We start from the raw sequence: 71,258 nt of genomic DNA, 5'->3' as shown, positions 1-71,258 counted from the left end.
CGTACAAGTTCTTCAGTTCCCGTCTAACATTGCCAAAAGAATTGACGCTCCACTCACTGACACTGCCAGATACCGATGCCAGTTTTTCCTGCAGCTCCTTCACAGTATGGGCTTCCCCCGCATCGAGCTAAGTCCTCGCAAGCATGGGAAAGAATTGATCATGGGCTTCCCACATCATCTCGTACTTGAATATTTTCTTCTTCTTTCTCCCCTTACGACTTGAAACCTGCTGCCATCTTAGCATGATAGGATCATGGTCGGACGTTGCAGCAGTAGGATGGGTTACTCTCGCCATCGGAAATCTCGTACACCAGTCAGCTGTTGCCAGGGCACGATCAAGCCGAACCGGACAGTAGGAACCTCCCGCAACTTTCTTCTCAAAAGTCCAGTTGCGTCCTTCAAAGCCTAGGTCATAGAGACCACAGACATCCACCCTCTCTCTAAAACCAGCAATCTGAGCGTGACTTCTCTCTTGAACTCCATCATGTTCGGATCTATGCAACACTTCATTGAAGTCACCCATGCAGACCCATGGTAGTGGCGATGAAGCTTTAATAAACTTCAACATATCCCATATTTTGTGGCGTTCAGCAATTTGAGCTTCGCCATAAATACATATAAATCTCTACGGCTCACCCCCGTTCTCAGAAATAATTGAATCAATGTGATATTGAGAAAACGGTAAAATTTCTACCTTAGTATTCTTGTTCCAGTACAAGCCAAGCCCTCCACTGCGACCTGAGCTGCTAACAGCAAAAGCATTATCATAGCCTAAAGTACCTTTCAAACCTTCCACCCGTGCCATATGTACTTGGGTTTCAACGACACATAGCACGGTAGGGGCAAACTTCTTCGCAATTTCGCGAAGCTCCTTCACTGTCGTCGCGTTGCCCAAGCCACGACAGTTCCACGTGATGCAACTCATTGCACCCGGCGGTCCTCCTCCGCGGAGCCCGCCAGTTTCTTTTTCTTGTCATCGTCAACTTGCTTCTCCTGCTTCTTCCTGTCCCTTAGCGAGACTTCCTTCTTCTCCAGCGATTTTGACGATTCCGTCGCCATGGTTCCACCCATCCTCGGAAGCGCAACCCTAACCGTCACCAAAGTGTCAAGATCCTCTGCCAGCGATGAATCGCCATCGGAGTCGGCAGACCTAGTTTGCTAGGTCTTGCGGCGTCCGCAATCCCATCTCGTGATTCTTCCTTCTTTGGTGACCCAAATATAACTAACCGAAACAATTTATCGTCAGGAGAAAGAAAGGAGATACAAATACCAAAACGAGGAAATCTAAGTGCGGCCCGGCCCATTTCCGAACACGAATATTCTCTTGCCCCCCTTGCCTTCTCCCTTCTTCAAAACCCTAACCAAAACCCCATTTTGCGTCGGCCCTTCATTTCCCCGCTGCTCATCCCACGCAACGACGGCGACGCCCGGCTCTCTTCCGCTTGGCGGCGGCACCCGCCGCCGCCCGAGGACCGCCGGCCGTTCCGGCTCCCAGGATGCCGCCGGTTCCGGACGACGCCGTACCTCGAGCCGATCGCCCGCGTCCGCACTAGGTTCGTTCAGTGCCTTGCAGCTCATGAGCGCATACTTGTTTTCTCCTGTGATTTCTTTCGTTCGGGATCGCCTCAAGAAACCTAGGCTGTGGTGTATCGGTCTCTTGGTCAGGATGGAATTCGCAGATTCTTTTGAGCGAAAATTTTAGCAGAATTGTGAAGAGGTGCCTTGGTCTGGTGCGATTTGTGTCTTGCCTGATCATAATATCTTTGTCCCTGATAGCTTCTGTGCTCATGGTAAAAAAAAATCCTTTTTTCTGTGCATCGTAATAGAGCACTCTGTCTACACCTAGAAAAGAAACTTATGGGTCTTTTGTGAATTGCTGGTAACAAGGGGGAAACATTGTGGGTCATTGCGCTTATTCTGGAACGATCCAATTTCTGTTCTTTTTTAACTTCCGTTGGGGGCTCTGCCCCATTTTTGAGATAGGTTCATCTACCTATTCCTATCAAGCAAAATAAAGATATGAAAAGTAAGTGCAGATCAGCAACATTTTACTCCAATTATTATTCCTAACTCCTAATGATAAAACAGACAGCTTCAGCCTGCATCATGCTATTATATTCTGTCATTGTTCATTCTCTAGTCCATGGGCCTGATGACTGATCTTCCTCTTTTTTCTGTTATTGAAGTGTGTGTAGCAAGGTTGCTCTTGATAAATGATTGTATTCTGTAATGCTTCTTGTCAACCTTAAATTCACGAAATCCTTCTTGTCATCCGCTTCCTCAAGGGCCTGATGATTATCATGCTATCTAGTATTGCTTGATGAAACTTACTGCCATATGCTCATAAAAGACCTGCCCAGTATTATAGAAAGGAAAAGCTCCTTTGTCGAAACAGGCTCTGTTTTGGGATTTCCATGCTGCCCATGTTATTGCAGCTAACGCTCGAGTATAAATTGCATCTCTATTGGGGTAGTCATTTCTTATCCATGTTCAATACTGTTATGGAAAAGCTTATGCAAATTATTGCAGCTAACACTTTCTGTAAAAGGAAGTCAGAAAATAAATGAGGTTCTTATTCATGTTGATCAGGCACCTGTTTTTCAGTTCAAAATTTATAATAAGGAGCAGCAAACAAATTGTTGAGATTTATGTTTGTGTGCAGGTCATGGAGCCATGTCAACTAAGAAAAGTAAGGATTGCCAAGCAAGTGAAAACCGCCAGAAAAAATCTGATATTTGGCAAGGCTTCTCCATACTGAAACAAGATGGTGGCTGTGCTAACTCTGGTAAAAGGTGTGCTTCTCTTTTGGGGTCTTTTGATTCAGATTTTGAACACAATACTGGTCCTGATCTTGATGGTGCTAGAAGATCCTTGGCCATGAGTATTATTACTACTGGGCAGTCACTTTCACTTGTTGAAGGAAATGGTTTTCTGAGTTTTGTTCGTGCTCTTAATCCACAGTTTCCTTTGAGCCGTTCCAGTTTAGACAGAGATGTCATGGATCTTTATGAGAGGGAAAAGGATACATTGCATCGCATCATATCTGAAGCGCCTGGGGGGTTGTGTTTTGCTGTTGATAAGTGGAGGTCTAAAGAGACTGGAGAGAACTATAATGATGATATCTATCTTTGTGTCACGGCTTGCTTTGTTGATGCTGATTGGAAGCTGCAGAGAAGAATACTGGGTTTGAAGCTCATGGAATTTCCTGATGATGTCATGTCTGTTGCTGAAACAGTAGCTTTGTGTTTTAGTGAATTGAAGGTTGACAAGGAAATCATAAGCATAACTCTGGATAATGATACTTTGGACAATCCTTATTATGAAGCTTCCATTGCTGATTCACTCAAGACTGCTCTGCATGGTAAGTGCAAGTTATTGCGCCATGGTAAATTATGTCAAGTACAGTGTTGCACAGATATCTTCAATTCTGTTGTTCGAGCTGGTCTAGAGCTAATCACTGATATTATTGGCAAGATTCGTCAAGGAATTCATTATATCACTTATTCTGCTATTAGAAAGGATGCTTTTTATCGATGCGCTAAAGATATTTGTTACTTGGATGTTACGATGAAGCTGCGAGCTGACCTGGTTGTTACTTGGGACTCAACTTACAAGATGCTCGGTTGTGCCTTGTATTACAGAGATGCTTTGAGTCATTTTGCATCAACAGATGAAGCCTTTTTGTCAAACTTCCATCTTTCAGAGGAAGAATGGAACAAGGTAGTAATCATGGAAAAGTTTCTGAAGCCATTTTATGACATCACTCACACTTTCATAAGCACAAAATGCAAAACTGCCAATTTGTACTTCCTTGGGGTATATAAAATTTATCGATTGCTAGAATTGACAAAAGAGCGTAACAGCTTAATGTCTTCTATGGTGAAAGATATGAAAGCAAAGTTTGATAAGTACTGGTCAGAGTGTAGCCTAATTTTGGCTTGTGCAGCTGCTCTTGATCCTCGTTACAAGCTCAACTTAATCAGATACTGTTTCACAAAGGTCTATGGTGATGCTGTTGCTAGCCAACATATCAATAGAGTTGTTGCATGGCTCAACAGATTGTTAGCTCATTATCAAAAATCTTCTTGTTCATCGTCAGCTGGGAGTAATATTGTGGAGTATCATGCCAAGGATGAATTGTTTGATGATTATATTCAGCCAAAGCAGATATCTGAGTTGGATTGGTATTTGAAATCACCGACGATGGATCTAAACAGTGATTTGGATATCTTGGAGTTCTGGAGTGGCATGTCCAAATGTTACCCTGGACTTGCAAACCTGGCTGGTGACATCCTTGCTATCCCAATCTCTACTGTCGCTTCTAAAGCTGCATTTACCACTGGAGAAAAAGTCGTGAGTCGTCGCTGATGTTCGCACCGTCCAGACATACTTGAGATGCTGATTTGTCTCCATGACTGGACATGTCCAAAAGACAGAAATGGTATAATTGCATTAAACTATATAACCTCAAATTACTTCTTGTTGACATATTTTAGCAAATTTAATCACTTGTTTTGATAGAGATGAATATAACATTTGTTCTGTCAAATCCACAGGAATTCCTGTATCTGCTATAGAAGAGTATTACACTGATGAAGATGAAGATGAAGATGAAGATGACATAGCAGTATCCGATGATGATCCAGACGAGGAAAGCATGTAAAAGTCTGGCGATTATGACAATGATGCTTCTGGTGGCGATGATGATGAGGATTAGAATGCCGTGCTGCAACTGCAACATCTTTTGCTTTGTATGTCGTGGTCTTTAGTCTTTGATGGTAGGCCACAGTACGAAAACTCGTGCTTCATCATTTCTTGGTACTCAAAATCACATACAAACTATGATTTTGGAGATGCTGGAGATAGCTGTTGCACTGTTATCAGTTTACCAATGCTACTGGGTATGTTGCTTTTCTGTTACGTTGTACCATTCTGAATTAACATGCCATGTTGCTTTTGTGTAATGCTGTCTCATCCAACGTGGATGGATGAATGAAACTATATATTGACCATTGTCGACAACTGTTCTTTACCCTGTATAGACTAACCATGAAAGTGCCTGACCAAATGGGTGGCTCCATTCGATGGTGGTGAGGGGAGGCGATGATCTGCTTGATCCCGGACAGATGCTGGGCTGGCTTTGCCCTGGCGAACCGGCATGACTGCTGCTGCCATAACCGGTTCACTCCCAGTTCCACCGTGTGGAAGAGAGCGGGTGGTGGTGTTTGTTATTAGTAGGGAGAGCTCCTGTGCATTAGCCTTTCATTATTCCTGGCAGGATTGTGTCGGTCTTGCAGTGACAAGTTAAAGACGAGTGCAAATTGGAGAAGCTGCTGGTCAACTCAAGGGTGGATCGCGGCAGTGACACAATTGGTCAATTACGGAACATTGCCTGTCGTCACACAAAAATGTTCGCTGGACCTATGTATGAGATTGAGTGGGAAGTGTTTTCATTTCCGAAACAAAACAATGTTCGCTGGATGTATAAAACGACGCCAACCTTGGAAAACAAGCAAGGAACAAGGATTTTTTTTTACCCTTTCTAATCTAAAATATTAACAATAGCACGTGCAAAACCAAAAATTTATGGAATTGCGTGTGACTAAGTAGAGGAGTCAGTTCGTGCTGCCCGGGTTTAGCGGGCAAGTACGGCGGCCGCCATAGCTCGTCATACTAGTGGCTCCGCCACTGGAGTGAAGAGATCAAAACAATACATTTATCTAAGGATGCAGTCTTACATATCACGTAGATAAGTTTATCGATGTCAAGATACCATATATAGACAAGGTGGTTCATACCAACCTGCCACATACCACACTCTGAAAGTATATTTGGATTTTACATAGTATGGAATATTTTGAGGAGTTCAATGCAAGGTTTCATAGTTCCCGTGATTTTTAATTTTTAGAAGTAGCCAAACTTTAGGGAACATGTGGACTCGTTTCTAAGAAACAAAAAAAAGGGCCGATGGACACGTGAATTCTTCAGTAATCTCACCACTAGGCACTGCCCGTACTAACAGTGCTTTCAATTGCTTATGGTCAAAACTGTGTTTGAAAAATGGGAACAGGCGATAAAATTTCCACAGAAAAAATAAAGAAAACACATGCCAAATAGGGGTGGTAAAGGACCTAACATTTTGAATTCTAAGGGCTGGGCTCTAATCTTATATAATTTTGAGCTAAAAAATTTAAAAGTCTTGTTGGACTGTGAAGAGGCCACTAGAACCATGGCCTATTACCACCCCTAATGCCAACGGGGCCAAAAGCGGAAGAAGAAAGCAAAAGCCTACACTATTGCAGGCCGGTCCATTTTGGAACACGAACGGGTCTCCTGTTCCCCTTCTTCTACAAAACCCTAACCCCATCTCCCAAAACCCCATTCCTCCTCAGTCCTCACCACCCCTTCCTCCATTCCTCCCAACGACTGCGACGCCCACCTCTCCGTCTCCGCGGCGGCGTCCGCCCCCGCCATCTCCGGCCGCGTCCCGGCCGTCCGCCGCCTCGCGCGATGCCGAACACCATGCCGATCGCCCCTCCGCCGCCTGCCTTAGGTATGCTCCTCCCCCAACGAGCTCAGCGTATAATTCCCTCTAATTTCCCTCTCTCAAATGGACTCGAGAAAATTCGTGGCATCTAGGGTGCGGATTTTTAGCGGGCGAAATCGAAATTTGCTGGATTTTTAGAGTGGAATTTTGGGAGTGCGTTTTGCGATTTGTGACTCGATTGATTATGAGTTCGTTGGCTCCGATAACTTCTATAATAAGGCTGTAGGTGGTGATCGTAGGAAAAAGATCCCCTTTTTAATACATTATGAATGCACTAGGACTCCTGTTTTTCATTTTTTAAATATGTAAAAATGTGGCTTTGCATTAAAGTAAAACCTTTTCTCGTATGCATTATGATACAATATTGAAATCCTGCTTAAGGCTCCCACATAAATGTTTTGTGAATTGTTGGCAGTAGTAAAATGTTTGGTTTCAAAGAGTGGTGGTGACAGAATCAATACTGTTAAGTATTGTAGATTCATACATTAGGCTCGATGTTTTTTGTTTTGAAACTTTGTTTGAACAAGGGTGCAGCGAACAAATTGTTGAGACTTATGTTTATGTGCAGGTTGTGGAGCCAAGTAAGGATGGCCATCGGGTGTTTCTTGACAAGGATGATGAGGAGGAAGAGTGCGGGTCCAATGAGTTGTCAGGATCAAGTGGGAAGTGCCAGAGAAAGCCTGACATTTGGGAAGGCTTCTCGATTCTGAAACGAGATGGTGGCAGTGCTAACTCTGGTGAAAGATGCACTTCTCTTTTGGACCCTTTTGATTCAGATGACGAGAGGAACACTCATCCTGATCTTGATGATGCTAGAAGAGCCTTGGTGATGGCTATTATTACTACTGGGCAGTCGCTTTCACTTGGAAATGGTTTTCAGCGTTTTGTTCGTGCTCTTAATCCGCTACTCCCTGTGAGCCGTTCCAGTTTAGACCAAGATGTCATGGATCTTTATGAGAGGGAAAGGAATACTCTGCTTTCTATCATATCTGAAGCATCTGGGGGGTTGAGTTTTGCTGTTGATAAGTGGAGGTCCAAAGAGACAGGAGATAACTACAATGATGATATCTATCTTTGTGTTGCAGCTTGTTTTGTTGATTCTGATTGGAAGTTGCAAAGGAGAATTGTGGGCTTCAAACACATGGAATTTCCTGATGATGTTGTATCTGTAGCTGAGACTATAGCATTGTGTATTAGTGAACTAAAGGTTGACAAGAAAGTGATAAGCATAACCCTGGATCATGATACTCTGGATAATGAATTTTATGAAGCTTCGATGGCTCATTCGCTCAAGACTACTCTGCATGATAATTGCAAGCTATTGTGTGGTGGTGAATTATGTCAAGTGCTGTGTTGCACTGATACCTTGAAGGCTTGAACTCTGTTGTTCAAGCTGGTCTTGAGCAGATTGCTGATATTATTGGCAAGATTCGTCATGGAATTTGAAGGAATAAGTCTATGTCATCTCGGTCTTTGTGGGTCTCCACCTAGGACAGGTTTCAGTTCTACTTTTGACCAGCATCTCAGACCTTGCATGGTCCTTGCCGCATGGTGGTTGCTGCAGCTGCAGCACATTGGCATCTTAGACTAGCTTTAGCATCTAGAGGACAGCATCTAGAGGACAACAATTAGGACCTAGAGGACAGCATCTTAGACTAGTCTTTGGTGTGTGTTTTGGCTGCCCTGCAGCCCTTGTATAAAAGCGTGGCCACCCCTCCCGTTGGAAGGCATGGCATTGTGAGTGTGAATGAAGAAAACCCAGAAAACTTCCCCAACTTGAGTGTCATCCTCTCAGCTCAATGAAAGTGAAAATTGAGCTGCTAACATCTGGTATCCGAGCCGTACTTTCCTGTAGGTTGGATATCTCTTGCTCCTCCCCTTCCCAAGCCGCGGTAGCAGCCCAGCCACCACCACCAGCAGCTAGCGCAGCAGCAGCAGCAGCCGCTGCAACAGCAGCAGCAGCTCCGGCTGCCTCTTCTTCCCCGTTCCCTTCCCCCTCTCCACGCAACAACCCCTTGGAGGCGCGCCATGTCCGACGCACCGTCTCAGCGCTCGGTCGCCTCGAGCGCACGGCGCCAGCGAGACGCCGAGCTCGCCGCGGCAGAGGAGCGCAGGCGAGCGACGGCTCAAGCCGCTGCAGCGGCGGCGAGGGCGGCCAGGCTGGCTGCAGCGGAGCTGGCAGCGGCCAGGGCGGAGGTGGAAGCAGAGGAGGCGGAGGATGCAGCGCGTGCGGCGGAGGTCGAGGTTGAGACCTTGCGCGGCAGCCTCAGCGGCTCCATCGCCGGCGACGCCACCGCCGACGAGGACCTTGAGGAGTTGGAGAGGGCGAGAGCGCGGGAGCGGACCGCGCGGTGGGCAGCAGCCCACCCACGGCGGCGGCGGCCTGGGACGGCGGCGCGCCCGGCGGCGGTCCAGGGGCCCGCGCGCCCGGCGGCGGCCTGGACGGTGGCGCGCCCGGCGGCGGTCCAGGGGCCCGCGCGCCTGGCGGCGGCCTTGACGGCGGCGCGCCTGGTGGTGCGCCCGGCGGCTGCCTGGACGGCAGCGCGCCTGGCGGTGCGCCCGGCGACGGTCCAGGGGGCCGCGCACCCGGCGGCGGAGGTCGCGCGCAGGGCGGCGGCCGCGCCCCTGGCGGCGGCGCGCAGGGCGGTGGCGGCGCTCCTGGCTGGGGTGCGCGCGGCGGCGCCCCCGGCTACCACGGCCTCCAGGCGGTGGTCAGGGACGTCGGTCCCGGCGGTGGGTGGCCCACCCTCACCAAGACCAACTACGTCGAGCGGGCCGCGGTCATGGAGGTGAAGCTCCAGGTGCGGCATATGTGGGAGGCAGTCCGGTACGGCGACGTCGACTACGATGAGGATCGACGGGCGCTGGATGCTCTCATCGCAGCAGCCCCGCCCGAGATGCAGTTCACGCTTTCCAAGAAGCGAACTGCCAAGGAGGCCTGGGACTCCATCGCTGCGGCACGTATCGGCAGCGATCGCGCCCGCAAGACCACTCTCCAAGCACTTCGCAAGGAGTGGGAGAACCTGGCCTTCAAGCCAGGTGAGGATGTTGATGACTTCGCCCTCCGTCTCAACACTCTGCTGCAGAAGGTGGTGCAGTTCGGCGACGACACCTACGACGAGGAGAGAGCCGTCGAGAAGCTCTTCCGCTGCGTCCCCGAGAGGTACAGGCAGACCGCTCGCTCGATCGAGTCTCTGCTGGACCTCTCCACCATGACGATCGAGGAGGCGATAGGTCGCCTCAAGGTCGTCGACAGCGACGAGCCACAACCTCCCTCGGGAGGCATCTCCATCGGTGGGAAGCTCCACCTCACTCAGGAGCAGTGGGAGGCTCGGCGCGGTGACAGGAGGAGGGGGGAGCCCTCTTCCTCGACTGGTGGCCGCAAGCGCGGCAAGCCGCGAAAGGGGCGCGGAGGTGCCCAAGCCGGGGCACGATGGCGCGCCGAGGGTGGCGCCCGCGGAGATGCTCAGGGCGGCGCCACTGACAGGCCCAAGGCGGCACGAGACGACGCCTGCCACAACTGTGGCAGGCCCGGCCACTGGGCCAGGGACTGCCCGCAGCGGAGGCGTGGGGGCCAAGCCCACGTCGCGGAGGCCCAGCCGGATGACGAGCCGGCTCTGTTCCTACTCCACGGGGACATGGAGCCGCAGCCGGCGGCACCGCCTGTCACCGCTCTACTCCACCTCGACGAGCCGCGTGTCCGAGTTCTCCTCGGCAACGGCTCCGACGACGACAGGGTCGATGGCTGGTACCTCGACTCCGGCGCCACGCACCACATGACCGGGCGGTGGGAGTTCTTCTCCGACCTGGATGTCGACATAGGTGGCTCCGTCAGGTTCGGGGACTCCTCCGCCGTGGAGATCAAGGGCGTGGGCTCCGTGATCTTCACCGCCAAGTCCGGAGAGCACCGGATGCTCACCGGAGTCTACTACATCCCGGCGCTGCGGAACTCCATCATCAGCCTTGGGCAGCTCGATGAGAGCGGCTCCCGCGTGGTGATCGACAGCGGGGTCCTCCGCATCTGGGACCACCGTCGCCAGCTTCTCGCCAGGGTGGTTCGAGGGAAGAACCGCCTCTACATCTTCCATGTCGGGGTGGCCCAGCCTCTTTGTCTTGCAGCTCGCAGGGACGACGAGGCATGGCAGTGGCACGAGCGCTTTGGGCACCTCCACTTTGAGGCCCTGAAGCGGCTCGGCACCAAGGAGATGGTGCGAGGCCTCCCGTGCCTCGACCACGTGGAGCAGCTCTGCGACGTCTGCGTGCTGACGAAGCAGAGGCGGCACTCCTTCCCCCAGCAGGCGAGCTTCCGAGCCAAGGAGCGGCTCAAGCTCGTACACGGGGACTTGTGTGGCCCGGTGACACCGGTCACACCGGGAGGACGACGCTACTTCCTACTGCTCGTCGACGACCTCTCCCGCTTCATGTGGGTGATGATCCTCGGCAGCAAGGGAGAGGCTGCGGACGCCATCAGGCGTGCTCAGGCTGCTGCGGAGGCGGAGAGCGGCAGCAAGTTGCGCGTGTTGCGCACCGACAACGGCGGCGAGTTCACGGCGGCCGAGTTCGCGGCGTACTGCGCCGTACAGCCCGCAGCAGAACGGCGTCGTCGAGCGGCGCAACCAGACGGTTGTGGGGATGGCCCGGGCCCTCCTCAAGCAGAGGGGGATGCCGACTGTCTTCTGGGGAGAGGCGGTGGTGACGGCCGTCTACATCCTCAACCGCTCGCCCACCAAGGCACTCGACGGCATGACGCCGTATGAGGCTTGGCATGGGCGCAAGCTGGCGGTCTCCCACCTGCGGGTCTTCGGCTGCCTCGCGTTCGCCAAGGAGCTTGGCCACATCGGCAAGCTCGACGACAGGAGCACTCCGGGAGTGTTCATCGGCTACGCGGCGGGTTCGAAGGCCTACCGCATTCTCGACCCGGAGACACAGCGTGTGCGCACGGCGCGCGACATTGTGTTCGACGAAGGGCGAGGATGGGCGTGGGACAAGGCGGGGGACGACGGCTCGACTCCGACGTACGACGACTTCACCGTCGAGTACGTCCACTTCGAGGGAGCTGGGGGAGTAGGCAGCTCTTCTTCGCCGAGCGTGCCTACCCCGGTCCTCGAGCCTCCACCGACTCCGGCGCCCGCCACACCGGCGGCACCATGCCCTTCAGCTACGACTCCGGCTGCGCCGAGTTCCTCAGCTGTACCACCACAGCCGGCGACGCCGCGCACTCCAGCACCGACAGCCACTCCTCCGGGCACGCCTACTCCAGCACCTGCTCACAGCCCGGTGGAGTTCGCTACTCCGCTCTCTCACGACGAGGAGCGCATCGACGCGTACCACGACGGTGAGCCGCTGCGGTACCGTACGATGGAGGACCTTCTCGGCGATCAGCCGGTGCCGGGACTGGTGCCTCATGACCTGGAGGCGCAGTTGCACCTCGCGTGCGACGACGGCGAGCCTCGGTCTTTTGCAGAGGCCGAGGGACACGCGGCATGGCGTGCCGCGATGCAGTCGGAGATGGATGCGGTTGAGAAGAACCGCACTTGGGAGCTTGCTGACCTCCCTCGCGGTCACCGCGCGATCACCCTTAAGTGGGTGTTCAAGCTGAAGAGGGATGAGGCCGGCACCGTCGTCAAGCACAAGGCTCGCCTGGTGGCACGAGGTTTTGTGCAGCAGGAGGGAGTCGACTTCGACGATGCCTTCACTCCCGTGGCACGGATGGAGTCCGTGCGACTCCTCCTTGCGCTAGCTGCCCAGGAGGGCTGGCGTGTCCATCACATGGACGTCAAGTCGGCGTTTCTCAACGGCGACTTGAAGGAGGAGGTCTACGTGCACCAGCCGCCGGGGTTTGCGATCCCCGGCAAGGAGGGTAAGGTGCTACGTCTGTGCAAGGCCCTCTATGGCTTGCGGCAGGCCCCGAGGGCGTGGAACGCCAAGCTGGACTCCACGCTCAAGGGGATGGGCTTCGAGCAAAGCCCGCACGAGGCGGTCATCTACCGGCGGGGCAAAGGAGGCAATGCCCTGCTGGTGGGTGTCTACGTCGATGACTTGGTGATCACCGGCACCAAGGATGCGGAGGTGGCGGCGTTCAAGGAGGAGATGAAGGCCACCTTCCAGATGAGCGACCTGGGGCCTCTCTCCTTCTACCTGGGGATCGAGGTGCACCAGGACGACTCCGGGATCACACTTCGACAGACCGCCTACGCCAAGCGCGTCGTCGAGCTCGCTGGGCTCACCGACTGCAACCCAGCTCTCACTCCGATGGAGGAGAGGCTGAAGCTGAGCCGTGACAGCACGACGGAGGAGGTAGACGCTACTCAGTACCGGCGTCTTGTGGGGAGCCTCCGCTACCTCGCCCACACACGGCCGGACTTGGCGTTCTCCGTCGGCTACGTCAGTCGGTTCATGCAGCGACCGACGACGGAGCACCAGCAGGCCGTGAAGAGGATCATCCGCTATGTTGCGGGGACTCTCGACCATGGTCTCCACTACCCGAGGTGCCCTGGAGCGGCACACTTCGTCGGGTACAGTGACAGCGACCACGCCGGCGACATCGACACCAGCAAGAGCACGAGCGGGATCCTTTTCTTCCTCGGCAAGTGCCTCGTTAGCTGGCAGTCGGTCAAGCAGCAGGTGGTGGCCTTGTCCAGCTGCGAGGCCGAGTACATAGCGGCCTCCACCGCGTCGACTCAGGCGCTCTGGCTCGCTCGACTGCTTGGTGATCTACTCGGCAGAGACACTGGATCAGTGGAGCTCGGGGTGGACAGCAAGTCCGCTCTGGCCTTGGCGAAGAACCCCGTTTTCCACGAACGGAGCAAGCACATCCGGGTGAGGTATCACTTCATCCGAGGCTGCTTGGAGGAAGGAAGCATCAAGGCGAGCTACATCAACACCAAGGATCAGCTTGCGGACCTGCTCACCAAGCCCCTTGGGAGGATCAAGTTCCTTGAGCTTTGCTCCAGGACCCGAATGGTTCAACCCTCCCACAAGATGACGGACAAGACTTAGGGGGAGAATGAAGGAATAAGTCTATGTCATCTCGGTCTTTGTGGGTCTCCACCTAGGACAGGTTTCAGTTCTTCTTTTGACCAGCATCTCAGACCTTGCATGGTCCTTGCTGCGTGGTGGTTGCTGCAGCTGCAGCACATTGGCATCTTAGACTAGCTTTAGCATCTAGAGGACAGCATCTAGAGGACAACAATTAGGACCTAGAGGACAGCATCTTAGACTAGTCCTTGGTGTGTGTTTTGGCTGCCCTGCAGCCCTTGTATAAAAGCGTGGCCACCCCTCCCGTTGGAAGGCATGGCATTGTGAGTGTGAATGAAGAAAACCCAGAAAACTTCTCCAACTTGAGTGTCATCCTCTCAGCTCATTGAGAGTGAAAATTGAGCTGCTAACAGAATTCACTATATCACTTATTCTACTATTACAAAGGATGCCTTTTATCAATGGGCTAAAGATGTTTGTCACTTGGATGTTACAATGAAGCTGCGAGCTGACCTGGTTGTTATCTGGGACTCAACTTACAAGATGCTTTGCTGTGCGCTGTATTACAGGGATGCTTTGACTCATTTTGCATCAACAGATGAAACTTTTTTGTCAGAATTCCATCTTTCAGATGATGAGGGGAACAAGGTAGCAATCATAGAGAAGTTTCTGAAGCCACTTTATGACATAACTTGCACTTTCATAAACACAAAGTGCAAAACTGCCAATTTGTACTTTCTTGGAGTATATAAAGTTTACAGATTGCTTGAAGTGACAAAAGAGTGTGATAACTTCATGTCTGCTATGGTGAAAGATATAAAGTTGAAGTTTGAGAAATTGGTCAGAGTGTCGCCTAATTCTGGCCTGTGCAGCTGTTCTTGATCCTCGCTACAAGCTCAACTTAATCAGGTACTGTTTCAGGAAGCTGTATGGTGAAGCTGATGGTAGCCAACATGTTGATAGAGTTATCGCGTTGCTCCACAGAGTGTTTACTGAGTATGAAAAGTCTTCTTTGTCTGTGGTGGGGTCTAATGTTGTTGAGTACCATGCAAAGGATGATTTGTTTGATGATTATACTCCACAAGAGCAAAGATCACAGTTGGAATGGTATTTGGAATCACCAACGATGGATCTAAACACTGATCTGGATATCTTGGAGTTTTGGAGTGCCATGTCCAAGTGTTGCCCTGACCTTGCAAACATGGCTCGTGATATCCTTGCTGTTCCTATCTCCACAGTTCCTTCTAAGTCTGCTTTTAACACCCGGGAGAAAGTCTTGAATCGTCGTCGAGGTACACTCAGACCAGATTTACTTGAGATGCTGACTTCTCTCCATGACTGGACGTGTCCAAATGATAGAAATGGTATGGTTACTTTCTATTATACAACTTTCACGACTACTTGACATATTTAGACTAATCTAATTACTTATTTGGATTGTGAAGCATGTAACATATTTGTTCTTCTGTCAAAATGAAAATATGTAGGAATTGCTGTCTCCGCAATAGAAGAGTATTATAGTGATTATGATGAAGAGGAGGATGAAGACTTTACTGATATTGAGGAGAGTGTATTGAAGTCTAATGACAATGACGAGGACGATGATGAGAGTATGGAAGAGCTTGAAGACGATGAGGACATCAGCAGCGATGATTCTGATGATTAGGCAGTTGTGCTACAGCTGAAACCTCTGCTTTTGCTTACTGTATCATTGGTCGTCCGCTTACTGCATTGCGTACCCTTATGTTTGTTGCTGCTTAGTGCGCAACATTGCATACTCTGATTAGGTCTGGAGCTACTCGTTTCCGTGTTGCCGTTTCACGATGCCACTCTTTTGGATTGCTTTACTGTTATGTACTAGTATGGAGATAATGTTCCATGCCTGAAACCGTTGTTATGGGCATGATGTGGGTGTGGCCGCCCTTAGCTGGTATTTTCAAAACATGGTTAACTTGCAAATTTAGACTATTGCTGACACCCTTTCGGATTTTTCCCTTGTTTTTCGGTGATGGATATGCTTGAGTGGAACGATAGCAGCACCTGATTTGGTGGTGGCTGCAGGAGTGGCGAGATCAGGTCACATTAGTTCCAAAGAATTGTTGGCAGTGGTGTTGCTGGAGCTGCTACGCCAGCCCAGGTCTATGTACGACCCAGGTTGGGCATGTGTTACCTGTCGTGCCGCAGTACAAGGTTGTGCAACGAGATCACTATTTCAGTAGATACCAGGGGAGATCCCAGGCGACTGTCAGAGATCAATTGAGATGCTGGAGATGCTGCACGCATTGATATGGCTTGGCTCTGGCAATGACGGGACTACGACCACGTACGCCATGGATTGCTGATTGTGATGGAGTCGCGAGCGATCTGCCACATGGCAATGTTAAGGAGCAGCTGTGCGCGTGCCTTGTAGGCTGTAGCAGCCGGTGGCATGATAGTCGGCGCAGCAAGTACCACGCACTAATTGTTTTGTTTTAGCAAGTTGTTGATGTAGCGGTGTGAAAGGACCATATTTATGTATAGTCGAATCATTTTATGAAAACAAATTCATGAGTACTATTCATCATTCAAAATAACAAGTTATGTGGTTACTGAAAGGATGTTTTCTGGGTGTGGGGGTGGGGGGGGGGGATAAATCATATTTAATAATCGTCAAACCTTTTGATCTAACAAGTGGTGCCTCCGTGAGGGGTACGGTGGGTCTAATTTTTGTGAAAAGGGTTTCAATTATTTCAACTTTTTATAGATAGATCATCAAAACATAATCAATTGGTGTTTTGTTTTGAGGATCTTGTTCTGAAGATCTTATTATAAGAAACTGTGCATTTCGAATTTAATTTGCATATGCAATTTAAGATTTATAGTTCTAAACTTTCTTACATGCACAACTCTTCCCTTTCAGGACAACTACGCAAACAGTCAAACCGTAACTTGGTTGATTAATCAAACAAACCGTGCGCCTTGTTAGGCTGACAGCCCATGTAATGGGGGCATGTTCAGATGATGGTGGTTAATTTCTTCACCACTGATATGATATATGATGATATATATAACCGCACCCCAAAATCCCCCACTTTATACTCAGGTCTAAAAACAGTATATGGGCTAAAATCATGCAGTAGCCCATAGAAGATTTGCTTCAGGCCAACGCATTCGGCCACGCTTCGTGTCGGCCGTGTCGATGCTAGACTCCAACCTTGGTGCCGCGGGGCTTGTGGTCGAGTGGTGGATACCAGGTCGTCAACTTGACAGGCAGGTGTGTGCAACGGAGTTGAGCCGCGTCTCGGGAGGCTTTCTATCCGCACAGGTGGTGCAGTGGAGATTTCAGCGGCGGCACGACGAAGGTGAGGTTTTGAAGTGGCTCGGTGGCTCTATATCACCCTTGACGGCGTAGCAAGCCTGGATCCTTGGAGAGTCTAGCGGCAGGAGTGGCCATACCCATGCGCTTTAAGGTGGTGTCCGAGGTGTGGTGTGCAGTAGTGGATGTGGCGAGGCCCCCATACGTTGAGTTGAGACCTGGGTTGATGTCCCAATCCGACCTGGGCAAGGAGTTTGGGGTGTATGGTGCTGCAGCGGTACTTCGGCGAAGGGTCTTGCATTGCGGTGGCTCTTTAGGTGTGGTGCGGTGGGCTCCTCTGCTGACTTCTGCCAACGTACATCCGGAATTGGGAGATCAGCGAAAATAGAACAGTTTTAGCATAGTTTTTATTTTTGTTTACATTGACGCACGTGCAAGTTTCGTTAGAGGCGGCAACATTGTCAAACACTAACTACTAGACCTTAGAGCATCTCCAAGAGCTTTTCCAAAATCTACACTCTAAATTATCATTTGGAGAGTCATTTGAGTGAAAATCGTTTTTCATATCTGTCTTTTCCAACAGCTCTTCTATATCTTATTTGTAGTCTAGAGAGCCATCTGTACTCTCCATCTTTGAATAACATGAAATCCGGAATAGAGGATATCTATCTTTAGATATTCATTTGAAGAGCCTGTTGGAGACTAATTTTTCATCAAAATCTCTATTTCTATAAATTAGAAAAAATATAAAGAGTCTCTTGGAGATGCTCTTAGCACTGGCCCCAAGCCTGCAAACCGACCTATCTAACGGTCAACTTGACCAGTCGTCTCATTAATTCTCACTAAAGAAATTGAAACCACGCTTCGTTACCGCCAATCGTTTCCTTGCCCTCCAAGAACGTTTCGCGCCATAAATATACTCATCAAGCAACGACGGCAAGCAGCCCGTCTTCCTACCCATCCCCATGGCGAGGCACCAGGCCGACCTCGTGAGGTGCGCGCGGCTGCCGGGCGTCGCCGTGGGCCGCGTCTGCGCGGCGCACGACGGCCGCTGCGTGGCCTGCGACTCCATGGTGCGGCCCTGCGCGGTGGCCCGCGTCTGCGACGGCTGCGGCTACGGCAGCGGGTCCGGGAGCGAGAGGTGCGTGGTGTGCGGCGTCCGGGAAGGAGGAGGAGCGGTGGCGGACGCGCACTACTGCGTGGCGTGCGTGCGGCTGGAGAAGGACCGCGACGGCTGCCCTGCCGTCGTCAACGTCGGGACGGCCATGGCCGACTCGTTCTACCACAGGAAGAAACATGGATTCAATAATAATCCCAGGGGAGGGTCCGGTTGATGATAGTCGATAAGGGACGACTCATATATCTCCTCGAATAACAGAAGACGTACACATGTGCAAGTTGGATGGGAAGCCGTAACGCCGTGAGCGGTTTTATTATTCCTGATCGGTTGGGAGCTGGCCGGACTGCAATCTCTCTGTTCTACCAAACTCTACCTTCTTAGACTTTTTAGTTGTACCCTTTTCAGGAGTGGAAATAACGGGCATTGACAGAATCTGTCACATTTGTTGCCACTATTCAAACTTCTGTGTTATCCGCAATCAAGCTGCGGCGCTGACGAGTGGGGACTGACAGACTGTACTGTTAGCTCGGGCCAATTCACTGATATATGTCATCTATATTTCCATGAGGATACTATGTGAAGATACGAAAGAGATAGATGCTTGGGTGTCATAATTTGAATTAGCATATTAAAACATGTTCACTATCAAAAATATGTCCATCCCTAGCATATAAAAACATAAAGGAACATGAATAAAATGCAATATATTTTCCAATCCCTCAGTTTCAGCAACATAAATATGGTCAAACAGGTGTAGCTATGACTATGATGAACTCAGTGATGGTCTAACGAAAAAAAGGAGTACCGATGGATTCATAAGAGATCGAGTAGTATAATGAAAAGATAAATTTTAATTGGGAACAAAGAAATTGAGTGAATTTGCGAGGGAATCAAAAGATGATTATGATGAAGAACCAGCAAAGAGTCATAGAAGACAAACTCCATTTTGTCTCTGCGTCAAATTTCACAATCATAACACTGGATGTGAAGCTAAAATGAGAAGAGAGGGAAATGTCAACAGCTTTAGGATGTGCGCCGTTGGTTCTTGGATGTAGTAAGCATGGTATCGGTTTCAGAAATGGCCGACTGATAATCTACTCGATTGCGTGTTTATGGTGCGTCAGATCGGATTTGGTCTAGCACGCAATGACTCAAGAATTTAGACTGGTTCGAGCCTGAAATGCCCTACGCCCAGTTAGAGGGGTGGTTCTCTGTTCGTGTTGCTCGAGCCCAGATGCTCAAATGGAAGGGAAGCTATAAGCTTTCGAGTGGAAGAATGATCTGTGTATCTTGAAGTTCTTCTCGCGTCCTACGTGAGGGACCCTCTTTTATAGTCCAAGGTGGGTCCCACTTACAAAGTCCTAATGTGATGTACGGGAATGGAGGAGGTCGGCCCTGTGTCGTCGGTCGGAGTCCTTCTGCTTGTCAGTCGGGGAGGTCTCCTTTCCCCTAGTCGGTGTACGGGCGCTAGCTCCGATTGAATCCTTGATGATGGGGTGGCACCTTGCTCGTCGTGGTTTGCCAGTCGGGGGCGGTATTCCCGTTAAGGAGGTGTCCTTGGGCTTGCAGAGGGCCTTGCCCTGTCACACCCCTGCGTAATGGAGTGGTGACAGGGTGGTCATGAAGATGGTGTGCGGAATGGCATGAGTTGACGGCTTCTCCCGTCTCCCATCCCAGAGGACGGGCAGGTGGCATAGTGCTTTCTATGCATGCATGGGCGGAGTGTTCTCTGAGTACGGTGAATTTGGGCCAAAAATGCAAGAAACTAGCAAGTATTACCCAAGCCCACAAGCAAGGTGACACGTCATCAATCCGAGGCAACACCTTCTCGACGAATCAGACGTATTCACGAGGATCCACAGGCCCACCAGAGCATCCAAATCGCCTTAAGACAAGCCATGCCCCCCATACATGACATGAGGGCCCACCTAGCAACATCTAGACTTAGTTTTGGGCCGAACAGGCTCAACCCATGGCTGGCCGACCATGATGGTTGGCCGGCCATGTGGCAAAGGCCCGCGGGTCCTACCGCCTCACAGTTCACACGTGGCGTCTTGTGGTTGGTCCTCCATGGCTATTTGGGTCGATTCCCGGGCGAATGGCTGGTGGTTCCCTCCTGTAAATATGAGGGGAGGGGCTCCAAATGAACACACACTCCACACATCAACACTTCACTTTCCTCTTGAGTTTTTACTTGAGTTGAGAGTTGTCTTAGAGAGTTTAGGGGTAGAGGTACCCAGGAGGGGCGCCGGTAACGGCGCTCTTCTCCAATTTGTACCTCTACAAGAGAGTGAGGAGGAGTCGGAGGAAGTGCCGGGCTTGTCGGTAGTCTTCTCCGCTTGTACCTCGACGGATGCTTATTCGGTTATAAGTGTTCGAGACTTTCTTATTTAGAATTAGAGTTTAGTTGCAAGCTATTTCTTCTGCCTTATATTGAATTGAGTGTATGCTTAGATTAGCATTTGATTCTAGCTTAAGACTCCGGATAGAGAAGGATAATCTTGGCCAGGGTTAGGATTAGTACGGAATAGCGTAGACGTGGTGTCTAGGCTAGACTTTACCACTCGGTTTTTCTATATTCCTACGGATTGAGAGGTAGCCCACAGGTGGTGACAGCCCTGTTTGAGCCCTAGTAAACCTCCACGTTCGGTTATAGAATAGAGCATTATTACCGGAACAACTGGCCACCAGTAGCTCGAAGTACAAGGCGAAGCTATCTCTTCCTCTAAATATAGATTCTAAATCTTAGGAAGTCCTCTCTGTCCTATCCCTCCTACATAAGTGTGTGTGTCTTTGGATAAGCCTGAACCCGTAGATAGTGTACTCACGTTCCTCAGTGGATACGATACCCTGGAATACTCCTGGGTGAAAGTTACAGCGGTATCCGTGCACTTGCGGATTTTATTCGTGATGTTACAAAATACCAACATATATTCGCGTACCAAGGGTGCGAAGTTGTTACCTTGAGGAGCATATCATCCTGTAGGAAGTCGTTTATCAGCGGTTCTTGAGTGCTGGTAATAGGCATGCGCGACAAATGATCCGCCACTGAAGTCTCTACTCCTTTCTTATCCTTGATTTCTAAGTCAAATTCTTGGAGTAGAAGAATCCATTTGATCAGCCTTGGGTTAGCATCCTTCTTAGTGAGGAGGTACTTGAGTGCAGTGTGGTCGGTGTAGACTATGACCTTTGTCCCCACTAGATAGGATCTAAACTTGTCGATTGCGAAGACAACTGCTAGGAGCTCCTTTTCCATTGTGGCATAATTGAGCTGGGCTCCTATGAGTGTCTTGCTAGCGTACATGATCGCGTGATGCTTCTTATCCTTGGTTTGCCCAAGCACTGCCCCCACCGCGTAGTCACTAGCATCACACATGATCTCGAACGGAAGCTTCCAATCTGGGGGTTGTATGATTGGAGCTGAGACGAGTGCCTTTTTGAGAGTTTCAAAGGCTTTGTGACCAGGGTTTTTAAGGCGTCGCCTAGGCGATGCCTAGGCGACAAGGCGGTTCCCCATCGCCTTGCTTAAGGCTCGCCTTAGCCCGCCTTAGCCCGCCTAGGCTCCACATTGCCTCGCCTCGCCTTACCGCTTTAAAAACCTTGTTTGTGACACTCGTCATTGAATTGGAAAGGAACATTCTTGGCTAGCAAGCTTGTGAGGGGTCTAGCGATCTTAGAGAAGTTCGCAATGAATCGTCGATAGAATCCCGCATGGCCTAGGAAGCTTCAAAAAGTCGCTCAATGACTTCAATTTTTGCCTTGTCCACCTCTATCCCTCTTTCGGACACCAAGTGTCCTAAGATGATGCCTTCACGGACCATAAAATGGCATTTCTCCCAGTTGAGTACCAGGTCCTTTTCTTGACATCTCTGCAAGACTTTGTCCAAATTTTATAGACAATGATCGAAGGTCGTCCCATAGACCGAGAAGTCGTCCATGAAGACTTCCATAATTTCCTCGATCATGTCCGAGAAAATGGATATCATGCACCATTGGAATGATGCAGGTGAATTGCACAGCCCAAACGACATTCGTCGGTAGGCGTACGTTCCATAGGGGCATGTGAACGTAGTCTTGCTTTAGTCTTCAGGATGGATGGGTATTTGATGGTAACCAGAATAACCATCAAGGAAACAGAAGTAGGAGTGCTTTGCCAGCCGCTCTAGCATCTCATCGATGAGTGATCCTTTTTTGTGGCCTTGTTGAGTTTTCTGTAGTCCATACACATCCTCCATCCTATGACGGTTCGTTGTGGAATTAGCTCGTTCTTGCTATTTCCCACTATCGTCATGCCACCTTTCTTGGGCACGTCCTGAACGGGGCTCACCCACTCACTATGTGGAACAGCATAGATGATTCTGGCATCTAGGAGTTTGAGGACCTCTTTCTTCACCACTTCCCTCATGGCATTATTTAACCTTAGTTGGGGTTCCCTAGAAGGTGCTATTTCGGGATCTAGAGGAATTCGGTGGGTGCAAAGAGCGGGACTGGTGCCCTTGAGATCCTATAGGGTATAGCCTAAGACTGATCGGTGCTTTTTCAAGATGGTGATGAGCTTGGTTGTCTCCTTCTTCGAGAGTTTATTGCTGATGATCACAGGAGACTCTACATCGCTGGTTAGGAAAGCGTATCTGAGCCCAGAAGGTAAAGGCTTTAGCTCAATCGGGGGTCGTGATGGCTTTTCAGTCTCGGGAAGTTCGAAGGTCTCATTAGAATCTCCGTCTGCCTCGATGACTTCTTCTTCCGGGTTTTCCTCTATATCCTCCTCGAGGTCTGAGTCAGAAGACTCGAGAATGGAAGCGGCCATTACTTCCTCGATTGGCTCGTAAATAGGGGGATCCTCCACTGAGCAGTTTATTGCTTGATCTATTGAAACGTGGAGAGTGTCCTTCCCTAGATTGATGTTCAGGTACCCTGTCTTACGTACATCCTTAAGGAGAGTCTTAATGGGATGTCCTATCAGAAAATCGAAGTTGAGATCTTCAAAGACATGGAAGTTTAGGTGTACCTTGACATCACCGTGCCAAAATGACACATTTGTAAGTACCCCGTAACTGCTCGTTAGAGAACCAGAGGCTCTCTTGAGCTATTTGTCTGTCGGAGTGAGCAATTGGTTGCCCAAAAAGGCTAACACAAACTCATCTGACATAAGATTGGCTCTGACAGTAGGGCTATAGAGAGCGTCCACGTTGTGATCTTGTAGACGGCAACAGAATAACGAGGAAGGGGAGTTAAGCTGAATTGGGTTCAGGGATGACTCTCCTTCTTGCAGCCATTCGTTACTCATCAATGCTGTCAACTTTTAAATCATTTCCCAAAGATGATTCTCCTCGGAGGGATCCATTGGAGTGACTGGGACCGATGGTTGCTTCTGGTAGAAGTATCTTGAAGTGTTGCCGAAATCTTCAAAGAGATCATACTCAATACTTCGGAGAAACTCTGGAGGTAGAGGATCCTCTTCCTCTAGTGTTTCGAGTTTAAGTTTAGGAGAGGTTTCAGGGGTCGAATCTATTGGTTAGCTTTCTATAGGTTCTGATTCGATCTCTGAAGTTTCCTCTTGATGTGCCTCGAGTTCTGTCGGAGTTGGCTCGTGGATACAAACGAAAGAGGTTATGTCCAAAATTCTATTAAGGACTTCCCTGCCTTCAGATGGGGTAAGATAAGCGAAAGATCCTCCAGAAGTAAGATCGAGGTGGTGTGCATACTCCTTGTCAAGACCAGCATAAAAGTGCTGGAGCAATAAATGCTCGAGTAATGACAAGTCAGGACCTGATTGAACCAATAAGGTAAATTGGGCCCAAGCTACACCAATTAATTCCTTGTTGCTTTGATGGAAGGTTAAAACTTCCGTTCGTAGGGCACATATTCGTGAAAGAGGAAGGAACGCAGAACAGAATCTGTTCCGAAGCCCAATCCAACTTCTGTTCATACATCCTATGACACGAATGTACCATTGCCTCGCGTCCTCCGAAAGGGAGAAAGAAAACAACTTTCATTTAAGAGTTTCGTGTGTCATGCCTGAAATTTTCAAGCATGAGCTCACTTGCTCCAATTCGCGCAGATGGTGGTAGGGATTTTCACAATCCCTTCCTAAAAAGGAATTTTCCTGAACTAAGGCTATAAAGCTTGAGCTGAGTTCATAGCTGGTGGAAAGAATTGGGTCAGCGTGAGACGCTAGCTCATAGAACTCGCTCTTGGGTAAAGAGAGCTGTTGAAGGGATAGCTGCTCCATGGATAGCGAGGGTTGAGATAGAAGGAAAGAAAAAGGAAAAAGATACAAGGACGACTGAGTTCGAAGATAATGTAGCTACCGTTTCCCCGGCAACGGCGCCAGAAAGCTTGCTGGTATTTTGTAACGTCACGAATAAAATCCGCAAGCGCACGGATACCGCTGTAGCTTTCACCCAGGAGTATTCCAGGGTATCGTATAAACTGAGGAATGTGAGTACACTATCTATGGGTTTAGGCTCGTCTAAGGACACACACCTGTGTGGAAGAAATAGGATAGAGAGGACTTCCTAAGATCTAGAATCTATGCTTAGAGGAAGAAATAACTTCACCTTAAACTTCAGGCTACTGGTTTCCCCTAGCTTATGCTCCAGCAATAACTGCTATGTTATGTAATAGAATGTGGAGGGTTGCTAGGGCTCGGATAGGGCTATCACCACCTGCCGGCTACGTCTCAATCCATGGGCATACAAAACAACTGAGTAGTAAAGTCTAGCCTAGACACCATGTCTACGCTATTCCGTACTAATCCTAACCCTGGCCAAGATTATCCGTCTCTATCGGGAGTCTTAAGCTAGGATCAATTGCTACTCTAAGCAAACACTCAATCCAGTAAAAGGCAGAAGAAATACTTGCAAATAAACTCTAATTCTAAATAAGAAAGTCTCAAACACTTACAACCGAATAATCATCCATAGAGGTACAAGCGGAGAAGAGTGCCGACAAACCCGGCACTTCCCCCGACTCCTCCTCACTCTCCTCCTAATCTCCTACACTCCTAGGCTGCCTAAAGCATCTAGGATGAAGACTCTCAAACTCCAAATGAAGAGAAGAGGTGAGGTGTGGTGTTGTGTGTTTGTGTTCTCTCATTTACACCCCCGCCCTCCTATATTTATATGGGGGAGCCACAGGGTGAGCTACAGCCAAGCCTCTCCAAACCGACATTAGCTTCCAACTAGGGAGTGCCACGTGGAACCTGAAGGCGGTGGGGACCACTGGGCCGTCGGCCGACCAAGGTGGTCGGCCGACTGGCCAGTGGGGCCACCGACCTTCCTCTTTTTCCTGGTGGGCTGAGCTCTAGGTCCACTTGTCATTGGCACATGGATTAACTTCTTCTATGTTGGTTCCTTGCTCTGGTGGGCCCTCTAGTCCATGTGATGACACGTGTTGCGCTCTGATTCGTCGGAACGTCATGTCTTGTATCATGCCTCACCACTTTGCTGCAATTTTAGCTCAAAATCATCTGCACACATTCTCAAACCACCATATGTGGAATATGTTAATAAATAAACCTATCCTAGTATTTATTCCATATTATGCTTGAATTTTGTACAGGAGTTGACGATCAAAATGAGTCGTTAGCGACCGTCAACAACTCCCACCTATAAATATAAGGGAGGGGGTGAGGATTTAAAACACACACACACACACACACCACCTCTCACAACACTCAAGAGCTCACTTGCTTAGTCTATAGGTTAGTGGAATTTAGGAGAAGTCTAGGAGTCATCGAGTCCCCAGAGTTGCTGGGAGTTCTGGTATGGGTTCATCTCTAGTTCTCTCTTGTAATTCTCGGTCATTTGTAATAGAATTAGACTATAGTTACTGATATCTGCTTGAAGTATATTTTGAGTTATCGGATATATATTTCGTGATCTGGTTGTGTTATCATTCCGATGCTTGCATTGCATGATCGCCCTGTGCTTGTGATGGTTAACATATTAGCTTTAGAACTCTGGCAACTGCTCCAGTATTCGTATGTTTGCTTTAGTGTTATGTATGTCCATCCGTAGGGTGGGGGCTCCGTGCGGGATGCTAGAGTATCGCTTGCTAATGTAGACGTGGTGTCTAGACTAGTTAAGTATTGCTGGATGTCGCCCTTTCTCACGGTTTGTAGAGGTAGCCGGCAGGTGGTGACAGCCCTGTCCGTGCCTAGTAATCCTCCACGTTCAGATTGGGGGATAGGAGGTACATAAAGCCGCATAGTTGGTCGGGCTTCTCCCGTCAGCTATAGGAGCGGTCTCCCTATTGTATCAGTTTAATCTTCTGTTGATCTAACCATAAGATAGTACAGATATAGCTAGCCTAGCACCTGTGACTCGAGCTCTAACTTCTGTCTTTCTCCCTGCCTATAGCATTTTTATTCTTTTATCGTTGTGGGTAGTTTGTGTGTGTGTCACACTACCTCCTACCATATTATATATCTTACCCCTATTTATGCAATTGAATATCCAATCTAGATCAGTTCATTAACTAACCTATGTACTTCCATTCGCCGCCTTCTCTGCGGAAATATAAATGACACCCCGGTATACTCCCGGATAAAATGTTGCAGCGGTATTCCGTGCAGTTGCGGATTTATTCGTGGTTCATGAAATACCTGCCACCCCTTTGGTGTCTGCGGGCGTCATCGCTGTTCACTAAGTGGTGACGTTGGTAGGCGCCAACAAGCATTTTTGGCGTGTCACTGCCTCCCGCATGTGCCGGGGAAGGTGGCGGCTGTAGGGCGGAGAGGTTCAGATGCTAGGACCCAACTCCGTTGACCGGGCATGAGGCAGTATGGCGGCGGTGCTGGGAGAAGCTCTCCGCTTGCTGCACGGCAGCCAGCTCCACCAGGCCCCGAATCTGCCAGTGCAGGTTCCGTTGGATGGGGTCCTGCGGCTCGGGGAGATCCTGGAGGAGCACAACTGCCGCAATGATGTTCTGGCCTGCTCGCAGCTCGCGTGGGAGCTGCATGCGGCTGTCGTTGTTGATGTTACGGTGGACCAGCCGTGCGCGTTGTCGAACGCCACCTACGGCGTTCCCGCCCTTCGGCTCGGAACGGGGCCGCGCGGGATGTGACGTCTGCAAAGGCTGAGGTTGCAGGAGATGTCGAAGCTTGTCGATGTAGGCCTAGGTATTAGCATGGGCCTGCGCATGGTGGTCTGGCTGGGTGTGTCGTCTGGGACTCGTGCACCTCCGGTGATGGCTCCCGGGGGGCGTCCGCCATGGCGCACTCACGTCGTGACAGCGGCCCTTCAGGCCAGTTGTCTCCCGTGCTGGAGACCTCACTCAGAGGATCCTTGTCGCAGAGGAGATCATGGATCAAGGCAGGATAGCTTCCTGCCATGCCCACGAACTGTGGCTTTGCCTATGGCCCGCGCATGGCCTTGCGGACCTCCCATGCATAGGCGCCCGTCGAGTTGCACAAGTGGAATGCCAAATGTCCGCGCGGCGAGCGCGGTAGGACAGTGGAGTCCGGCCTGCAAGCTGTCGGGAGACGTTGGTTGGTGAGAAGAGGACTATGTCAATGTCCTCGATGGAGGGGTTGGAGCCAAGCAGGAGCTCGATGCGCCGGCGCGAGGGCCTCTGCGTCGGTGTCATCCCGTGGCCCAATCGGGGGAGCTGGTCCTCCGGGGGCCGTCGGCGTGGAGGCCTCTTCATAGAGGCGGAGCATGCTGAGCTGGTCGGCGATAAAGTCCAGACTTCCAAAGCGGAAGCTTTGGGATGGCTAGAAGGGAGGAGGCACCCACGACCCAACGAGGGGAGTCGTGGGGAACTCCAAAGAGCCAAAGCGGATTGTCTCGCCTTGGCCTGCCATGGTGATGGCAGTAGCTGTGGAAACCATTGGATCGCTAGAGCAATGAACACACGAAGCACTCACCACGGACGGCACCAATCTGTTGGTTTCGGAAATGGCCGAATGATAATCTATTGGATTGTGTGTTTATCTTGCGTCAGATCGGATATGGTCTAACACTTAATGACTCGAGAATTTAGACTGGTTCGGACCTAAAATGCCCCATGTCTAGTGAGAGGGATGGTTCTCTGTTCGTGTTGCTCGAGCCCAGGTGCTCAAATGGAAGTGGAGCTACAAGCTTTCGAGTGGAAGAATGATCTATGTCTCTTGATGTCCTTCTCGTGTCCTACCTGAGGGACCCCTTTTATAGTCGAAGGTGGGTCCCACTTACATAGTCCAAACGTGGTGTACGGGAATGGAGGAGGTCGGTCTTGTGTCGTCGGTCGGAGTTCTCCTGCTTGTTAGTCGGGGAGGTCTCCTTTCCCCGAGTCGGCACGCGGAGTGGCGTGAGTTGACGGCCTCTCCCGTCTCCCATTGCAGAGGATGGGCAGGTGGCACAGTGCTTCCTGTGCCCGTGTCAGGGAGCTTTGCCACCCGCGTGGGCGGAGTGTTCTCTGACCCTGTTGACCCGAGCGTCCATTCTCATCCGTCATGCTCTCCGTACCCACGTCTGCCGGAGCGTGGCATGCCTAACAAGCCCGTCCCGGGCTAGATCGGAGAGCAACCGCGTGGACGCCCGAAATCAGTCGGAATTCCAGCAGGTTTGGTCCCCAGTAGCTTCCTCACTCGGGGCGGCGGCCTGAGTGACGATCTGACTTCGTTGAGGGGGGGCGTTCCCCTAGTCTCATGATTATTGCAGGCCCACTGGGGACCCTGGGTCCCTGTACCCGTCACATGGTGGACATGGATAATCTTGTGGTTTAGGCTGGAGTGATGCGATTAATTAAAGCTATCAAATGGTGATAGAGAGGAGACTAACTCTGAGGGTAGATGATGAGGCACATGCTAATCAACGCCAAAGATGCCAAAGGCCATAGCTTAATTGGAGTAGTGGTACGAGCCAACTCATCAAGTAGCACACATCTTAGAGAGGGCCGTTCGATAGTAGTGTGTATAGTAGGCCATAATCTGAGTAGATGATTAGGTTTTCTCACAAATTTTGATTACGAGAACTTTTAGATGAAAAAATTTCAAAAATCAGAAGGTACAAGCCTTGAAAGTTCAAAAGAAATAAGATAAAACTAATCGAAACAAACAATCAAGTAAATGTAACAAATACTATGAAAAAAGATCATAAAAAAATCTTGATGTTACGAGAGGAGTGGGCGACTGGGTGAATAGTGAAACTAAGAATTAGTATGTTTCCAAAGATCAAAGCAAGGATTTTTTACTTGGCAAAAAGTGAAGATATATGACATATTATGCACAATAAATCCACTTTAATTGAATGCTCCAATATAATCGTGTAAAAGACCAAAGAAATAATGTAAATCTCGAATACAAAAAGATCAAGTGCACGTTGTCTAAAGGCTAGAGTGCATCTCATAGGATCAATGGCATGTGATGAGGGAGAGACAGCGAGCCAGATCCATCATCCTAGCGGAAGACTGAACAAAGATTAGTAGTGTATGTGCAAGAAACAAGAATGAGCAATTGAATCACCAAGTGGAAGGTAGAGGCTTCATGGTTGCATCGGAACATATGATGTAGTAGGCAACCGGATATGCCACTTATGAGTTTAAAAGAAAGCCTAGGGGAGTGGTAGAGAGGTGGAGGAAAAAAAATAATTTGCCCGTAGCAAAGGAGTCTTCAGAACATATTTGCTATGTATTTTTCAATAATTTAGAATTAAAAATTAAATTAAGTAAAATTGAATATTCACATGCATTCCAACAAAATAATAAATTAGATATATTAACCATTAGTCTTTAGTGGTTTCAGAATTGAAGTAATTAAATAAAACTCTATTTCAAATAGATGTGTGAAATAAAAACAGAAGGGGCCATGATTTGTATGTAAACAAAAGGGAAAAAATCAAGAGGCACCAATTAATGACACCAGTTTATTATAAAAATCATGTGGTTAGCATGAGGAGGAGGTCGTATGGATGGAAACAAATTTTACGATGAAAAAATATAACTAAAGGAAAAATAGTTATATTACTTTCAATACCATATTTCTCCATAACTAACCTCTCCTTTATCATAAAAATGAATTCATGTACCACGCCACAGAGTATGATAATAAAAAAGGACAGTTCAATAAAACAATGATAATGAAAAAAACTATAACATCATTTAAATAAATTTAATTCCAAGTAAAAAAATGCAAATGTTAGTATGAAAACAATCAAGCTGACTGCGATATTTGCGCGGGCAACCTTGCTAGTATTGTGTAATTTGGTTGCCCATCTTGCTTGGTACAATTTGGGATGGTGCTAGCTTTTGCTCATGGGCTTCTAGGCGGTAGCCACAGAGTTGCCAGTTTTAAGCTTGTTTTGAAGCAGAAGCAAAATGCCGGTCCTGCGTATGCTTTTCTTGACTGAGTGTTGTCAAACAGCTTTCTTGGGTAATCCAAAGGCTTTGGGTAACCTTCTCGATAGTTTTAAGTTAATAACCCATTACCCAAACAAATAATGTGCATTGGGTATAGTGGGTTGGGTTACATGGGTACCAGTTGACCCTGAACCGACCCACTTGCTTGACTACTTATAAGTAAGCAGTAACTTGAAACAGATGATTATTTACGCTATCAGGAAGCAACCATCCACTTGCTTGTCCTCCTTCCTCCCCATTTCCGAGCTTGACAAATGGCTGCCAAGCATGGACACGCGACCTGAGATCCTAGCTTGTGATGCACATGGGGTAGCGCGGTTATCATGGCTTTTTCTTATCATAGTCACATTTTCGATGAACTGTAGTGGAAGCAGCCTCCTTTTAAACAACTAGAAAAAAAAGTAGAGCCAGCACGTTCAAAGCTCAGAGTATTTTTTATATTGTTGCTTTTCCCTTTATTCCATCTCCTCCCAATTGTGTCTCCATTGTTGGAGCTTCTTTGTACTGCAAACAGATCCAGAGTTGCCCTCGATGTCAGGACTGTTTGCATCTCTGTCTGTAGGAAGGGCATGGGAGAAGCTCTCTTCCTTCCTGCGCGTTTCCTCCACGGCGCCCTCTTCCTCCTCCTCAGCGAGCCAGCAGGACGACCTGGAGGAGCTGCGGAAGCTGGAGAGGACCATGCGGCGTATCCGGGCGACCCTGCATGATGCCGAGGAGCACTGGAACATCCGGGAGGAGTCTGCCAAGCTGCGGCTCAAGGAACTCAAGGAAGTGGCGTACGACATCGAGGATGTGGTCGACGAGTATGAATACGAGGTAAACCGGTGTGAACTGGTGGCTCTGGACCGATCTGTCAGCGTCCCAAACACCGGCAAGCGCAAGCATCAAGAGGTACTTAGTTCTCATCATTTATTTTTTTCAGATAAAGAAAAATGTTTCTGGCCTCTGCGAAAGCATCAACCTAGCATGTCAGATTTGAGATTATTATCCAGCAATCCAGCTGATTCTAACAAAGTTTCATTTTCAAGAGATGTTCCTATTAAATGTAGCAGTACAGCATAGCAAACCCATACTTATATTCATACATTATTCTCCATAAAAAAGTAATAGATTGAAGATGAAATTGACATGGACTTTCTTCTTTCTTCAAAAAGGATAATGAGTCCAGTTTGGCGCATCCTGCCATAGTGGCAGTTCCCCATGACTTGGTTCTTCGAGCAAGAAAAATAACTGAGAGATTCAATGAGATCATACATTACTCTGAACATTTGAATTTGTCAGAGAATGATGGACAGAGACGGTTTGCTCCAGATATCAGCAGTCTGCGGCACACTAGCTCTGTCGTATTTGAGAAGAGCATTTTGGGACGAGACCAAGACAAAGTCAAGATAATTAATAAGTTATCTGGGGAATGGCGAAATGTTGGAAATCCTGTTTCTGTCATGGCCATTGTTGGTATGGGTGGACTGGGCAAGACAACGCTAGCGCAGCTTGTCTATAACAACCCAAGGGTGAGCCAGTCCTTTGACAAGCGTGCCTGGGTTTGTGTGTCTGAGCATTTTGATGTCAATACAATTACAAGGAACATCATTACTTCCCTAACGAGTGAGCAGTGTTTGTATACTGAACTTGCTGATCTTCAGATGAAATTGGCAAATGAAGTAAATCAGAGAAGGGTTTTGCTTGTGTTGGATGACATATGGAATGAGAGAAGAGACTCTTGGGAGTTGTTCTGTAAGCCTCTATCAGCTGTGAAGTTCTGCCAGATCATAGTAACCACTCGGAGCGAGCAAGTCGCAAGATTGATACAGACTATGCCTTGCTATCACTTAAGTTGTCTGAGTTCTGATGAAAGTTGGTCATTGTTCAGTCAAGCGGCCTTTATTGCTGAGAAAGAATCTGATATTCCAACAAACCTGAGAAATATTGGCAAGTGTATCGTTCAAAAGTGTAAAGGCTTGCCACTAGCAATTAAGACACTAGGAAGCATGTTACGCTTTGAAACTGATGAAAGGAGATGGGATGATGTCCTAAAAAATGAATTGTGGGACTTTGAACAACCACGAAATGAGGTGCTACCAGCATTGGAATTGAGCTACAAGCACATGCCTGTACACTTAAGACGGTGCTTAATTTCGCTAGTTCTGTACCCTAAAGATTCTAGTCTTTCTGTTGGTGAAGTGATCCGATTGTGGGAAATGCTTGACTTGATTCATTGTGATGGAAGTCATGACGGCTATGCAGAAGGAGAACTGTATTTGAAGGAGTTAGTTCAGAGGTCAATGCTTCAGATGGATGCCATTTCATACTGCTTGCATGATCTTGTCCATGATCTTGCATGCTTTCTTGCTGGGGAGGAGTTCTACAGAATTGAAGGGGATCCACATACTGAAATTCCACAAAACGTTAGGTATATGTCCATACATAAATATATCACAACAGCTGACATTTCAGTTTTTCCACACTCCGTCAGGGCCATCTTAGTGCTACGAGAGTTAGGAAATATGAATCAAGTTATGGTTCCAAAAGCATTATTTTCCAACTGTAAGAAGTTGAGGGCCCTTGACATAAGTCACAGCAAGAGACTTCGAATGGTATTGCCTGACTACATGGAAAACCTGAAATTGCTACGCCATTTGTCGCTTACAGAAAAGCCAATTATGTCAATGGAACCGGACCCTCTGTATACACTATCGGTGCATATCCAGAATCTAGCACTAAACAAAATTGGGCATTTAATTAGGCTCCATTCTTTGTCAGATATACGCATCACCCAAAGTTGTTGCAGTTTCAACATAAGAGAGCTGAGGAACATCAACCAAGTTAGGGAGCTGAGTATTGATGGATTGAGTAACGTTCGTCATATCAGGCATGCAAATGAAGCCCAACTACAGAGGAAAAAACACCTCCGTTCACTACATTTGGGCTTCCATGATGTAATTGAACAGTGTCCATGTGGCCTGCAACCAGAATCAGTGAAAATACCACACGACCAACTACTTGGTAGCTTGCGACCACACTACAACCTACGTGAACTGAGCATAACTTCTTATGATTCAGCAATATACCCCAGTTGGCTAGGGGATCGTTCCTTCTTCATGTTGACAATCATAAGATTATCCTGTGGCCAATCCAAACACCTCCCAATGCTTGGTGGTTTACCTTCGCTCAAGAATCTCCATGTTAGCCAAATGAACTCAGTGGAAGACATTGGCCGTGACTTATTCGTCAGACAGTTTGCAGGAGATGAATACTTCCCTTCATTGACAAACCTGAATTTCATGTTCTTGTCGGAGTGGTCAGAATGGTCTGTATTGGGTGATGCTGAACCTCCATTGCTAAATGAACTTTCACTATTCATGTGCGAAAAACTGAGTTCTCTTCCATTGGGGCCACTTCGGTGTTTGGTAATCCTGAATCTTAGTGAGTGTCATAGCATTGCTACGTTACCTGCACTGCTTGCTCTTCGTAAACTAAAGATTTATGGATGTTCTAGTCTAAGCGAAATTCCTACTCTCCCATCACTTTCGAAATTGAACATATCGAAATGTCGAAAACTTAGTTCCATTGGTCTCCACCCCTCCTTCACCACCTTGCAGCCTCACAGCTCTTCAGACCCAGGTATTGGTGCAGTAAGTTCCCTCCCCAAGCTCACAGAATGCAACCTAGCGACCTGTCCAAATCTTAGTGCAGTTTGTTACCTCCCTTCACTCAGTACCTTAGATCTCATGTTTCGAATGAGAGATGAGTTACTGTACTGTCTGCTGAACGACCTCCCATCATTGAACAGCTTAACAATTTCTTCTAGTGATGTTACATCCATACATCTTAAACACAAAAGTCTTCCCTCACTTACAAGGCTCTGCTTAACATGCTGCCATAATCTCCAGTACTGTGATGGGCTTCCTATTCTCACTTCCCTTGAGCATCTGGAGGTTTGTCACTGCCCAAAGCTCCCTATATATAATCTGCATCCATCACGACTGAAAACTCTTATCATTAAGTAAATGAACAGGTATGTAATCTGCTGTTTACAGCTTTGTCTAATTTCCTAATATTCTCGCTTACATTGTTTCTCCATGCACTTTCAGCAAGTTCAACTCCTCTGCTTACTTGGCAGCCTGAGGCATCTAAATTCTCTTAGGAATTAGGATTTCTTCTTGGCCTCTGATATTCCTGATGGAGTACTCTACGAATCACATGTACACAGGTATTTTGGAATGGAGCCAGCTAGGGCTAGTAATATTTTCTGTTCAATCCTTGGTCCAATTGTTGTCACGATCCATTCACCACAACAAAAGGCGTATTATTATATAGTTGTTAATTTAAATACAAGTTAGGATCCGTTTGGATGTAGGTATTCAGGTGAAGGGATTGCATTGGGCTACCAATATCAAATCTGGGTTTAAATGGAAATGGCGTAATGCAGTGTTGCTGTTTGGATATTTATGTAATGGGTAGTTGGAATCAAAGTGTTCCTATTTCTTCAGTGGTCTTATAGATTTCAGATTTCCTCAAATGAATCTTTCTAATTGTACTACGCTTAAACAGTTAAATGAGGTTTAAATCTTAGAAATTGAAACCTACTGCAATTCTGTGAATGATGATGGATTGTTAATCAGAGGATTCAATTTCTAATGATATGGAACAGATGTTTGTGTTCCTGCAAAACCCCTTGTGTAAACATGAGGCATCTAGTGCATACAACCAGTCAAGATGTTAATTGTTAGTATCACGTGCACGCCTCTTATGTACTCCCTGCGTTCTAAGTTGTATATCATTTTTGCAAATTTAGATACATAGGTTTTGTCATGTATCAAGACATAGCGTATATCTAGATGAATAGCAAAAACTATTTATCTAGATTTACCAAACGACCTATGATTTTGAACAAAGGGAGTACTTAGCATGGCACTCATCATCAAATATTGTATAAAGAAGAAAAAAATATTAATACCCAAAAACGTTCCCAATATTTATTACTTAAAATACTAGGTTTTTTACAGAACCAAAATAAGGATTATACCGAGCCTGCAAAATTTGGTTGTTAACAGGCTCAGTTGAGAGTTCAACCAAAATCTGCAGGGGTCCCAGTTGTATCCAACATGAACAATTTGAAATTAAAATTCAGCTTGTGATGTCCACTACTATTATTTTGATACGCATTGTGATGTCCACTACTACCCTGCAAAATTTGAAATTCAAATTCAGCTTGTGTATGGAGAAGTAAAAAAGACAAATTATGTTATGGGGTAAAATGGACTAAATTGCATAGTCTAGGGGGTATATTGAATAGTTTAGGGGGTTATTCAAACTTTGGCTATAGTTTAGGGGAGTAATTTAGACTTTTACCACTTTATTGTATTGTCCTTAAATGCAATAAAACATTTAGTAACATACATCACCAAAACAGTGCCACGGATACTCTGTTTGATTCCTGAATTGAACATATCCAACTGATACTCTTGTTTCTTAATTTTAAACCAAATCCCATTGGTCACAGTTGTCTATATATCATGTATTTGAATTTCTTGTCCTAGTAGACTGTGGCATTGTCAGCGACATCTGATTGCTTGTTTTCGTACAATTTAGTGCATCTAATTCACGGATCACGTACATTTCAGGTTTATATTACAAGAATCTTATCCACCTATTGGACGTTCATTTCACTGTAGTTCCAACTTCCAAACCATGTCTCATAACATGGTGAAGCACTTGAAAAAGGGAGTCCTTGCTTTGCATCATGATAATCAGTTTCTGAACATCTTCGCTTGATTTTCATTCGTAAGAGCTGACCGATTCTGAAGGTCAGCTCTGCACAATTTCTAACCGTAGTAAAAGGTATGAAACTTCAGCATAGTACAATTAGGTTTATCCGTCAATTACATGTTGCTCGCACGGATGCATGTCTGTATTGCATTCTGAATTTCTCTCTGTGACCTTCAGTTCCTCTGTCAATCTTTCAGAGGACCCTATGAAAGATAAAAGCAGAGGACACGCATTCTGTTCCATTCAGATGACTAATGGTTGGAACTACATGCTGATAGTAGCAGGTTTTTTAACTCAATTGCAAGATAGACATTTGCACGATTAACTGGACAATGTTTTGAAACAATTTAGCAAGCCTTGAAATTTGTGATGGACTGTAAATCGCATGTTTGTAGCCACAGTGTCACACTACTGAATATCCAGTCTGATCGAACTGCTCAATCCCTGCCAGTGTTTGTAGTTTGCGGAATGGTATTCTTATGTTTGTGTGGATTCAAGAATAACTGCCTGTTATTTGTTCCGTGTCATCTTTTCATCTTTGATCTGGGAATTTTTCGTGTATTCTTGTTTACAAAAATATACATTCAGCAGAAGATATAGGAGCAAAGTGGATGGCTCAATAGTTTTGTCAAAGTAAAAGGCCACCTATGCAACTTGAGATGTTTCTTTTTTTTTTGCGGGGTAAACTTGAGATGTTGCTATTTCAAATTCCTACCAAAATTGTACTATGTCCTGAGAAATTCATCTAATGGCCCTGTTTGATTTGATCCGTAGCACACCTAGCACAAACTTTGATCAACAATTAGAGATACTAAATGAATGCAGTTTGCAAAACTAATTCCACAACCCGTGCACTACTTCGCGAGACGAATTTAACGAGATCTTTGACCGCACGATTAGATGATGGTTATTGTAGTAATACTGTAGTCAATCACGGATTTTTTTTCTCATTAGATTCGTCGCGCAAAATTGCACCCATATGTGAAAAGATTACGTAAATAGGCTTCGTTTAAGTCTCCGTGCATGAAAGATTCTGTGGTTACTGTTCATAGCACAGATGAACCAAATGGGGCCAAATATTCCTCTGGAACTACAAACGTGGCATAATTGTTTATCTGTTGCTTTCGAGACTTGCTTCCTTCCAAAACTTACAAATTATAAATCTATATTTGTATAAGCAGTCGTACAAAACTTTTGATGCCACAAAAGATTTTGAGCTAAAGATGTCGAATAAAAATTGTAGCAGGATCAAGATCAACCGGGACTTCACAACACCAATACCGCAGCCAGGGCAGCAACAAAGGCAACCCACGTGGCCACAGCCCCGCCGTCCGGCATCCCAGCCGGTGCGCCGGAGAGCGGCTCGTAGTACGACGCCGGCACCGACGGGAGCCCTCGGCCGTGCGAGACGGCGACCTCGAACCGCATCCCCTTCCGGCAGTGGTCGCCGTTCCCGGCGTCCGAGAAGAAGTAGTTGGCGCCCTCCGCCGTCAGCATCACGGCCAGGAACGCCCCCTCCGGCTTCCACCCGCTGCTGCCGTTCGCCGCGACGCCAGCGGCGCGGCAGAGCCCGTACGCCGTGGTGTTGGTCGTGTGCACCACCGTGTTGCCCGTGTCCGTCTTGAAGCCTGATGAGCACGCCGCCAACAATGTCAGTAGCCTGTGTTGCCAAGAGCTCATGATCTTGCACAGCCGGAATTGAACTCACTGAGGTAGTCGCCGAGGTAGAAGGTGCGGTTGGCGGCCCAGGCGGAGTAGTTGGCGGCGGAGGCGTTGGCCTTCCAGTCGAAGAACCACCCGGTGCCGTCGCCGACGGCGTGGTTCGTGCCAAACGGCGGCGACGTCGTGTTCTTGGTCGGGCCCGTGCCCATCGCGGCGTTACCGCCGGCGCTCGGGCTCGCCGTCGCATTGCCAGAAGCGCCGGCGGCGGAGACGAGAGCAAGGATTGCTACTGTGAACAACATTGCAGGATTGGCCATGGCTGGCATCTGGAAGAACGGCCGTGCTATGCTAGCTGATGCTACTGAAGTGGACTCTGCATCCCGAGATGCTAACTGGTGACTAAATCTTGTCAGCGAGGAGTAAATTAATAGCGATGTCAACGGTTTATGGGGCATCCAGGTGGGGTCGGCGCCACCTGGCAAGGTACTGCGAATCTGTACCCTGTGTATGGCCGGTGGCTGGATCTGCCGATAAAATAATTTCCTGGTATAATTGATCAGTTTGGATCAGCACAACTGGATGGAAACACAGGTCAAACCAGAATGGGGGTGAACTCCCTCAGTCATATTGTTACCAATCACATGCTGTTAAATTGATTTCAATGGAATCAGATTTATATACAGTAATGGGTACATGGTTCTGGTACAATCATCATGCATTTTGGATTGTATTTTGAGCTACCAACTATACCATATCATCAGAATGTAGATTTTAATCTGTGTTTTTGACAGCTAGATTTTCATGTGTCGATACTTGAAGACTGAACTCTCCTGATTTCTGATTCTGGTCATGTTTCTGAACCATCCATGTGTCTGTTTCAGAGTAACACTACCATTGAAACCACTCATGTTTATGAATCGGAATCTTGTGACCTCGTTCCTGTGACTGTCCAGAGGATTGATGTAGCACTATATTTCCAGATCACGACTCGCCCATTGCACTGTAGCTAAATAACTTCATTAATTCTTGTATAAGAAATTGCAAGTAGCATTTAAGTCCTGTCACCAGATCCATCTTCCCCCTTCAAATCACTTTGTATGGGTTTGAATGCTGCCAGAAGAACTGCGACCTTGTTTGCCAGGAAGCCCGCAGTGCCGACAAAGAGCTCGGTTGGTGTCAGCTCGAAGCTGTCACCGCCAGCACCATACTTCAATGCAACAGCTCCCGCAACCATTACCAATGACAATATCAACCATGGCCTTCTTACGCCACTGAAACCACTTACAGATGGCTGTGTGCTCCCCGCTTCTGAGGGCGAACTAATCACAGGCAACCCATCGACAGACCTTTGTAGTAGCAGCAGATAGAGGAATCCTCCAATTCCACCAACCAGGAAAGAGTAGGCAGCATTGTTGTTGGAAGCCAAAGTGAAGATGGAGAAACCTGTTAGCACTATAGCCGCATCATAGAGCAGCAAAGATTGCTTGAGATCAGCATATTGTCTCAAACCATCCTCTTTCAATTCCTTAACAACTGAAGCAGTGCTCTCTGACGATAACTGCCCTTCTTGAATATCAGAAAGGCTAACTCCTGACAGGTCCATGATAGCCACAGGCCTGGCTTCAGCTACTGAAGCTCCATCCTCTCCAAGAGGCACATTGATTTTCTCAAAAGTATATTGCAGACCATTAAACTTGAGTTCACATGTTCCACTAATATCTTTAGGTGGATCAACCGGTCCATGTATTACTTTCAAGCTCAAACCATCTAATCTCCATGAACCTGACCTTCAGGGGTAAAATTAACAAACAAAGCGGGAGAAACACTCATCAGGTGAACATGTTACAATTATTATTACAACTAATATATTTGCAATGAACATGAAGCTTAGTGTATAGTGTACCTGATTCTAGACCGATCCAGACTTCTTTAATCCTTTGCAATTTAGACCCCTTGAAAGTCACAGCATCAACTGAACCACTTTGGAAGGGCATCGACTGCTCTGCCTTTATTCCTGGCGTAGCTTGACCCAAATAGATTGCAGGTATTCTTTGTAACAAGGAGTCACCATCAACATCAATTAAGCAGATTAAGATTGCAGAATTTTTATCCAGCAAAGAGGAACTAAATGCTCTACTAGTCCTAAGCTCTAGCACATAGAATGCATCAGAGTCATCCAATCTGATTGTGCTAAATATGTCCTCAGGAACTGTATTGGGATATGTCTTTAGTTCCTCTGTTGGAAGAAGGCGTGAAGGCTTTACAGAGGGCACAATATCTGCAGAGTGCAAGAAACAATGGTCACTGAATCGTGTGGATAGAATGGTAAATTTGCATCAAAACAAAGAAAACGAGCTTTCATGTGCTCCATAATAAAGAAAAAGATTATCAACTAGTAGAAACCCACATAATAGCAGGACAGGAGAAAAATTAACTACATGCAAGGTATACTAGCTGAAGACTCTTTAGTAATGTGAAAAGTTGACACAATAGACTATGCAAGCAGAAACAGATACAGTAGAGAATTCCATATTTCCATGTCCTAGAAAAGCAATATGATAATACCATATTGATTGGGACTTTGACAAAGGAGCATATAGAAAGACACTGTTCACCAGTGCATAGAAATAAGCTTCATGTGACAATACAAAATGTCTGGTCAGACATGTCGTGACGTACCTTGTAGTGAAGATCCTTTGGACAAAGAAGTTATCCACTGATTTCTGTTTCGCCTTTTGAGTTTCATATCGAGAAAGGCATTGCAATACATTCTCGGGCTGTTATTCAGCAGTAGCCATCCGGGCAGAAAATTAGAATGAACTGATGGAGCAACATGCCCGGCACAGAGTATCACCATTTTCTGTGGTAACAGCTAACAGAGCATATTAGATATATTGTTAACCATAAGACATGAACCAAAAAAAGGGGTGCATGAACCTGATATACTCGTTACCATCGTATCAAGAAAAAATGTTATGTAAGACCTAAAGTTGATTCACGGATTCATGGCCAAATCTACGGGACCTGAATTCCATAACTATGCATTGCAATTTGCTAAGAAATCAAAGGCAGCATTTGTTCCATGTGCAGCAAAAACTGTGAGGCCAGCTAGGACAGGGTGCACATCTGAAGCCAGCAAACTGGCCACTCATACACTAGAAGCATTCGGCCTTACGGGACAGCAAGGAACTGAACTGAACCATGCCTGAGGCCTGGCAAACAGATCAAAGACCATAACATAACTGAACTGCGATACCAGCATCGACACTTTGGACATGATACTTCCAGTGTTATGAATGCTCAGTCCATCATAGTCTAGTCTAGTATATACAGATCAAATAGAAGCAACTATCAGCCACTCAGCATGTCCCTTCGCTTAATAAAAGGATAAAAATTATGATCCTGCACCATAACCACCCCTCGCAGAAAGGGATAAACCAAAGAGGGAGGGCGAATCTGTCCAGGCTGCGGCTTCCGGCCTTACCAGAGGAAGAGGGGGGATGGGTCTCGGCGCGGACGAGGGATCTGCGCCCCACCCAGAGGCGGCGGCTGGGGAAGAGGAGGACGAGACGGCGGGATTCCGCGGATGAGGGTGTGCCGTCGCGTGCGCTCTGCTTCTTGTTCGGGCTGGAAGCGGAGGGAGGGAGGAGGCGTGCCGCGTGCGCCTTCGGCCGGCGGCCGAGAGGGACGGCGTCGGCGGCGAGCGAGGGTGTTTTCGGGATTTTCCCGGCCTGATATTTTCTGCCCGCCGAGGAGGGAGGGGAAGCGATTGCGGCCCGGCCCAGTCTGATGGTGATGGGCCTTGAGAAACTCGTGCGCGTTCAGCCCATCCGTCTGGCTGACAGCTGAGATGCGACTGAGGCACATGTTCTTCTACTTTTTATATGAAAATTAGGCATCCTCGGAACAAAAATGTTGGGTAGCCAGTTCATGTCAATGTCTCATTTAATTTGGTTTCGATCTTATTGTGGCAACCCCACCCGGCCTGGAGGTTGGAAGTTGACGTAGTTCCCTATTAATTTTTACTCTCCATGTAAACCTTCACTTTTGGTCCCCTTTGGAGAAAAATATTGGTGGAGGAATTTTGTAGGATTTGGACTCTATAGGATTTTTTTTTCATATGTAGCCATTTGGAACAAAGGATATATTGGATATCCAAGAATTATAATCATACAAAATTCCAATGGAATGCCCCAATCCATAGGAATTTTTGTCTATCTCTTCTCAAATTCATATGCTCTTCCTATGCTTTTCCTATGCTGTATCCAAATGTTTGATTGGAAAGTTTCTTGCATTTTAAATTCCTATAGGACTGTAATTGATACCTATCTCGAATCCTACATTTTTTTCCTATTCCTGTGTTTTGATAATTTCCTAGATATCAGTGTTGTCTTTTCTCTAAGTTTTCATTGAGGCCTTACTTAATTCGGGACCCAAAGATTGCTGCTAAGGTTTTTTTTATTAACGTATCAATAAGACTTAGCATAGTGTTTTCTCTAGGTAAATAGGCATGACCACATCTTGGAGTTTACTACATGTGGTTTTCGACGCAGTCCATAGTGCCTTCCTCCTTCAGTGACACTGCTTATGTATATGCGGGAGTTGCACAATTATTCATGGGTTATTGCTAAACTTTTGCTTGCCAATTTGCAATCAGCCGGCTGGCTATCTCTCTGTGTGTGTGTGTTGAATGGGGTGAAAAATACCTGGCAGAAAGTTGAAGCTAGGGTGATGACTAGATAGAGGGATGATGCTATAATAAGCATGTAGTATTTCATTTCTAGCTGCTTATCGAGGCGTTTCCAATACTAACATAAAGCACTGGCAGAGAGTTCAGATCTTAATAACCTACAGAACTACTGATTGCATAAACAGTGGTTGTTCCAAATAAAGTATCCAGCAGTATTAGCAACAGCAAAGCAGTGAACCACTGGAGAAATGCTGCTTCCAACCAATATAGAGAGGCATTGAGCCGGACTAGCAATAATAAGGAAGCATAATTGATATGTATAGCGTCAATGTGCAATTATATATATTGCTCCAAATTCTTACGGTATAGGGTGAATGATGACTACTTTGGCTCTATAGAGATGCAAACACATACATAGATAGGCCAGGGTTCACCATAGACTAATGGGTCCATGCGGACGAGAAATTTTGAAATTGACGAAAGGAGTCACAAATTAAATATGGATTTTATTCATCACAAACAGAATACCTGATTTGAAATGAAAGCATTTAGAGTATCCCTCCAGCAGTCTCCATTTCCGCAATAAACTAACAATATTATATTGGGAGCAGATATACTCCAGCAGTTCCCCAACCTTTCTCTAATAATTATTGGGTTGCCGTAATATTTTACCACCCAACTCCATCCCCTCAAATAAAGGGAGAATTTTGACTCTTCCAATATGTTAGTTATATTTGTATTGGGACGAGGTTATTGGGGAACTGTAAAAGTATCTCTCCCAATAATCTATGAAAGTGGTATTGGGACATCCCAATACCATCTTATTGGAAGATATTTATTGGGAAACTGTTGGAGATACTTTTAGGGTACCAGTGCAGACATAAATAATTAATCATTTGATAACAAGGGCTCGACTGACCGTTTCTCGTCACGATAGTAATATGCTACATAACTTTAAAATTAACTTTTGGACAAGAAATAGTACAGTCTTTTCTCCAGCAATCATTTGCTCAGCTGTGCCTCGTTACTGGACCTGTTTATATTAGTGAGACAGAACTAATTAACTAGTTTAACAATGACTGTTTTAATAATTTTCCCTAAAAATTTATTTGTTGATGTCGACATTGTGATATTAAGAGCATATAGTGCTAGTATATTGTCTTCCACCCAACCGCATATGATATGAAAGAGCAGGAAGCACACCTAAGGTGCCCAAGTACGTAAGAGGAAAAATTCTGTTTTTAATTGTAATGTGCAACATCTTTAAAATTTCTGGAGAATGTATATATATCAGCCTCTACCCTGGCCTACAATTGCAAGCAAAAGAAGAAGAAGAAGAAGAAGAAGAAGAAAAAGAACCATTGCGTGAGTAATATACCTGCATACTCTAGCTACCAGATCACGCTTATTTCTTTCTTAACCTCTAAGACTTAATGTACAAATCAAAAAGAATCTACGGCTTGTTGCATGCTTAGGTTGAATGGCGCATGCATATAGATGCTTCAAGTGATTTGGGAAACAGTAGTTCATCAGTAAAACATGTTGTGGCTACTGCTGAAGTTTGATCCCATGCCGGAGTATATCTGCATCTGGGTGAGAATGTGCTCGAAGTTGTCGTTGGACTTCTCGATGGGGTGTGTGTGAGTTCCCTCATATGTGGTCACCACCACGGCCTCGTCCCTTGACAGCCGCTGCACCTGCTTCTTCACGTTGCACCCTTGGTGAGTGCACCTGTAGTAGCTTCTGCATCCATCCATTTATGTGAAAAGAATAATAAGAATTAGTTCTTTGCACATGAGCAATAATAATAAATAATGGAATGGCCAAAAGGAAGTAAAAAGTGTGCTGGATAGAGGCATATGTGAATCAAGCTTCTGTATCGTTGCTTGGTTGAGTAAATTATCTGCAGACCATTGTACTGGTGATGTCTAGCGCCCTTGGTTTAGAACTGTGCATAATTGTTTAATTCCTGCCCCTTAGTTGGTCCAACTTCATTGTATTTTTATACTTAGAAATGTGATATATAAGAATGTATTATTCGCATTTGCAATTCTGTGCATATATATATATATATATATATATATATATATATATATATATATATATATACCAAAAGGGCACTACTTTATTCTTTATTGTTGCTATTTATACTTATAGAAGATTGAGTTCTAATTAGACGAACTTCATTCACAATTATACTCCTAGCTAGTAAGCAGCATTCAGTTTTAGTACACCTCAGTGATATATTGTTCTTGTTTTGGATTAAACTAAATAACCCAAATTTGATTAGGGACATATATTTAAATATATTTCTTTCTTTCCTGTAAGAATATGTGTAGTACTTATTTCTTTTAATTTCCCCAAGGAAGTTCAAAACACATATGTCATTGTTATGTTGACATGACATAGGCTTAATTATTTCTTATATGCAATAATGCAAACTGTTAAGTATTTACATAAAAATGGATAGTTTGAACCCTAGTGTTTTGGGAAAATAGCTGCCAATACCATATTGGAAAGATGAAATGATTTAATTAGAAGTGCAATGTATGCATGCATCAAATTTTGTTCGATCATGAGGTAACAGTATAACCGTTGGCAAATAGTTGGCTGGTACACACATGAACAATAGGTATGCATGCGAAAGGGCCCGTAGCCTAGTGGTTACAAGAGCCTCAGTAGCACCTGAGATCTTGGGTTCGACTCCCCGTAGGAGCGAATATTCTGGAATTTAACGGCATTGTGCATTCAGTGGTAGGCGATGTTCCCGTCGACAGTGAGGCGCATGTGGTGACTTTGTCAATCTCGAGGATTTGTCGGCTTAGTCTTCGAAGATGCTCATAGGGATAGGGTTTGCGTACGTGTGTTCATAGGGGTGTGAGTGTACGTGTGTTGTGAGTGTCTGTATTGTACTGTGTAATCTCAAAAAAAAAAGAACAATAGGTATCCATCCTCCTCCTTTATTTGGTGCATATATATAAGGTATAGGCACGTGGTTTTTGCTAAATCAGGCTATATATATGGCTCTAAGACTGACAAAAGGAGTGCTCGTAGGAAAAGAAAAAGAAGCTGAGCAAAGAAGAAAAGAAAATGGTAGAACCATGTCGATGAAACCTTCTTTTTTTAGCAGAAAGGGGTGACCTCAAGTGCTTTTTGAGCGAAAAAAGTTATTTTAATGCTCTAAGGCTCACAAACACTACTGTAGCCGATGCATTTATTCTTGTCCGGTCCATTTGTCTTTCCTTCCCATAGTTATTTCCCCATATGATTCACTTTATTCTGTAACTATCCTAGCTAGTCTTTGGAGTGTTCACGTATCTCCAGCAATAGTTGATGCTTAATCTTTGAACTTTATGGCCTTCAAATCGGAAAAAGATGCCCGATCCTCCGGTTGCCCAAAGAAACCACGTTTTGTTCTCTGAGGCATGTACTAAAGTCAAATAGCAACAGGAGAATTAGCCCGAGCTAACCAAGGCGCGCGCACGGATCGGTCGATAAACACAAAGCCTTCATTGAATACATTTTGCCGTTAAATTAAACCGGTGGGTGGATGAAATTATTCCTGGTCAAATCCGATCGCCGTCGCCGCACCTGTTTATTGAATGATCCATGGCCACCATCTAAAACATGTGAAATTAACTAGGTGGTCGTTTTCATCTAGATGATATGAGGAGGATGAGGTCGAATTGAGACATGTCCTTATCCTATGTAAGCAGCAGCAGCCAGCAGCCACTAGCTGAGCTTGGAAGATTCACTGGGACTCCACCTCACCTACTTTCCACGGCCGAACCCTACTGACCAAATAACATGATGGGAATATAATGGGATCGCACGCCAAACAAAACCAGAAAAAAAAAACCAAGATCGGAATTAACTGTTGGTTCGTCAGGATCATTTGGTTGTGAGAGTCTCGGCAAATAAAGTAATTGAATGGATCGGATTCGATCCTCACGAGAACGAACCTTGGGAACTTGTTGTTCTTGACGGCCTTCTGGCCGTACTTCCTCCACCGGTAGCCGTCGTCGAGGATGTCCACCTGGCTGCGGGTCTGGAACGCGTACCGCGGCCGCCGCTCCTTCTTCTCGCCCTTCCTCTTCCCCGCCGGCGCCCTGTCGGCCTCGGCAGCGGCAGGCCCCGCGGACGACTCCCCTGCGGCCGGCGGGCTCGCGCCGCCGGCATCCTTGGAGCTGTTAGAGAGCTCCGCCGCCAGGAACAACGGGCCGCCGCTGTGGCTGTGGCTGTGGCCTGCCTGCTGCTGCCCTCGATCGTGGTCGCGCTGCTGCAGGCCGCTCGTGCCGCCGGCTGCCAGGAAGTTGTAGGAGTTGGAGGTGGACGACGAGGGCTGCGTCGCCGCCGCAGCCGCCCCGAAGAGCATGTGATAATTCTCCATGGCTGCAGCAGGGGCTCGCTAGTAGTCTCTGCGCAGCTCGATCGATCGAGCTGGAGAGAGGGAGATGGGGAAGAGGGGAGAGAGGCTGAAAGAGTTTTACAAGTTACAACCGGGGGTTATATAGAGAGGTTAGAGGCAGCAAGCTAACCGGAGGGAGAAAGAAACCTCCTCTCCGGCTACTTTTTCTGGCTCACCTTCACTTTGACCGGCCCGTGGACCAGTGAAGGCGGCTTCCTAAGTTCCTGTGTTGTGCGCTACATTCCACACAAATCAGGCACATGCGTCATTAGAGAGAGACTGATAGGAGAGAGAGAGAGAGAGAGAGAGAGAGAGAGAGAGTCTCTAGAGACTGATAGATGAGAGAGAGAGAGAGAGAGAGAGAGAGAGAGAGAGAGAGAGAGAGAGAGCAGGCTGCTCGTTGTCGTGAACGGCACGGAGTCCAGGCAGCCAAGGTAACTGAAGTTGGTCCCGTTTGTTTCCACGCGGGGCTAGCTAACTTAATTAGCACAGTCAAATTTTACTATTTAGAGTATTAAATAAAGTTTAATATTATAAAAAATTTAAATGGATGCATGCTAATTCGAGCATAATTAATAGTCTTATTAGATTCGTCTCGCAAATTATTCCAGAGATTTTACAATTAGTTTTGTAATTGAACTTTAATATTTTAAATAATATAATTCTTTTTGATGTGATTGGGCTAAAAGCCCACTGGAACCAAACACCCGCCTGATCCTATCCATCTTCCACTATATTTTTTCTTCTCCACCTTTCAGTGTTTGAGATTCGTGCAAATAACAACAACCCTTGATCTATTCCCAACCCTAGCTCTCTCCCCAATATTCTCTCTCCTCGCCGCCATCACCACGGGCCGCCCTCGCCGTTCGGTGCGCCCGCAGATCCCGCTACCCCATGCTCCCTGCGCAAGGGCATGCTGCTGCCTGTCGCCTCCAGCCACCGCATACTATTGCATGCCGCCGCCGCTTGCCGCTGCATGCCGCCGCTGCTTCCTAGCGCGCGCCGCGCGCCTGCCGATGCACTGCCGCAGCGTGCCGCCCGCGCTCCCGCTCTACTGCGCCACCGCGCCGTCGCTCGCACCCGCGCTGCTGCGCCGCCGCGCGTGTGAGAAGAAGCTTGCCTCATCGCGGTTCAACATTTAAAATTTAACATTTCAACATTTAGTAATTCAAATTTCAACATTTTATGTATACAATTCAACATTTTCATTGTTAAATGTTGAACTGATTCAATAAAATATTAAATTAATCATATCAAAGTGTTGAACATAATTGCAGAAATTTATACAGAATAATTAGGCCAAATAGACTTTAAAGATAGATTACTTATCTATCTTCCACAAGATACATAGGAGCCCCCCAACCTCCCCCCCCCCAAGGTTACAGGCTAGATTTGGAGTTGTTTGTGTGGGATGATGGGAAGTAGTTGGACGAGGAACAGTGGAAGGAGAGAGTGCCCGCAGCCAGCAGCAGCCTCTTTCGATCTCGAGTGGTGACTTGCATTGGCTTGTCCGTGCATGCATTGTGCGGTAGCCAATCCGCACGAGCGCCCACCCTTTGACCGTTCCACGCTTCTAGGTGCACTTTACACGTATTCATGCATGCATGTATTTTCTGCCTTGAGAATTGCAGTAGTACTTGTATAAAACCACATATATAGTACATGATGGACGATGTGAAAATAAACTGGGGAATCAAAAAATCAAATTCCAGAGAAGACGAATCGGCGGAGATTTTGGGAAAATCTATCGAGATTTGGGCATTTTTCAGGGCACATGCTATTGGGAAGAAAATTCCTACTTAGTGTTCCAAATGGATTTTACTTGTGTACAAAAGTGGGACCAGAATTTTGGTTGGAACAGTGTATATGCTTGTGAGGGCACACACGTGGAACTTGTGACGGATAGAAAGGCCCTAGAAGCCCTGTAGCTATCAAATGCACATGTTTTGATGAATTTTCTATATTCATGAATGGTTCATGCACAGTGAAGAGGAAGAAGAAAGGTGTGGCGAGGAAGCATCTGAGTAAGCTGCAAACTCGACCATTTGACTACCCAAGGAATTGGTCATACCTTTTGGGAACATTATCTTCCATGCTAATGAACTTTGTTTATAAAACGTAGCCACTCAGCAGCACGAGAGCATGCTGCCATGAATGAAAAATCTACCTTCCAGTAACTTGGGTAAGAAGCTCATCAAGATGTTAATTACTTAATTAATTAAGGGAGTTTGAAATTATTGTACTGTGTAGCCAGCTGGGTCAAAGCAAACATTGAGGTTGACCAGATGGCCAAGGTCATTTGAATTTCATGGAAACTTTCTATCGAACTGCTCGGCCAGAATCAGGGCATTCTCACATGTCGTTGAATGGGTATAAATCCCCTAGAAACGGAAGATTGAGATCACGCACTGTTATATATAGTTGCCGAGCTACAAGTTGCTAGTTTTGTACGCTGATGTTATGTATATTATTAATTTGTATCTAAATCATGCATGATATCCAATGTCCCACATTGATCTAAATCGTATACTTCTTCAAGTTAAATTGAAAACTCCCTCCCCAAATACAAATCATTCTAGAAATTTTACGATAAATTAACAAGAAGTAAATAATAGTAATTGATTTTTACATGCGCATATGTGCTTTATAAATAGGATAAAATGACTTGTTTTTTGGCACAAAATTTGAATCCTACAATGACTTGTTTTTTAAGACGAGGGCAATATACAAATATTGGATGGATATCCAGCTATATTATTGGATAAAATCGGATATCAGCTTTGGATACTTGGGGTAGTATACAAATCATTCTAGAACTTTTAGGATAGATTAATAAGAAGATAAAATGAGCATGTTTACCCATATTTATTAGCCATATTTGGTAGTAATTGATTCTTACATGCACATATGCACTTTCTAAATAGGATAAAATAACTGTTTTTTTGAACAAATTTTGAATACTACAATAACTTGTTTTTTAGGACCGGTGCAGTATACAAAATATGGGATTGATATCTGACTATATTATTGGATGATATCTGATATCAGCTTTGGATATTGGGCCCTCACTCCCCATTATAAAAAATTAAAACTGATAGACAAAACTAATTTGCATGTTATCAACACCAGAAAATTTGAAATTAACTAAAATAGACCTAAAATTATAAAAAATTTAACTTAACTAAAATATTTGAAAATGAAAACATTATATATTAAGAAAATTTATGTGTTAATTTCACTAGATATTTTTTAGGGTAAATTCACTAGATATTCTAATAAGTTCAAATTCAATCCAATATATAAAATTTAAAATTTCATATAACTAGAGTACTATATAAACTGAAAACAAATAACAAAAATGCAAGTGCTTATGTTAGTCCAACATTTATTTATATTTTTGAAAGATTTAATTCTTTTTGATAATTTTGGCTCATATAGAATGCAAAGTTTGAAGCAATGGATAAATCATATGTATTTGTAGCTTTTACTCAATATCCCGAAAAATATCTGTGTAATTAACTTGCTGGGTATTAATCTATCATTATTTTTGTCCAAAACTATCCATTTTTCATATCTATTTCTGACGCATTTGAGACTATCCCTGATTCCGAATTCCAAAAAAGTTATATTCATATCCATATATACCCAACAATCCATTTAATCCCTAAACGCATACATAATATCTCCTATGAACGCACATGTACCTTACCTGCATCGGCAGACCACAGGGGGGGCCAAACTGCGCCCCCCCCCCCCCTCTTAGTAGACGTTCCGCCACTGCTTACCTGTATGAACACGTACCAAAGATTGTAAGAGTAGAACTTGAAACGGATAATATTATATAAGTCACCGCGCGCATTCATCTTTAGTTTCCCTTTTCTTCTTAGAAAAAATGATTATATCTGCAACTAGCGGTCCGGGAATTTTCTTAAACAACACATCAAGCACACACGCGAGAAAAGAAATAATACAACTGGAAGCTAAATTAAGTAACGCGCAACAAACAAAAGTGGGCCACAAATACGTACGTTGTTGGTCAATTATTACAAATTCCTTGTCCCGTTCCATCCTGTCGCCGCCATCCCGCAGCCAACACGCGGTGCATTCTCGGGGACACGGAAACACGCGAGAACCCTGGGGGTCTGCGGTCCAAGTCGCGCACGCGCCGAGCGGTAGCCACGGCAGGCCAGCTCAACGCAGCAGCGACATCTTAGCTACCTAAGGACTAGTCGTCACCGCCACTCACGGTGCATCATGGATCGATCGATCTTTACTCATCTGTTCCTGGCACGCGGTAACAGCTTAACCCTGCACACGGTTTTGCCTGCCTAGTACAGTACCTGTAGCAATTAACGCGTGGATTGGTCATTTTCCAGTCACGCATTGACCAGCAGCAAGCTCTCATCCCGTGTTACCTTGTACCTGGACTTGCAGTGGATGGAGCACGCACGGTTGCATTGCATGCATGGAACTATATATGGTATGCCACGGCGCATCGAGAGGGGACAAAATAGTAAATACTCCCTTCGTTCTAAATTTTAAGGTATTCTAATTTTTTTGAAGAGTCAAAATATTTTAAGTTTGATCAAATTTATTATTATATAATAAAATACTGATATATTTATGATATCAAATAAGTATCATTAGACTTTTTATTAAATACTTTCATAGTATGTCTATTTGGTGCTATAAATTTTTGTAATTTTTTCTATAATTTTTATCAAATATAAAAATAATTTGACTCTTCAGTAAAGTTGCAAGAATTTATAATTTCAAACAGAGGGAGTACTCGGAAGTTGGAAGCGCCTGGTCCTCCAATCAACGCAGGCTTTGGTGAGCTGTGATGACAAAGCGTACGGCGCCAGACCATCAGACCAGGCATTTCATTTCTTTTTTATTTTAAAGGTTTAACGTGTTGATGCTGACAAGTTGGCAAGCCGGCATGATGCCTTGGGTTTGGCAAGCAGAGGCACTGTGGGTCCATAATTTTTTATTATTAGGGAAAAAATAAAAAACTATTGGAGATGGATACTTCTTTTCCTCCCCCATATCTATTTGGGGAGTTGTCAAGCATCAAATTTTAAGGAGAAAATATAAATAACTGTTGGAGATGCTCAGAATATATGCACGCAATCCAACCTTATAAGCACATTCGATAAACTGAGCTGAAAGATTATCGAGATTGATGAAATCACCACAGACGCCTTGGTATTAACAGGGCATGTTGCCTACCGCTGAAAGAAAAGTGTCAGTTAAATCTCCTTTTGAGTCTATAGGATTTGAACCCGGGTAGGCAGGTTTCATCATAAGAAACCTTACTAGCTGAGCTACACTTAGTTCACAAATAATGAAACATCATTGCCCTTAAAATCCTACGGGTGTTGGGAGAAATAGAGGTAAATGATCATAGACTGTCTGCCATGCATTACTAATTACTGTAGTAAATCATACTTGATCCCATAATCATCCAACCTTTTTGGGCCACATTTTTTTGTCTCTAAAATCTGCATCTAGCCATCTAGGCAGCCGATGAAAATCATACATAATTCATGCCATCTTTTTCGTGCGAAATAAAATTAAAAATAAATTCTGGATGATTATTATTTGGGAAACATGCATGCAGGCGATCGAGAGCCCTGGGGTCTGCAGTCCAAGTCTCACGCACGCGTCGCACCACGTAGTCACTGCAGCCAGCTCAAGCAGCAGCGACATCTTATTAGGACCAGATCTCGAGCTAGTAGTTACAGCTAGCTCCTGTCAATTGTCATGCATGCATGGATCCAGCTAAAAACTTCGTGACACATACGGCCGGCCGGTAATAACACAGGACACGTACGGTTTGTTATAATTTTTCCGGTCGTGGTTGGAGGAGAAGAACTGATCGTGATCGAGTAGAGGTCTAGACCGACGACCGATGCATGAGACAAATGTGCTTCTGATCAGATGCTAATTAGTGGTGGTTGCTGATGCCAGAAAGCATAAGCGATGACGCACACGTACTACTTTCGTGACGGTGCTCCCGTGGCACGCGGCCAACGGCTTTACACTTGAAGCTAGAAATAGCCTTTCATCCTGCACATTAGTCCCGACCACCATTGAATCCGGGACCAATAAAGATTTTAGTCCTGAGTCCAACTGCTAGGAGACAGCAGAGAGCTCCAGTCCCGATTGGAACTACCAACCGGAACTAGTAGGCTCTAACTGGTACTGAAAGAGCCAACTCTTTAATCCCGGTTGGAAGATGACCGCTGCTGCTGCTTCACGTTGACTCTGCAACGCCTCGATCTGATCGTCGTTCGATCCATCGCAGGCTTTGGTGAGCTGTGATGATAAAGCGCGTACGTCGTCAGACTGGACCAGGCAGTCATCTGATTTCTGTTTTCTTCTTACTCATTTTTTATTTTGTTATGACACAAAAGTTTTGATAGACTTTCGAATTGTCTTATAAAAAATTCCGTTCCGTACTGATTAGCAGGATTAGCTAGCGTGCGCCTTTGAGTTCCTTCAAATTAAATTTAGCTAGAACGAGCAGCTGCTTCTCGGCTCTATACTATACTTCATCAGACGACTCTGTTGGAAATAAATATTTTTATAAGATAAATGTGATCTTCACTGTTAAAGAAAGCATTTAAACTATCTAAATGTGATTAAGAAAATTTAATGAAAAACCCTAATGGACTGTAATTATTAGGCCTAATCCGTTAGGCCTATTTCCAGAGGCTGGCCTCCAGCCCCACAGTGCCTATAAATATAAGGTCATGGCTTAGGGATTAACACACAAGAATTACATTCTCTGAACCCTAGCCACCTCTAGTCTGATCGCTGAGGGCACTGGAAGGGTTTGGAAGACCAGGCCCTCGTCCCGGGCAGTGTCGTTGGCGTCCGGAAGGCCGCCGCTACCCTGCTCGCGCATCTACATCAACAAGAACGTCTACTTCCTCTACGATTCGGGCGTCATCAACTGAGGAGGCGCTAATGGCTGCTTTAACTGCTAACGCTGGTATAATGATCTACAATTTTCCGCATTATATCTGTCATGAACTAGGTTATGTAAAGATCCTATGTTTATGAGCCTCTACTGTTAAGTTTGGCTAAATCTAACATACTCTTGTTTCATGAATTCTAAAAACAGAGCCAATTTACTAGCTACGACGATATGCAAGGTTGTTGGACTTGCCAGAATCCAGATCATACGGTGGCAATAAAACAAAACCCTGTGCCGTCACCCGTCTGTATAAAAAGGAATATCCGATTCTGGCCCTTAAAATCCTACTGCAGTTGAGAGAATAGATGTGTAGATAGACTAGTCATGCCACTTTCTTGGGCCTGCTTTTTTTTTCATTTTCAAATCTACATCTAGGCAGTCAACGAAAATCCACAAGTCATGCCACCTTTCGTGCAAAATACAAATGCATGTAGTTTAACTTGCTCTAGTAATCAAGCCACGATTGTACCTTTATACGAAGCTTCGTTGCCATCTGACATGATACTTATTATTATTATTATTGCAGTAGTTTTGGATGATAATTTGGGTATTTAAATGACTTTACATGAAAAGGCTATTAACTACAAAGTTCTAGACTACATCAAGGGATACATTTTTCTATCAAGTTTTTCTTACTTTCGTTGTTTGTGAAAATGTCTCGCAACAAACGTTCAAACCAACATGCGTTGACCTAGAACCTCAAGCTCAGGAGGGACTCTGTCAGAGCTCGAAGAGCTAGGGTTGTCTTAAGGTCAGCAGGCCACTCAGGACGCCCTCGAACGCCGTAGAGACGCAAGAAGAACAGCAAAGGGGTTGGAAAAGCTAGGATTTGAGAAAAGAGTAAAAATAGATGTGTTTGGTTCGATTATGGTTAGAAACCCTCAGCCGGCTATAGCTTTTATATTTATAGGCCGGAGAGGACGTACCCCTTCTAAATCGGGTTACAAAAGGACTCTAAATTATAAATCTAACTCGACTCGGATTACACAGGCACAGACCGGTCTGACCCGTCGGCCACGGTATTTGTCAATTTTGGCCGCCAACACATGGCCAAAATATTATGAAATCAATCAAATACTAGGTTAATATTTATTGCATTAAACCACATGCAGTAATATGGAAATACCTACTTGGCTAGTACCAAATATTAGCTGGCTGTTTATTAAAAAAATGGGTTGAGCTAATTAATTTATATTATCTGTTTAGGAAATCATGGCTTGATCTAGAATCTGTTTGAGAGAGAAATCTTGATACTAATTGTCACAATCTTAACTTTTTTTTTCTTTCTAGACCATGCATATCTTCTTAACTGGTCCACGTATCCCGTTGCAATCTCTTTCCGTGAGCAAGATGCTTTCTCATCCACATTGTTAATCAATTTCTAGAGTTTTGGTAAACACTTGGTACACAATCAGCTAGCCTTGCAACCTTTTCATTGTCCACTTCACAGTCTTTTGATGGTAAAATATGAGATATGCTTGTTAGTAGCAAGAGGATTTCATAGACAGCTAGAAAAATGACCTTTAGTACCAGTCAGAACCCCCCCCCCCCCACCCTCTAGTGTCTGATGGCTCACTGGCACCGATTGGTCGGTACTAATAAATGCCACACTATTTAGTACCGGCCAAAACGGCTTTGATCCTAAAAATAAGAAGAAAAAAATTGAGAAACAGTTGGGAGGCCCCTGCATACGTGCATCATCCCAAGTCACGCGAATTTCACATGTAATATATGCGTGCTCGGTCCGTGGGATTCGAACTCACAACGTCTAGCCTCGTGCGAACCTTTCTTACTATCTCACCTACACAACACATATGTGATGGGGATAGATATGCTTTCATTTTAATGTAACCCGTCGAGAGCCATTTAGTACCGGTCAGTACAACCACCCAGTACTAAATGCCCGAGGCCATTTAGTACTGGGCCATAACACCAACTAAATGATGACATTTAGTACTGGATGGTGGTATGACCCGATACTAAATGAGCTCAAGAGGCTTTAAAAGTTAAAACCGGTACTAAATGGTCTCCCAAGGCCATTAAGTACCGGTTTTAAAAGTGACAGGTGCTAACATTCATGGACGAATATCCAATTTTGCTAGTAGTGATAGGACCGACTTGACATTGGAGAGGCATAGCTAGTGTCGTGGGCAATGCAATCATGAACAAATGTAAGTGTTTTTTTTATGTATGTGTATGGCTTGAGTTTTTTCTGTCCTCACCAAAGCATCCAACAACGTATATGAGCCAATGAAATGGGAAATGTGATATGAGGTACGACTACTAAAGATCATGGCAACGAACTTCGTTAGTTCCATAAATTACTTAACCGAGTTACTGTAATACGGAATAACAATTTGCATCCATCATCAAATAACCCCGTCAGCAACAACTACCGAATAACAATTTGCATCCATCAACAAAAAACAACGTCAGCAACAACGTGTAGGTTCCGAGCTTTGTTACAATGATTGTAAAGTACCAATGGGTACTTTCAAGTACTTTTGCCTTAAATTTTTCTAGCCATTGATCAATGGAAGGTATTTACAGAAACTAAATTAAATTAGTGCTCGGTCCCACTTTTTGGTAGTTAGTCCCGCATTTTTGTACCGCCAGGTACTTTAGTCTAGGCATTTGGAGGCATACCTTGATCACCGTACGATTCAGTCAGATAGACGGCTCTTATTTTTTTTTTTCAATCATTGTAAAAATTCTCCTAGATTCCAAGTTTTTCCTTTGCGAATATAAAGTGAAGGCCCACTAAATAAGAAGGGCTTAGCAACCCCGGAAACCATCTGAAGAAGAGCTTAGCAACACCAGGGATATATAATTCTGAAAGATTGGTCTCTGCCCCTATTTTTCTCAATTAACATTGAGGCCTTTCGCTTGTGGGTACCTGTTGACACAGAATCGCGCCAACACACTCGAATGCGCTAGAACGCGCGAACGATCGTCAAAACGATCAACACCCGCGAAACCCTGGGCAGACCGGTCTGACCGGTACCGCCGACCGGTCTGACCGGTGCAAGCAGGGACTCGCTGGAAACCTAGAACAGCGAGCTCGGGAGGGACCCCGTCGGAGCTCGTGATCGTAGGGTTGCTCTGAGGTCGGCAGGCCACTCAGAACGTCTTCAAACGCCGCCGGGACGAAGGAAGAAAGCAATCTAGGGTTGGAAAAGGCTAGGGTTTGAGAGATAAAAGTAATGCGATTTTTGTATTGATTCGATTGGGAATAACCTCAATCGGCCTTAGCCTTTATATTTATAGGCCGGGGAAGACGTACCCCTTCACGAGTAGGATTACATGAGGACTCTTTACAAAAAATCTAATTCTACTCGGATTGCACAGACCTGACCGGTCAGACCGGTCGGCCCGACCGGTCAGACCGGTCGGCCTCAGCAGATGCCAAATTTGGCTGTCAACATATGCCCCCCTGCTTTTTGGTGAGTTTCACAAGCTAAAAAGCAAGAACTATCTTGATGTACATGTTTTACTCAGGACATACAACTCTAAAAAACAAAACTAAGGGCGATATACAATACCGGCCGTCTTTGTCTTCATGCACTTTGCCATATGCTAGGATAAAATTTCTTCAAGTATCTCCCGTTGATAGCTCTAGGTAGACGCTCACCTTGCAACGTCTCCATCATATATGAATTACCGGAGATAACCTTGATAATTTTGTAGGGACCCTCCCAACTTGGCGACCATTTGCCAAACTTGTTGCTTTTCATCCCAAGAGGCAAAATTGTCTTCCAAACTAAATCTCCAACCTGAAAAGACTTAAGTTTTACCTTCTTATTGTAGGCTCTAGCCACCCGAAGCTTGTCCTTCTCAATTTCCTTCAAAGCCTTCAAACGCTTATCGGTTATCTCATCAATATTATCCATCATCATATCGTGATAATCAACAGCGGAGAGGTCATTCTGTTTTGCTAATCTATATGCGTCCAGATTTACCTCAACAGGTAAAACGGCCTCTTGACCATACACAAGCTCAAAAGTAGTAACCTTAGTAGCACCATGTCTAGATATACGATGAGCCCATAATGCTTCGGATAACACTTCATGCCATCTCCTAGGATTTTCTTCTATCTTCTTCTTGACAAGTTTGATCAAAATCTTATTACTAGACTCGGCCTGCCCATTGGCCTGAGCATAATATGGAGATGAATTGAGCAATTTAATCTTGTAAGATTCGGCAAAGGCACGCACCTCTTTTGATATAAATGAAGTACCTTGATCCGTTGTTAAAGTTTGTGGAATGCCGAATCTATGAATAATATGCTCAGTAATAAACTCAATTACCTCTTTATGTGTCATATTTTTTAAAGGAACCGCTTCGGTCCATTTAGTGAAATAATCCGTAGCAACCAGCACGAAGCGATGCCCCTTTGAAGATGGAGGATTAATTTGTCCAATGAAATCCAACCCCTAACCTCGGAACGGCCATGGTTTAATAATAGGATGCATCAACGCAGCAGGCACCAATTGCAAATCACCAAACCGCTGACATTCCTCACATCCTTTATAGTACTTGAAACAATCAGATAGCATAGTGGGCCAATAAAAACCGGCTCTTCTAAGTAACCACTTCATCTTAGGAGCCGATTGATGAGTACCACAAATAGCTTCATGAACCTCACCCATAGCAATCCGGGCCTGATCCGAGTCTAAACATTTGAGAAGCAAATCTTTGGCAGTTCGACGATAAAGTTTGTCGTCAATCAAAATATACTTAAAAGCCAAACGCCGAATATTTCTCTCTGCACCACGACCAGGATCTCTCAAATATGATATAAGAGGGACCCTCCAATCCTGAGCTTCGGCCGAAACAATTAAATCAACTTTTTTAGCCGAATCAAATTTAACAGCTGCATCACTGGTCAGACCGGTCTCTGGACCAGTCAGACCGGTCTGGGCGGTCAGACCGGTATCGCCGACCGGTCGGACCGGTGTGTCCAGAACCAGAAACTCGGCTTTCGTTTGCATCGGCTTGCGAATGTTGAAATATTTTTTCGTAACATTATAACCAGATGCTTGCTGAGCCAGAGCATTTGCCTTTCCATTTTCTTCTCTCGGTATATGTTTAATAATAAATTCATCGAAGGAGGAAATAATATCAAGGCATTTATGAAGATATGCATTTAGAGAACCATTATAACACTAGCATACCTTAGATACTTGCTGCACCACCAGAAGAGAATCTTCAAAGGCTTCAACATGCTTCACGCCCATGGATTGCAAGAATTCCAAACCAAATAGAAGAGCCTCATATTCAACTTGGTTATTTGTGCATTCTTCTTCCAATCGGTTTGAAAATTCAAAAACAGCACCATTCGGAGAGATAAGAACAGCACCAATCCCTTGACCATCATCACAAACCGATCCATCAAAGTACAACTTCCATGGTGTGTAAGTAATATAGCCGACTTTTAAATCATGCTTGTCATTAATCCGATGCTCAACAATAAAATCCGCTACAATTTGGCCTCTCATAGATTTTAAAGGTTCACAAGCCAAATCATACTCAACTAAAGCATAAGCCCACTTACCGATTCTACCACTCAAAATCGGTTTCTGTAACATATGTTTGATCACATCGGTTTGACACACTACTATGCAAGTACTAGATAATAGATAATGTCTCAATTTGGTACAAGCATAATAAAGAGACAAACATAACTTCTCAATAAATGTATACCTCGTCTCCGCATCAATAAGTCGTCGGCTTAAATATGTAATAATATATTCCTTCCCTTCGGTCTCTTGAGTCAAAACAGCACCAATAACCTTGTCTTCAGCAGCCACATAAAGTCTGAAAGGTACTCCTCTCTTAGGTGCTTTGAGTACAGGTGGTGAAGACAAATAAATCTTGATCTTCTCGAATGCTTCTTGCTGTTTTGCCCCCCAAGTAAATTCGGTTTCATCTTTTAACCGAAGAATAGGAGTAAAAGCATCAATCTTCCCGGACAAGTTAGATATAAATCTTCTCAAGAAATTCACCTTGCCCAAGAACTTCTGTAAATCTCTCTTGCATGTAGGGGCTTCAACCTTCTTCATGGCTTCAATTCTTTTAGGATCAATCTCTATTCCCTTCTCATGAATAATGAAGCCAAGAAACTTTCCAGCCGATACACCAAAAGCACATTTGAGTGGATTCATTTTCAAACCATACCGGCGCATCCTCTCAAGAGCAAGTCTCAAATCGGCTAAATGATGATCTAAACCGGCCGATTTAATGACAATATCATCAATGTACACTTCCAAGATAACGCCAATTAAATCATGGAAGATTAAATTCATAGCTCTTTGATAAGTAGCACCCGCATTTTTCAAACCAAAAGTCATAACCACCCACTCAAATAAGCCGACAAATCCTGGACATCTAAAGGCCGTTTTAGATATATCTTCTTCGGCCATAAATATTTGATTATAACCGGCATTACCATCAAGAAAACTAATGACACGATGTCCGGAAGCCTCGTTAATCAACATATCGGCTATAGGCATAGGATACTCATCTTTGGGAGTAGCTTTATTAAGATCTCTAAAATCAATGCACACTCTAATTTTCCCCGAATCCTTTTTCTCAACAGGCACAATATTAGAGATCCAATCAGCATAACGACAAGACCGAATAAATCCAGCATCAAGTAAACGATTAATTTCAGTTTTAATTCGGTCATAAATAATGGGATTGAAACGCCTAACCGGTTGTTTATAAGGTCTAAAACCGGCTTTAATTGGCAAACGATGCTCAACAAGATCACGACTCAAACCAGGCATTTCATGATACTCCCAAGCAAAACAATCAACATATTCCTTTAATAAATTAACCAAATCGGCTTTATATTCAGCCGATAAATTTTTGTTTACAAAGGTCGGCCTAGGAATAGTTCCATCACCAATGTCTACCTTTTCTAAAGGATCGGCCGATGTAAACCCTTGGCCCAACTTATCTAGATCACCAGAATCTTCAATGGCTTCACACATATCGTTCGTGCGCGCCCGATATTGATCTAGCCTCTGCTGCAACCATTCTGCATTGGACCGGTCTGACCAGTCAGGGTGTCCAGTTTGACCGGTAGGCCCTGTGCGCTGAACGAGACAGGACCGGTCTGACCGGTCGGCACTGGCGGTCTGACCGGTCTCCTCTAGAATTTTTGTTGTACTCATCTGATTTACATTAAATGATTTAACCGATTATTCATCGGCTTTAGCACAGCAGAAACAAAACCATCCTTAGTGCAACTGATCAAATCATAATCGGACAGATCCACGCCCGACAAACACTTGACGTTGTCGTGTGCACTAATGGAATCCGAATCGGCTAAAGCAACAAAGGATGAAGTGTCCCCATGGACAATCTCAACCTCATCACCGATCCACTGAACAAGAAACTGATGCAAGGTAGAAGGAACACACTGATTTGCATGAATCCAATCCCTCCCAAGAATCAAATTGTAATTACCTTGCACTTCTGCGACGAAGAAAGCTGTAGCAAGCGTCTTACTTCCAATGGTGAGCTCCATGGAAGCAACTCCTTTGGCGCTAAGGGGCTCGCTCCCTCCAACACCACTGACGGTCATGTTCGTCTTGATCAGGTCTTCGTCTTGACCACCGAGCTTCTTATACAGTGAGTAGGGCATAAGATTTACAATGGCCCCACCATCTATTAGCATGCGAGTCACCGGTTTCCCGTTGATGTGTCCCCTCATATAAAGAGCCTTCAAATGATTGTCCTCTTCACTTGGCTTCTGGAACACAGCTTCACGGGGCCCGAACTGAAGGTGAGCCAAATCCTCCTCCGGAACCACGAAGTAATCCGAAGATAAGTGCACCACATTGATCTCCATATTGGTGCGTTCTGGAGACATTTCGTAGTCTACCAATTCCTCGTCTTCAGCTGTCGGAGGAACTGTTGGGGCCTCATCAACAGGAGGAACCGAAACAGGCTGCACCGATTCGGCTGTTGCCTCTGCACTGGGCTCGACCGGTCTGACCGGTCGGTTCGACCGGTTTGTCTGGCTGATTAGCTGCCTTAGCTTTCCACACCTTGCTTTGAGGGAACATAGGCCTATATCTGTTAAATTCCTCATCCCTCATCTTCTCCTTCAACTGTTCCTTCTTTTCTTTGTTGCGGAGGCGCTGCAATTTCCTTTTTTGAGTATGAGTTAATCCCGAAGGGCACCATCTAGGCTGATGGTACTTATCCGCTGCGCTTTTGCTGCTACCAGCCTCATGATCATTGTCCATGACCGGCTTTTGCGAAGGAACGTCAACCAATGCATCTATATCCATCGGTTTCTTGCCCGTATCTCTTATGGGCACTTCGATTTCACCGATTTGAATAATATCCGCTTTGGACTTTTCTGAATCAACCACGGTCTTCTGCTCCCCCTTCTTTTCTTTGACGCGATACTCAAACCTTGGAAAAGGAGCTTGACCCGGCTTCTGACGAGACCGGTCTGACCGGTCAGTGTGTACCGGTCTGACCGGTGTAACCTGCTGCCCTGGACCGGATTGGCGTGGTCCCAATCGGTCATGCACCGGCATCCTGGAGCTTTCCCCTTGATAATGTGGAGGATAAGGCATCGGGAAACACTGCATCCATATCCCCCCATGTTCCCATGCCGGATTTGTTGCATTTGAAGCCAGTGGCATCCATGGCATGGTAGCATACATCTTCTGAGGAGGATATAACGTGACAACATCACCTCTGCGCCTGCTAGATTCCCTCCTTGGGGACGCTGGACGATCTTGACGCGGTGGTGAACGCGGTCTCTTTTTTAACGGCCGATCATTTTGAACGGCCTTTGTATACTTGTTCAACAACTGGTTGAAGGTGGGCTTTTGATTAGCAGATCTTCCCTGCACCTTCACTTCGTTGGTCTTCCAAGTACCCACTTCCGGACATTTCGGCTTGAAAGTCCGGGGACGGTCACCAGGGCGGTCTGACCAGTTGGAAGGACCGGTCTGACCGGTCGGACCGGTCTCAGACACCGGTCTGATCGGTCGTGCCGGATCAGCAGACCGATTTTCTGATGGAGCACTCCCTTGCCCCCCGAGTCTGGGATTTCTGACAATGATCTTCAGAGTACTCTTGCCATCATCAGTTTTCTCTTTGACAACTTCTCGGGCAAGGATTTTGTCACTTGTGTTCATCGGTCTTGGATCACCGATGACAACATGCTTTCCCTTAGCTCCTTCGGCTTGTTCCGGCCGAATGAGCACCTTTGGATTGTTCAATTCCAGCGTATGAACAGGGAAAGGAGCTTTGTCAATCTGCATCTCAGAAAGTACCAATCGTCCTTCATTAATGGCCGATTGTACCTGTCGACGAAAAACATTACAATCGTTAGTAGCATGAGATGTAGAGTTATGCCACTTACAATATGCATGTCGTTTAAACTCGTCGGGAGATGGAATAGCATGCGATAATCAGATGTTACCATTCTTAAGCAATTCATAAAAAATCCGATCACACTTAGAAACATCAAAAGTAAACTTCGGCTCATCCTGCCGATTCTTTTGAATCGGCTTAAGAGACGGAACCGAACCGGGTTTGGCTTTTGATGGCCAAACAAATTCGGCGGCATATACTTCCTTACTATCATCGTCCGAACCATCCGAATCATGATCAAGAATGTGTGTGTTGGACCGATGAGGCTTGAAAGTATCTTTGGCATTTTTAAGTTTAAATTCTAAACCCATGACTTTGACTTGCAAGAAATTCACGATATGATATTCAAAGCCCTCAAGTTTCTCTTTCAAATAAGAACGTAAACCATTAAATGCCAAATCCGCCAAATCTTTTTCGGAAATTGTCAAACTAAAACACCGATTTTTAATCTCTTTAAATCTTTTGAAATAATCCGAAGAAGATTCATCACGTCCTTGCCTAATCGATGTTAAATCCAACAATTTCGCTTCGGTTTCCCCACTAAAGAAGTGATCATGAAATTTACGCTCCAATTGAGCCCAATTGCGAATAGAGTTAGGAGCAAGTGAAGAAAACCAAGAGAAACCTGTTCCAGTCAAAGATAAAGAAAATAAACGCACACGTAAAGCATCATTAAAACTAGCTTCCCCTAACTGCAATACATATTGACTAACGTGTTCCCAAGTTGTACGAGAATCATCACCATTAAATTTAGTAATCTCAGGAATACGCCAACCAGCAGGAAAAGGAGTGAAATCAAACTCAACGGGGTAAGGTTTTTGATATAAACGTGTAGTACCCATATCCACCCCAAGCTTATTCTTAATCGCGTTTGCCAGATCCTCTTTGAACTTAAGAAGATCGGCTTGATAGTGCTGACTGGTATAGAACTCAGAAAACCGATGTGCATTAGGATTTCCATGTGCCATCGTCTGTAACGAAGTCAGGATTGGTCCTTGATTAGGTCCAGATCCCTGCGATACTCCCGCTACAGTAGCAATGCGGGGCGGTGTATAAAGTGACAATTCATTAGTTCGGCTAGGGGCAGCCGAACCTGGAATTGTCTCAAGAGGGATCGGTGACGGCACTGAGTAACCGGTCTGACCGGTCTGGTAACCGGTCTGACCGGTCGTACCGGTCTGACCGGTCTGTGGGACCGGTCCGACCGGTGCTGTGTGCACGGTCGATGGTGGCGGGGTTTGCCCTGAAAACGAGTTCGGCGGCATACCATAAAGTGGTTCAGATGTGAACTCAGGGGTAGCCGAACTCGGATCTGATGAATTAGGATCTGACATAGGTTGTTTACCTTTAAGCGCATCAACATCAGTACTCAATTTAACTAACATGTCACCTGTGGCAGCTTGTGCAGCAATAATCTTCTGATCCATTAAAGATGACATCCTATCAAACATATCAGATGGAGAAAGGCTTACATTGGGGATCTCTTCAATCTTATCCTGGTTAAGCTTGAGAGACGGCAGCACGAACTCCTCCACCCTTTTGACGAGGCCACCACGATCCTTCTTGAAGCCCTTCAAGAATTGTACCTTGACGTGCTCCTCCACAAGAAGGTAGGCCTTGCGTTCCTCCTCGGTGAGCTCCTCCATGGTAGCCGTGATGATGTTTTCCTTGTTGATTTCTGAAGAGCCCATCTTCTTCAGGGAGTAGATCAGATCGGTTTTAAAACCAGATTAATCTTTCCCCAGCGGAGTCGCCAAAAAGTATGTTGACACAGAATCGCGCCAACACACTCGAATGCGCTAGAACGCGCGAACGATCGTCAAAACGATCAACACCCGCGAAACCCTGGGCAGACCGGTCTGACCGGTACCGCCGACCGGTCTGACCGGTGCAAGCAGGGACTCGCTGGAAACCTAGAACAGTGAGCTCGGGAGGGACCCCGTCGGAGCTCGTGATCGTAGGGTTGCTCTGAGGTCGGCAGGCCACTCAGAACGTCTTCAAACGCCGCCGGGACGAAGGAAGAAAGCAATCTAGGGTTGGAAAAGGCTAGGGTTTGAGAGATAAAAGTAATGCGATTTTTGTATTTATTCGATTGGGAATAACCTCAATCGGCCTTAGCCTTTATATTTATAGGCCGGGGAAGACGCACCCCTTCACGAGTAGGATTACATGAGGACTCTTTACAAAAAATCTAATTCTACTCGGATTGCACAGACCTGACCGGTCTGACCGGTCTGACCGGTCGGCCTCAGCAGATGCCAAATTTGGCTGTCAACAGTACCATTGTTGACAGTTCTCTGTATTTAATTTCTATTTACAAAATGAGTAAAGGCTCTGCCCATTCTTGCAGTGAAGATTTCTGTGTTGTATGCACGTAACATTCTTCTTTTAGTTGTGGGTATGTAACCATGGTTAGCTTTATTTCTATTTACAGAGTGATTAAAAGATCTGCCGATCCTTCTAGTGAAGATTTCTGTGTTGTATGCACGTATCATTCTTTTACCACTAGGTACCTAGCATATTCTTCCACATCCATTTTCTTTTTCTGAGCTGAGGCTCACAACAAAGTAAATTTTCCTCTTCAGGTTACTAATGAAAGATAGCATATTTTGAAGGCCAATAATATTCAGTTAAAAACAGGCCCTAATAATTGAATGGAGCTAGATTGCTCTAGGAATTTCTTATCAAATTCGTGGGGATTTAAATATACAATTTTGAGTTTTATAAGTGGACAATGCTTAAAAGTGAACAATAAGATAAACACGTACTTAATATAAGTAATTCGTTGGGATCTATGTTGTTTTCTGAACACATAGACACAAAGAACCTTACATATATAAGTAATAACTAATAAGTGATAAACACGTGCTTAAGAGTGGATAACTTTTAGGACAACGAGGCATAAAAGTAGTAGTAGAAAGACATGACTGGAAACAAGCTTTCCAGATTGGTATGGAAATTTCTACATATATATCATGTACAAGTTTGCTTTTACCGTGCGATTCGTCCCTTCCTCCAGTCGCAGAATAGTTCCTGCGTTGGACTTGCAAAAAGTTTTGGACTAGGAATGAAGCAAGTATCCGAGTATCGCTGTCGCCCAGATATATGCCATTGTTTGTCTCTGCAGCCTTTTGTGCCGAGACTAATCAACCATGTTTAATAGGAAATCCTACTCTCTTGTGGTATGCTGTGATATCTGGAGTACGTGTGCTCCGGTGTTTCAGTCTGATCTGATGCTCCTCTCTTGGATTATTCGTTCAATTCAGGACATCTATTGGATTTGTACTGTCTCCTTATATTTTTTTACGAACACTACTACAGAAACGCTGATTTGTCCCGGTTGGGAAGCCTCTGTTGTCCCTTTTGTCCCGGGTCTGGCAACCGGGACAAAAAACACACTTTTGTCCCGGTTGGTAACACCAACCGGGACAAAAGGTGCTGTCAGCGCCACGTGCCTGGCGCACCCTTTTGTCCCGGTTGGTAGGTCCATTTTTTTTCTCTTCCTCTTTTCTCAATTGTTTTTCTATTTCAATTATACTTTTACATTTCAATTAAACTTATGTATTGAAATTCAGTGTGTAAGATCTCCACTAATATATACATATATATAGTTACTTATATAATATTTGTCCTAGATAGTTTTCATATATACACATATATATTATTGGAGGGCTTAAATATATAATACATACATACTCATAAATAGAAATATAATACATACACACACATATATATTTACATAGGTATATTCATTCTTAATTTTATATATACACGTATATTATCATATTTGCTGCGATTGTCAATATTAGATAGTCCATCATAGTAGAATTCGAGGACTTGCTCAACAATAAATCCGGATAATTGTTCTTGAATCGCCATAATCTTTTCCTCCGGTATGAGTTTATCGCGCATCTCCTCGACCTATGGAAAAAGGGGATAATTAATTTCGACTAATTAAAATACGAGTTCAAATATTAATAAGTTTTTTACTTACTTCCTCCTCCCAATCAGTCCAGGCCCTTAGAGGACCTACCAGACCATGGATGTTCTCGCATACATAGTATGCGCATAAATTAGTGCCTTGTTTCTGCCTCATACACTTTAAGAGAGAAGAAATTATCAGGTATTTACATAAATATATAATAAAACTAATGAATCGTGCAACGAATCATCCAAGTGCGTACCGCAAAATCTGTCTTGATCTTCAATTCCTTGTCAAATTTGGCTGAATGATTTTTAGCGAATTGTTTCCAAATCCTGTGCATGATTAGAACAATTATAGTCAAGTAACAAAGTGATTCAAATTATCGGTCATCGACGGAGTAGTGGTAGAATTACTTTTTCATCATGTTAAGAAGATTTTTGTATTGTTCTGGATTTCTCCTCAATGAGTCCATAACCACGAGTAGGCTCTTCTCGGGAATTATGACAATTAGGACCCAGTGTTCACTGCAAGATTATACGGAGGCAGTTCTTGGTAGTTAAGGTTTAAACAATTCGATTACAGAATAGAAAGAGTTAGATGGAAGGAATCACTCACGCAAAGTTGTAAGGAAACAATATCATTTGCTTGTTGTGATGAACGCTTATGTACTTGAACAAGTTTTGGAATAGCTCATCGGAAGTGTCGCGTAGAATCCTCCAATTACAAGTAATTGGGTCGATGAGCCAAGGTGAGAGTATCCCTTTCTCCTGCAAGTTTGTATCTTCATTCTACATGATACCGAATAAATTAAGGGATCAGTATGTTGAGATCATGTAAAACAATATGTAAGGAGAGTAAAATACATACAGAACCCACAAGCCGACCATAGAGATGTCGAGGTCCTCCTGATGGAATAGTTGGTAAATTTCTTCCCAGTTTATCCATATAATGGCCTCCCCCATAAGAAATTGTCATCTTTAATCTTTGCGCCCTGCATGAAGATGCAATCGGCCATCGCACGCCTGTAGTGCTGGTGCAGCTTATACATTTGCGTTGGAAGCACGGACACTACTTCGGGGGGTACAAGAGATTTGCCCAGCTCATACATCCATTTGACAACCACATCGGCCTTTGGAATATCTTCTCCCCCTGCAATCTGAGCCGCTATCAGGTTTGATTCTTTCAAAAATGTAACAAAGTCATGTTGTTGCGTCGTCTGTCCCACTACGAGAGGCTCTATTGATAATTGTGCGTTCGTAGTCTGAAGGGGATCTCTCGGAATGAATTTTCTCTTATTTGCTTTGCACATTCCCTTAAAAAATTTCAAATCTACCAGATTTATCACTTTCTCGGGCTCCGGCTTCGGCTTCGGCTTGAAGTGCTCTTTAACTCTTTCTTGAGTTATCCGATCGCATTCTTCAAGGCTCATGTCCTAGGGTTTAATAGGAGCCTCCTTGGTTTTCTTCTTCTTTTCCTTATTCTTTGGAGGCTCCATAGCCGGTGCAGCTACCTTCTTTGCCGGCGGCGGAGGGGTGACCATGGAGGCGACGGTGATGCTTGAGTGTTCATCGGTGCATGAGATGATGGTGATAGAGAATGTGCCAGTGAACCTTGCTGAGACAGTGCTGCCCTTGGGGGGTTTTGCAGAGATTATGGCCTTGGAGAGGCATGCTGAGATGCCGGTCTTGGTGTTCGATCATCTGACTTTATGACAATGTAGCACTTATCCCATAGGATGTAGCCATGAATGGCTTCTGCTAGTGTCCTCTCCCCATCGTCTCCAGGAATATCAAGCTCGAGCGTCTCCCAACCCTGGCACACATGCTCCACGCCAACTCTTGTATATTCTGCCGGAATTTGTTGCCCGTGGTACACGTTGCCTGGTTGGGTTGGCATGGCGGTGCCGTACGCAACAGTGAACATTAAGTTCTTAATGGCAATCTGCAGGTCACAAGGTGTCCGCTGGGTGATCTCATCCACTGGAAATCGCTGCGGGGCCGTCGCTTCAACTGCGGCTTGGATCCCCGTTGGCTCGACGGCGACGTCTGTGGAAGCGCAGCTGCTTTTCAGCTGAGACATATGATCGGCTACGACATTAGGCTCTGGAGGCACCATTTGCGCTTGCTGTTGCTGGCTCATTGCTATGACCACTTGGCGTTGAACCTCTTCCTCCAGTCTTTGATCGTGTGATATGAGCCGTTCCTCTAGCCTTCGCAAGTGCTCCCGCTCATCATTCTTTCTTCTTTGCCGGCTTCTATATGATTCAATGTAATCCCTGAACCCATACTTCCACGGAACCACGCCTTTGCCTCTTGTGCGGCCCGGATGCTCTGGATTGCCAAGGGCGTAAGTCAGCTCATCCCTCTCTCTATCCGGCTGGAATGTTCCCTCGGCCGCTGCTTGTATGGCCTCCTGTAGTCTCTGCGCTGCTAGCTGGATCTTTGGCCCATAGATGCAGTCCCCAGTCAATGGGTCCAAGCTTCCCCCGTGACCATAAAACCAGGTCCTTGACCTTTCAGGCCAGTTCATGGTCGCAGGTTGGATGCCTCTGTCAAGCAGATCCTGCTCCATCTTCTCCCATTTGGATATTGCAAGCTTGTAGCCTCCTTGGCCTAGAGTGTGATGGTACACTTTCTTCGAGGCGTTGTCTTTGGCCTTCTGTACCTTCTGAAGCCCAAGCTCTGAAAACTTATATTCCATAAATGCATCCCAGTGACCCCTGAGCTTTCGAGCTCGCCGGTAAATACGGGTGTGGTCCCGGTCTTGAGATATTTCTTCGTCAAAATTTTCTTGAATGATTGCAGCTGTTCGGCCATCTTACTCAGGGTCCAGCGCTTGCATATGTTTTCGGATTCAGCTGGAACCGTAAAGTTTTTCTTAAGCTCCCGCCAGCACCATTCTTTTTCTCTTTCGGGTACCGCATCACGTTCCTCTCTTGGATTGGAAGCTTTCCAGAGCCTGAAGCTGATCGGGATGTGGTCCCTGACAATACATCTGGATTGTCTTATGAATTTTTTGGCAGCAACTTCTGGAGCGATCAGTTCGCCATTTGGACCAACTTCCGTTATAATGAACCGCCCTTCCAGTTTTTTTGTCGGGCCTCGCTTTGTCTTTTTCTGCTGCGACAATGATCCAGACGGCTATAAAAAAACATTCATAGTATTCATATAGATTCAGATAAAAATATGATTTTCACTACAAATAAGTATATTTTTTAGGGTTACAAATAAGTATAGTTGTGATATGTACGTTAGCACTTTGTTCACCAGTAGCGTCATCCTGTATAGATTGTGGCTCAATTCCATCACCGGACCTATTCAAATATATGTCGGTATTGCTGCCATCATCAGCTTGTTCAGGGACATCTCCTTGACCTTCGGCAATCATATTCAACAGTAACTGCTCGTCTTCCGCGTCTGTGTGTCGCGGGTCCATCGTAACTAAAATATGAATACAAATAAAACCCTTAAAAATTTTCTCTAAATAATCCACATATTTGCGAGCATTTGACTAAGAACCGATCGATGGACGAGGTCGAGTAATATTATCTAAGTAATTCAAGAAATAAACTTGCCTTCCTCAAACTGCTCCTGCTGCTCGAAGTGTCCCGCGGAAGGTGGCTCCTGGTACTCCTCCGACTGCTCAACGTCTACTCACGATCGCAACGCCAAAACAAAGTCCAGCACATACACATCCATGCAAACAAGGCAAAAACTAAGAAACAGTATAACAATACATAAAAATAGCAAACAAAACTGAGCTAGAACTATTCTACGCATTACAACAATCGCGTGGACATAAAGAACGCCTAAAACGGAGCTAGAACGCGAAATCTAGGGCTAAAACAAGGTCCAGGGACTAAACTGCGAGAAAACTGGAACTACAGGGGGTTCTGCGCATAAACCAGGGACCTAAACATAATTAAAGGTTAGATCTGGGGTCTAACGTGCAAAAAGACAGGGGCTAGAATGCAGAACCAAAAACTGGAAAGCTCAGGGGGTTCTGTGAAAGATTCTGAGCTGATCTGGAATTATTTTTGAACTAACGTGGACTGCGGGTTAATTCAAGAAAAAGCTAGGGACTCTTTAGCAAAGTTTCCAGGCCGAACCGGTACCAAGGGGTCCGGATCGTC

General features: G+C 45.5%; 4 protein-coding genes across 6 annotated transcripts; 2 read left to right on the top strand and 2 right to left on the bottom strand.

The window, feature by feature from the left end:
- The first annotated feature begins 17,785 nt into the window (after positions 1–17,785).
- LOC120646246 (PHD finger-like domain-containing protein 5A) lies at positions 17,786–18,510 on the top strand. Its single transcript, XM_039922908.1, has one exon. The coding sequence runs from the start codon at positions 17,786–17,788 to the stop codon at positions 18,152–18,154; it is 369 nt and encodes a 122-aa protein (XP_039778842.1). The 3' UTR covers positions 18,155–18,510.
- A 12,152-nt stretch (positions 18,511–30,662) lies between these two features.
- On the top strand, positions 30,663–34,780 carry LOC120644370 (putative disease resistance protein RGA4). The gene is made up of 3 exons (XM_039920991.1): positions 30,663–31,173; positions 31,437–34,297; positions 34,374–34,780. The coding sequence occupies exons 1-2, from the start codon at positions 30,814–30,816 to the stop codon at positions 34,287–34,289; spliced, it is 3,213 nt and encodes a 1,070-aa protein (XP_039776925.1). The 5' UTR covers positions 30,663–30,813; the 3' UTR covers positions 34,290–34,297; positions 34,374–34,780.
- Positions 34,781–37,078: 2,298 nt separating this feature from the next.
- Positions 37,079–41,425, bottom strand: LOC120644369 (blue copper protein-like). Of its 3 annotated transcripts, XM_039920989.1 has the most exons (5): positions 41,198–41,425; positions 40,393–40,573; positions 39,617–39,991; positions 37,760–39,500; positions 37,079–37,679 (listed from the first exon to the last, which is right to left on the bottom strand). In XM_039920989.1, the coding sequence occupies exons 4-5, from the start codon at positions 38,166–38,168 to the stop codon at positions 37,318–37,320; spliced, it is 771 nt and encodes a 256-aa protein (XP_039776923.1). In that variant the 5' UTR covers positions 38,169–39,500; positions 39,617–39,991; positions 40,393–40,573; positions 41,198–41,425; the 3' UTR covers positions 37,079–37,317. The 3 variants fall into 3 exon arrangements, with proteins under 3 accessions (XP_039776923.1, XP_039776922.1, XP_039776921.1); XM_039920988.1 differs by lacking the exon at positions 37,079–37,679 and having other exon boundaries at positions 38,341–39,495; positions 40,393–40,585; positions 41,198–41,417; XM_039920987.1 differs by lacking the exon at positions 37,079–37,679 and having other exon boundaries at positions 38,341–39,495; positions 41,198–41,417.
- Positions 41,426–43,636: 2,211 nt separating this feature from the next.
- On the bottom strand, positions 43,637–46,931 carry LOC120644367 (probable WRKY transcription factor 75). The gene is made up of 2 exons (XM_039920986.1): positions 46,366–46,931; positions 43,637–44,146 (listed from the first exon to the last, which is right to left on the bottom strand). Exons 1-2 carry the CDS (start codon positions 46,791–46,793, stop codon positions 43,933–43,935), a joined length of 642 nt encoding a protein of 213 aa, XP_039776920.1. The 5' UTR covers positions 46,794–46,931; the 3' UTR covers positions 43,637–43,932.
- Positions 46,932–71,258: the final 24,327 nt, after the last annotated feature.

This window comes from Panicum virgatum, chromosome 8K (assembly GCF_016808335.1).
Source record: "Panicum virgatum strain AP13 chromosome 8K, P.virgatum_v5, whole genome shotgun sequence".
In the NCBI taxonomy this organism is placed as follows: domain Eukaryota; kingdom Viridiplantae; phylum Streptophyta; class Magnoliopsida; order Poales; family Poaceae; genus Panicum; species Panicum virgatum.
The sequence above is the reverse complement of the archived record's forward strand: the minus strand, read 5'-3'. Positions and strand labels throughout refer to the sequence as shown.

Bases quoted from the DNA above. Each gene is read 5' to 3' on its own strand.
- LOC120644369 (XM_039920988.1), bottom strand. From the start codon at position 40,570: ATGGTGATACTCTGTGCCGGGCATGTTGCTCCATCAGTTCATTCTAAT. The intron at 39,992-40,392 runs GTACGTCACGAC...TGCACTCTGCAG, and splicing joins CAAAGGATCTTCACTACAAG to ATATTGTGCCCTCTGTAAAG. The intron at 39,496-39,616 runs GTACACTATACA...CCTGAAGGTCAG, and splicing joins CTGGATCGGTCTAGAATCAG to GTTCATGGAGATTAGATGGT.
- LOC120646246 (XM_039922908.1), top strand. From the start codon at position 17,786: ATGGCGAGGCACCAGGCCGACCTCGTGAGGTGCGCGCGGCTGCCGGGC.
- LOC120644367 (XM_039920986.1), bottom strand. From the start codon at position 46,793: ATGGAGAATTATCACATGCTCTTCGGGGCGGCTGCGGCGGCGACGCAG. The intron at 44,147-46,365 runs GTTCGTTCTCGT...GGATGGATGCAG, and splicing joins AAGAACAACAAGTTCCCAAG to AAGCTACTACAGGTGCACTC.
- LOC120644370 (XM_039920991.1), top strand. From the start codon at position 30,814: ATGTCAGGACTGTTTGCATCTCTGTCTGTAGGAAGGGCATGGGAGAAG. The intron at 31,174-31,436 runs GTACTTAGTTCT...TTCTTCAAAAAG, and splicing joins GCAAGCGCAAGCATCAAGAG to GATAATGAGTCCAGTTTGGC.